The sequence below is a fragment of the Leucoraja erinacea genome, chromosome 6 (assembly GCF_028641065.1).
Source record: "Leucoraja erinacea ecotype New England chromosome 6, Leri_hhj_1, whole genome shotgun sequence".
NCBI classification, from domain to species: Eukaryota; Metazoa; Chordata; class Chondrichthyes; order Rajiformes; family Rajidae; genus Leucoraja; species Leucoraja erinaceus.
This window is the reverse complement of record NC_073382.1, coordinates 54,402,649-54,474,737: the sequence shown is the minus strand read 5'-3', so window position 1 is coordinate 54,474,737 and position 72,089 is coordinate 54,402,649. Positions and strand designations below refer to the sequence as shown.

At 40.2% G+C, this 72,089-nt stretch overlaps 3 protein-coding genes across 5 annotated transcripts in view; 2 read left to right on the top strand and 1 right to left on the bottom strand.

Annotated features, from left to right (window-relative positions):
• LOC129698154 (E3 ubiquitin-protein ligase SH3RF3-like) overlaps positions 1–7,179 on the top strand; it is a 279,328-nt gene extending 272,149 nt beyond the window's left edge. Inside the window, exons 9-10 of the mRNA XM_055637083.1 lie at positions 3,224–3,564; positions 6,861–7,179. Of these exons, the coding sequence (XP_055493058.1) occupies positions 3,224–3,564; positions 6,861–7,029 (510 nt within the window). The 3' untranslated portion in view covers positions 7,030–7,179. The remainder of the gene's footprint in view (positions 1–3,223; positions 3,565–6,860) is intronic.
• A 13,343-nt stretch (positions 7,180–20,522) lies between these two features.
• On the bottom strand, positions 20,523–53,616 carry septin10 (septin 10). Of its 3 annotated transcripts, none has more exons than XM_055637081.1 (11): positions 53,459–53,616; positions 47,797–47,911; positions 42,539–42,734; positions 39,474–39,660; positions 34,369–34,530; positions 33,908–34,004; positions 32,428–32,596; positions 31,437–31,569; positions 27,612–27,806; positions 25,582–25,616; positions 20,523–21,922 (listed from the first exon to the last, which is right to left on the bottom strand). In XM_055637081.1, the coding sequence occupies exons 1-9, from the start codon at positions 53,486–53,488 to the stop codon at positions 27,612–27,614; spliced, it is 1,284 nt and encodes a 427-aa protein (XP_055493056.1). In that variant the 5' UTR covers positions 53,489–53,616; the 3' UTR covers positions 20,523–21,922; positions 25,582–25,616. The 3 variants fall into 3 exon arrangements, with proteins under 3 accessions (XP_055493056.1, XP_055493055.1, XP_055493057.1); XM_055637080.1 differs by having other exon boundaries at positions 27,616–27,806; XM_055637082.1 differs by lacking the exon at positions 25,582–25,616 and having other exon boundaries at positions 27,616–27,806.
• Positions 53,617–53,879: 263 nt separating this feature from the next.
• On the top strand, positions 53,880–58,873 carry sowahca (sosondowah ankyrin repeat domain family Ca). Its single transcript, XM_055637078.1, has one exon. The coding sequence runs from the start codon at positions 54,065–54,067 to the stop codon at positions 56,060–56,062; it is 1,998 nt and encodes a 665-aa protein (XP_055493053.1). The 5' UTR covers positions 53,880–54,064; the 3' UTR covers positions 56,063–58,873.
• The last annotated feature ends 13,216 nt before the right edge of the window (positions 58,874–72,089 follow it).

The window sequence follows — 72,089 nt, the reverse complement described above, 5'->3', positions numbered from 1 at the left end:
TTTACGTTTGTGGTTGTAACGTGACAAAATGTGGAAACGTTCAAGGGGTATGAAAACTGTTGCAAGCCACTATAGTTTAAAACAATTGTATGAGGGAGATAAGGACAATACCGGACTCATGGAAATAGGAACACTCTCACGTCACAGTTATAATACTATGTTCTATCCTACACACTAGGGACAATTTACAGAATCCAATTAATCTACAAACCTGCACGTCCTTGGCACGTAGGAGGCAACTGGAGCGCCCAGATAAAACTGTCACAGGGAGAACGTGCAATCTCTGTACAGACAGCACCTGTAGTCAGGATCGAATCAGGGTCTCTTGTGCTGTAAGGCAGCAACTCAACCGCTGCGTCACAGAAACGATGCAATAAAATTAGAGTACAGGGGAAATCTATGAAGATATTGGCAGGATAAAGGCTATGCTTAAAAAATAAATAGATGCATTAATTTTGAAAATTGAAAGGAAATTTAATTGAGTTACAAATGATGAGAGGACAAGAGAGATTATTAACTACGAGAAATAAATTTACCGTAATAGATTGGAATGGAAGTGAATTATTTTTTTTCCCAAACGATGATGAGTTTTGGAACCTGCTTCCTTGATCTCATTTATAAAAAACACTGCACACTTGAAGGGCTGTAATATTTAAAGCAGTGTACCATGAGCTGAGACGGGATTTTAAGCTGGATGGCTTTGAAAGCCAACGTGAATGCAATGGACCAAATTATTTTCTTTTGCACCATAAATTTTTATGTCTATAATTGTAGATTAATAAAGAATGCAACATCCTTCAAATATTGTCCACTTTGTTTTTAATGACATTTCTGGACAGACTTTGTGTTGCACAGAATTGTAAGGAAGTGACATTATACATTGCAGCAGTTATGCTGCATATAATGAGAACTGTACCAAATGTCAGACTATTGCACGGGCTGCACAGTTGTCCAGCAGTGGAGTTGCTGCCTTAAGGGCCAGTCCCACTTTCACGACCTAATTCACAACCTTTTTTTATTCGTGGACAATTTTCATCATGTTGAAAAAATGCCCTGACCTACTTGATGCCACGAGTACCTACGACTAGCATCACGACCTGCTGTGACCTCGTGATGACCATGCTGCGAGTATGAGTCAAGGGCCAACTTGGCAGAGGTCGTGAATTAGGTTGTGAAAGTGGGACAGCCCTTTACAGTGCCAGGGACCTGGGTTTCATCCTGACTACAGGTGCTGTCTGTATGGAATTTGCGCGTTCTCCCTGTGACCACGTGGGTTTTCTCCTGGTACTCTGGTTTTCTCCCACACTCCAAAGACGTGCAGGTTTATAGGTTATTTGGCTTCTGTAAATTGTCTCCAGTGTGTCAGTTCGATCTAGTGTGCGGGTGATTGCTGGTAGGCACAGACTCAGTTGGCTGACGGGCCTGTGTCCATGCTGTATCACTGATCTCTTGGTGTGTGAGTGCGAGTGCGTGTGTGTGTGTGTGTGTCTCTCTCTCTCTAAGTGGGACCCAATATCACGCGGGAGGGCTGGTGGGCTGGCAGTTGACATGGCTATTCTTTGATATACCATTTCAAGCAGGGTGCAAGGCCACCAAATTCATTGCAGTTTCATACCATTTCAAGCAGGGTGCAAGGCCACTAAAGACAGCGAGTCGTGACCTCTCCCTCCTCCATCTTGCAGAGACTGAGCAATGCCCACACTTCTGGGTTTTATAGTCCCTCCCCCCCTCCCACCAGAAGGGGCGTGGCCTTCATGACATGATTGACAGGAGAGAGCATCTCAAAAATCTTTAAACACTAATAACTCTTTCATTTTTCATCGATGAGAAAAATCCTCAGCACCTGATGAGCAAAGGGGTACTCTGAGCAAGAGTGCCATAAATCACAGCCGTACGTGGTAGCGTTTTTTCTAAAATCAATATAAAGCGCAAACAGGAAGTGGTCAAGATTAGATTTTTAATTATATAGAAGGCAAGGCAACTTTAATTAGGCATGGCAACTTTAATTAGGCAAGGAAACTTTAATTAGGTAATGCAACTTTAATTAGGCAACACAGTTTTAGCATTTCCAAACCAAAGGCAACACAGCTTTAGCATTTCCAAACTATATTTTCAAACCACATTAAGGGCAATGACAGGTCAATAAAACCACTCACAGTTTAGTAGACATGTGTTCAGTGTTATTCACAGCTCAGACTGAGAGCTGTGACCCTCTCGCTCCACATCTTGCAGAGACTGACTGAGGTACTCAACACGTCTGGGTTTTATAGTCCCTCTGGAAGGGGCGTGGCCTTCAGGAGAGAGGATCTCAAAATTTTTTAAACGCTAATAACTCTTTTATTTTTCATCAATGGGAAAAATCCTCTTGTCCTGCGCATCGGAGGGGGACTCTGAGTAAGATGGCCAAAAATCACAGCCGTAAGTGGCAGCGTTTTTTCTAAAATCTATATACAGAACAACAGGAAGTGGTCAAGATCAGACTTTTAGTAATATAGATATATATATAGTAACATTTAACCCATCCCATGTTACAAACATATAGTATTCAACAACATCCATGCCTGTAGTTATAGTTTTAAGCCCTGTCTTACTTAATGCAGTTTTTACATTTTACACATTGGGAAGTGCTTTCTATGCAACTGGTGCACACAGGGTTTGCAGTTCATTTAAATATGAACTCTATATTATTCATAACAGTGCTGGTGATATAAAAATGTGGACTAATTTGGTTCATCAGGGAATGAATCCACTGGTTAATTGATTACACTTTTACTTCACTCCAGCCATCAGGAAGAAAGTATAGGAGCCTAAAAACTGTAACATCCAGGGCCAGGAGCAGCTTCTTCTCTACAGCCATCAGGCTATTAAACACTACAACCTCCAAATAGCCTCCAAACTATATTGACTTGGGAACATTATTTTTAACTTTTCATTACAATTGTCTATTTACTTGGGTTTTTTTTTTAACAGACTCTGATTTTTGTTGTTTCTTATGGGTTTTATAAAGTAATATGTTTATATATTTGTTGTGCTGCTGCAGGTAAGAATCTCATTGTTCCGTTTCAGGACATATGACAATAAAACAGTTGACTTTTGACTCGGCATCTGATTTAATCACATTGATGGAAGATTGCAATAGCAGCACTGGCTGCTGTGGGTTTTCAAATGGGCTACTGCATTGTATTTTCTTGGATGACAAAGAAAAGTTCTTTGTTTATTTTAGAAAGAGAAGAAAAGTGGACTCTTAAAACTTCTGTCAGGAGCATCAGGAAAGAAGAAGCCCCGCTCCCCTCCATCTGTGTCTCCAACTCACGATCCCCAGCAGGGGGCAGCAGAGAACACCGTGCAGGGAGCGATGGGTCCTGGGGTTTCTCCAGTCTCGTGCCACGGCAGAGCTGGATCTTGCCCTTTAGAAAGTGAAATGCAAGGAGCTATGGGAATGGAGCCATTGCACAGGAAAACGGGCTCTCTGGATTCCAACTTTTCCATTTCTCCTCCCGCAAGGCAGCTATGCTCCTCCATGGTTGCAATCCGTCCAGAGCTCAAGCCACTTCCTTGTGAAAGGTAGGTACATAATATTTATTTTAAAAGCTCTGTTAATTATATTATTATTTATCAATCAGTCCATTAGCTAGCTTCACAGTTTGCAACTATGTATGTTTGTACAGTTTGCAACTTGGGCTCACACCTGTGTCTATCCAACAATCTGTCTATCTGGGAGCCCCTTCACCTGTGGTCACCTGTGGTCACCTGTGGTCAATGGCGGACTGGGTCTAAAAATATTGGTTGCCAGGAGACAAAGGGGGCCCACTTTATCAGGGCCCCACTTGATATAGTGGGCAATTCATCGGGCAAGCTGACACCCTGGTCAGTCCGCCACTGCCTGTGGCCACCTGTGGTCATGGTGGCCCCGATTTGTCCTGCCTTTTCTCACTTTCAGTTTTTTATTCCCCTACTACTATCTATAAAACTACTACAATCAGTCTGAAGAAGGGTCCCTACCCGAAGCGTCATCTATCCATTTTCTCCAGAGATGCTGCCTGACCCGCTGAGTTACTTCAGCATTTATTGTCTACTTTATTGGTATCGTTAACTAAATAAGAATAACACATTGAAAGTTTAAAAGACATGTTAAATAAGTCTGGAAATATAGGTGGGAATGTGACGAGAAGGTGTTTATCACCCCGACGGGAAAAATGGGAGTAGAATGTGTGAAAATGAGAAGGCTATGGCCTAGTGTTTGGAAAAAATAGGAAAATAGGAAAATTAACGAGATTGACACACACAGCCACAAACAAGACAACGTCTTAGTAATAATATATATAGATATATAGATATTATAATTTATATCATGATCTTCACATATAAAAATGATCCTCTGCCACATTTGAAAATGCCTAATTCCAAAATACCTCACATTAGTTTTCTGGAAATTTAAAAGCAGATCTTCAGGTGTTATAAATATTTTTCTGCCCATCTACTATTGTGTGAATATGGATAGTAAAAACATCTGTAAGCAATGTAATTTGGATTGGAACAAAACATCATAAATCATGTGCTACTGAAACCAATCTTTTGTTTTCAACACTCATTAAAATGAGTGAAATTGCAATCAAGACTCGCACTGAATCATCCAAAACCACATTAAATGTAGACCCTGTTATTCTGTGTGCAGTTACATTTAATCACTGCTGGTTGTTGTTTTCTTGTTAATAGAGGCTCCCACTCCCCACCACGAAGTAGCCGATGTCCAACATAATTTAAATAACATTTGCTCTGCTATAACTAGACAGGAACCTAGTGCATTAATACAGATTTGATCTTGACAGCCATGCCCTCATCACTTGAATAAAAATAAATCCATGTTTTTCAATTTATGATCAGAAAGGGTTCATGTAAACTGGTTCAAATAATCAGTGTGCTCTTTTGAGGGGGAAATACCAGATATCGTACATCTCAGCACATTACATCGACTGTCCAAAAGCTATATTATGCATTGTCGACTATTATTGTGACAAACAGTTACTTCACCTCTATGTCTTAAGTTGCTGTGATTACTTTCCAACTACATGCAAGATACAAAGAGCAACACAGTATTGCTGTCTGCGGGATGTAAATTACATAGACTGGGGGAATGAGGGCTTCAATATGTGAGTCGTGCAAGAGGAATTATGTAGCAGTAGGAAATTATATTGACCCCAGTCGTAATTGTGGTGTTGTGTCCAAGAAAATAACCAGATAACAGTCTACATTTACATAATTTGTGCAAACTGGCTGGTGTCTTAGTTAAAAGAGAGCTGACAAGATGATGGAACATTTCCAATGCTGGTCCTCAGAATAGATTTCAAGCTTTATTTTCAGTTTACTCAAGAGGATGGGAATCGGTTTCACTATTGACAGTACGGCTTTGATCAATTCTCTGCTCTGGGGACTTGGATGTATCATTAACAAATGTAGCAGCAAATATAAGATTAATTATCTGAAATGAAAAGGAGTAGTCACAATGGGGAGAAATGTGGAGTGACTCATTCTTTAACAATAATATAAAGCTACAGTATTTAAGATGATAATTCTTCATTGACAATGATTTATGTTAATTATACCTTTAGGAATTTCATAACAGATTTACTGTAAGAATTTGAATAAAATGTTAGGTCATTTTTAGTACCTGCAGCTTTCATTTTACTACCCATACGTATTATTGTTTTAAATAAGGGAAGAAAGTGATCTGAAAAATTACATGATATGATTTACAATGAAAAGTATAGTAATGATCAAAGATACATCTATTTCTAAATGTAAAGTGTAAAGTTGATTTCAGTCAAGGAGCTTCACTCCTTTATAACTCTAAGTCTGTAACCTTTACTAATTTTACTCTATCATACTTGAGCTGTTCCCAATCTGGGCTCTTGTGCAGCACAAATTCTGTTAACAATCAAGTCCTAAAGAGAAGACCAAGATCTTGTCTTGTTTAAAGGATCTTGTGAAGAAATCTAATCAAGCTCCCTGTTGCAAGATTGGATGATGGTCACTGCTAGAAATTATTTACAAAACAACATTTGGTTGTTTAGCTCAACTAAACAAGTTTATAATATGTAAGAAGGAACTGCAGATGCTGGTTTAAACCAAAGATAGACACAAAAAGCTGGAGTAACTCAGCGGGACAGCCAACATCTCTGGAGAGAAGGGATGGGTGACATTTTGGGGTGAGACTGAAACGTCACCCATTCCTTCTCTTCAGAGATGCTGCCTGTCCCGCTGAGTTACTCCAGCTTTTTGTGTCTATCATCACAAGTTTATTATTATCTTATTTATTTTCTCTTTGGATCCTTTGCAAGTGTTAAATGAAATCCAACTGTCTGAGTTGGATCTGTGGCAAGATTGCAATAGTTGTACTATCACAAGAAGATTCACTGATGTTGAAACGATGAACATATTTTACATTCATGGTCTCTGTAGTTCAATAATTGTTTCACTTGATATTCTTTTCCGATTATAGATTTATTTATTTTTTAAAAGCACAATTCTGGTTGAAATAACATTTCTTATTAAAAAGCCAGATTGTATCTGTAACACAACAGCTGACTGAATGATTCACACCAGTTTGCATTAATGTGACAACAACAGTCATTTTTGCAGAAACTACAATGAATCCATTATTTAATTTAGACATATAAATTATTTTTTTCTAAGCCAATAATTAACGAGTGCAAATTAAATGGGCAAGGCAACTTAAGCTAATAGGAAAATTGCTAAGCCAGCTGTTCAAACACATAATATAATAGATGTAAGATTGCAATTGCCATATTTGCAGAGCAAAGAGCGACTCCTAATCGAATTGTATTTATGTCTTTTGGCAGATATCGTGTACTTGTTCCCTATCCCCCACAGAGTGAAGCTGAAATAGAACTAAAAGAAGGTGATGTAGTATTTGTTCACAAGAAACGGGAAGATGGATGGTTCAAAGGCACATTACAGCGAAATGGGAAAACTGGTTTATTCCCAGGAAGTTTTGTGGAAAACTTTTAATTAGACTTGCTTATCCAGAGCTGCTGTTTTATTATTGAGACTGGTCGACTTTAAACATAAGTAAATGAACTATGAAGCACAAAGTCACAGGAATCAAGAATTCACTGCCATTGTCACTTCCAAAGAAATTAAAAATTCTGTCTATAATAATGGCTTTTCATTAATTAAATTGTTGTATAAACATGTACATACTTAAGTATGTTGTAGCAGTGCCTTCCCCATGAAGCCACAGACTGAAACACAAGTACATTTGCATTTAAACTATACTGAAATACATTTATTATTTACTGTGTAAATTATAAATTTGGACTTAAAAAAAATAGAATTTTGATATATCATAACTTATTTGGTAAGATTAGCACAAATAATGAATGATTGTATGTGAGATGCTTTCTCTGACAGGTAATTATGATTTTTCTTCTTGCAGTATAACAATTAGCAACCAAGAAATAATTGGAGCCGTCAACCTTCAGGGAAGCAAAATATTTATCACAGATCAACCAATTTGTTACTTGTTGTTCAGTTACATTAGTCAAGACAGATGACTGTCTAATTCACAAATTATATCAATCAAATATAAAGATGTAGCAATTAGTAGACCATGTTAATCAACCAAAAATTATTTGAATCATATTAATGAAAACTGACTGTTCTATACAGAAAGAAACTAATGTGAAGGCAATTTTACAAGAGAGAAAAGAGGTCGCTAGTCTATTATCAATATGTTTAAGAGAATTCAGCACTTTTCTCCTTGAGTAGCAAAAATAATAGAAAAAGCTATCATACCGTCATAATGGATTTGGGGAGGCCATCATATTCTGTATCAATAATTGCACGGAAACATTCAGATTACCTGGTGTCCAGTTGTTCGGAATGGTTCAGATCTGGCTCACTCCTTAGTCTAAAATGAATGGGGGTGTCATCGCAAGAGTGTTTGACTGTTAATAGACACAAAATTCTGGAGTAACTCGGGACACACAGCATCTCTGGAGAGAAGGAAAGGGTGACGTTTCAGGTTGAGACCTTTCTTCAGACTGACATCATGGGAGAAGGAGATACATAGACAAGGAAGTGTAAGGTGTGAAAATAGGACACAGGGAATGGAGATCAAGGAAAATGTAGAATAGATCATGCTGGGAGAAGATAACAACAAAGGAAACAGATAAAATGTAGTCGGAGACAGTGAGACCCTTGAACAGGAAAGGGGAGGGATGGAGAGAGAGAGGGAAAGCAAGGGCTATAAATTAGATACCAATATTTTTAGACCCAGTTCCTACCACTAGGGTGTAAGCCTCCCAAGCGAAATATGAGGTGCCAGCATTGGAACAATGTGAATCTTACTTGCTGCAGCTTAACAGGCCTGTTAACCCAATAACACACATTAATATATAATACATTAAATTAATAACTGCAATACTAAGTGAGCTATAATAGTGCAGTTGGGCTATGAGATTTAGTGTCAATCATGTGTTATGACAATCTGAAACTCAGTATTCTATTTTCTGCTCCCATTATACACACTGGATTCACGGAAAAATGTATTATACACCTGCGTAACTTTAAAAAATGAAATAAAATCTTGTTAGTAGCAAGCAACAGTTTAAAACATCCTCTAGTTGAGCATCAAAGTTGCGCAGGTGCCAGATTGTCAGCAGTTCACTGTAATAGGACACAAAATGCAAATAGGTTGCTTGCAGTTAAACCACAGAAATGAGGTACTAGTCATCGGTACATGTCTCACATAACTGCACAGATGACCGGGGCCTCTTTGTACTCCTTTCCTGTCATCACTTCTCCAAACACATTTGTGCTATTCTCTTGATTTTGAACTAACCTACAAAAAGTCTTGATTTAAATGTTGAATGGGCAACTTGCCAAGCTCCACAGAAACTGATCATTTTGTCCTGACGTACTCCCCCACGTCTTCAAATGTTGACACCATGATTTGAAATAGTTCAGTGCTTTGCATAATGCACTATCGTGATAGTAAACTGAACAAATTCTGAGGAGGAGCCACTCAAAACAAGCAATATTGCTAACTGATAGTTTGGGGGCCACGTTTTAGGGCAAGTTAAATTGTCCATTGGGGAATTGGATAGTTAGGGGCACAGCAGCACCCACCCCCAAACATACGTATACATAAACACAGGTCTATGGTCATCGATGCAGTCATTTATCCCAAAATGTTAACAGCCGTGTGCCCCTTCAAATATAGGTTTAACATTTCACCCATTCTACCATTTGCTGTAAAATATATTAAAAGGCATGTAACTCCATGCTCCTTTGTTCTACTTTTTGAATTAGAGAGCCCGAGCAGCATATGGCACCCATTATAAATTATTTCTATATTATGTTTGCACTATCTTGTTCCCAGCAGGTGGTTCAGCTGGGGGAGCAACCATTGGAATTTCTATTTCTGATTAGCAGTTTCCATTAGAAAATACTTAGACCGTATAGGAAAGCATTGATGAGGGCCCTGACATTGTCTAGGATTGCATGAAAGTTGATGGTCCCTTCATTCTCGACCCCCCACCCCCTCTCCGCCGGGTCTCTCTGTTTGCCCCCCCCCCCCCCCCCCCCCCCCCTCGAGTCCTCTTTATTCTCTTTTGTTCTCTCTTAACACAGTGGGAAAACAGTGATGTAAGGGGTTCCATTGTAAATAAAGGGTCCCAACCCAAAATGTCATCTATCCATTGTTCTCCAGGGATGCTGTCTGGCTTGCTGAGTTACTCCAGCACTTTGTGTTTTTCCCATAGTCAGTAATGGGATAGCTTGCTTCATGAGTGAAATTCATTGTGGATAAATTAAGTTCATTTCATTAAGCTTTTGTTTAAACTAGAGACACTCCCAATTTTACTACAGCCGGGAAGACACAATTCTCATCGCTGACCTCAATTGAGGTTACCCACAAAGATAATGTCATCTCAGCAATTTGGACTTTTCATTTTCAATACCAGTTTAAGGAAGTTGATGACATCCAACAGCAACTTGATGTCATCCAAGTTACTGAAATCCAAAACACAATCCAAGAACATAAGCACAATGAATAGCTAATATTTTGAACATATTAGGACAAAAATAAGATTGGAACATGAGATTATGCCAGAAATTGAAATATCAATCATCTTTGGTCAGAGGTCATTACTTTAAGAATCAAAGTGCTTGTAATTATAGCAGTATGCCTTTAAAAACTCTCATCTCATGCAATAAAGCAAAATATTTGTTTAAACACAATGTAAAAACTCAGTTTTAACAAGATTAGTAACAAAAAAGCTAGCTCGTAAAGTCCCCAAAACATACTTATCTCAACCATCCTATTTCCTTTCCATAAATGCAGTAGTAACTACATAGACAAATTGGTGCAGGAATAGGCTATTTGGCCCTTGATCAATGATCAATGCTGATCACCTAAAATCAGTACCCCGTTCCTACTTTTTTCCCCATATCCATTGATTCCTTAAGCTCAAAGAGCTAAATCTAACTCTCTCTTGAAAACATCCAGTGAATTGACCTCAACTGCATTGTGTGGCAGAGAATTCCACTGATTCACAACTCTTGGTGAAGAAGTTTTCCTCATCTCAATCCTAAATGGCCTACCCCTTATTCTTGAACTGTGACCTCTGGTTCTGGACTCCCCCAACTAATCAATCAGAGATGAGAGAGACATTTGGAACTCGATTTCTAAGTGGAAGTGAACGTGATTTGCTGCTTACACTGCTGATTTCTATATATTACCAGAGAAGTCTGAAAAAACAGTATAGAAAAAGAAATAGGGAGGTACAAGTGGTGTAAACTCTCTGACTCTAAAGCTATAACTCCAACTCCAAGTGATTGGCTTTCCATGTTTCATTAGATGTGTGTACATCTGAAAAGCTGTCGTTAGTTTCTTGGCACAACAAGAATAACTGGTTACAGTTGTGACTACAAAATGCATGCCATTGTCAAATATCCCAAACTGCCATGATATCTTTAAATATTCAAGATAGACACAAGGTGCTGGAGTAACTCAGCGGATCAGGCAACATATTTGGAGAAACAGGATAGGCGATGTTTCGGGTCGAGACCCAACTTCCAGACCGGAAATGTCATCTATAATTTTTCTCCGGAGATGCTGCCTGACTCACTGAGTTACTCCAGCACTGTGTCTATCTTTGATATAAACCACCTTCTGCAGTTCTTTGTTTCTATCTTTACGTATTGTTGAGACACAAGAGACTACAGGTACTGTAATGTTGAGCGTAAAAACAAAATGCTGGAGGAACTCTGTAGGTCACGCAGCATCTGTGGAGAGAGATGGTCAATGTGGAGAAATGAGACATTGTATCAGGACTTTGTGGGCTACTGATGCAAGGCATGGACCCAATATGTTGACCAACTCTCGGCCGCCGGAGATGTCGCCTGATTCACCAAATTTTGCATTCAATGAGATGGAAGGGTCCATGTTTGAAAATGCGATTTCTGGAACATTATCATATTTTTAAACATGATAACTTCAGGATGGTTTGGGATGCATTTTATTTGTGGATTAGAAATTAGTCAGTGTCCAGTTTGTCAAACGTCAGCATCTGTTTCTGTGTCTCCTGTTCGTTCCAGCAAGTTGAGCTGCTGTATCGCCACTATTTCCTATGATTCATTGAAGTACAAGTTAAATTAGGATCTCTACAATTAATGGATTTTTCAGTTTTACCAGAATGATGTAGGATTGTACCAATTCTTGCACAATTTACACATTAAATTCCAGTTAAGAATGATATACAAAATAGCTGGAGATCCAATTTACATATAGAAGCCCACTGCAATTCAATACTCATCTTCTAGCTTTATAAACTAATGCCATTTATTTGCAAGCTCACAAAGAATAATGTAAATCATGTTGCAACAGAACATTGCAGGTTCTCAGCATTATGAGACTGATACACAACTCTTGCCTAAAAAGGTTTCCTAAATTTTATTTTACTAGGACGGTATCCCGTTAAGTGGATTTTTTTTAAATTCTCATTGCAAGTGCAACGAAGGGTAGAATTAATGTGAAAACACTGCCATGGATGAGCCAGTCCCATATCATCACTGCTGCATGCAACTCACTTTAAAAAGACGAATCTCAGTTGTAAATAGGCAGAAAGAGGAACAGCAACAATTTGGCATTGTTTCCTCTGTAAATATGATGTCATTGTTTTCAATTATCTTTTTACAACATATGTCACCAACTAAATATAAATGTATTATTCATTCTGATTCCAACCCTTGAGCAAGTATTACATTGATGAAATAAGCAGCCATTCTCCAGAGAATACTGTGGGTGCTCAAAATATCAAATTATATATGATCTGTTAACCCTCTCAAAGTTCCCAGTTAATAGAAACAGAGTGGAGTGGTGTCTTGTTATATTCCTCGCCATGTCTTGTTATCCTCACCATTTTTGTGAATTGCTTACTCTTATGCAAGCAAATAATTATATCTGCAATCATTCATTACGCAGTGCTATGTATATATTGAGTGTACCTGGAGGAAGTGTCAACTGTCTAAAATCAATTCATTTACCTATTCATTTGAAGGAATGAAAGAGCTTATGACTGTTTTTAAATTAAACGAAAATATGAATTATCTTGATGTTATTTCAAAACCAGTTTTAGTTGCAAACCTTTCATTTTATTGAGCTCATGGTGGCATTCTTTGAAAAATGTTTCCAAAAATTAGTTGGAAAGGGGAACCTGTCTTTTTCATTCTTTTCATTCTTGTTCACACAGGCACTTGCAGTGACAGTAATGAGATCTGATTGAAGGAGTTATTGAGCTGAATTGGCATTAACAGAAATATACATTGGACAGGTTTAGATTATTCAATTCAAAGACAATGGCATTGTAATCCAAATGCCTCAAATGGTTATGCAAGGTAACTACAAGTAAGCCCCACCCCCGAAAGATAATCGTTGAAGTAAAATTAATCTAGAAACATTTTTTACTAATAGAAATTTAAGAATATTCAAGGGCTATTGTTATTCCATAACTCATGAAAGACAAACATATAGAAGTATTTAGAAAGGAACTGCCGGTTTATAACGAAGATAGACACAAAGTGCTGGAGTATCTCAGCAGGTCAGGCGTATCTCTGGAGAAAAAAAGATGGGTGATGTTTCGGGTCGGGACCCGAGAGGATGTGAAGAAAGGACCTGACCCGAAACGTTACCCACCTTTTTTCTCCAGTGATGCAGCCCGACCCTTTGAGTTACTCCAAAACTTTGCGTCAATCAAAGACAAATGTAAACTAGCTATTAAATTGGTAAATGTTAACATTTCAGTACTAAAATGGCATCGCCTGCTGCCCTTTGGGGCATACTTTCAAAAGGAAGTACAACCTTGTTAACATTTACAAATGCAGTACAACATTACAGTCATTTGCATGCTGATAAGTATCCGATAAGTATCTTACATGTACTGTAAATATTTGGAATAATAACATTCCCAGAATGAAAACAGAATTTGTTCTAGTTCCAACACCACGAGTGAAAACAAAACATATCCTAATTAGAAACAAGCACAGAAAGTACATTGCACTCAGTTAGTCCACATTGATGATTCAACTAAGAATTTCTTCCATACCAAACAGAAAAATGTCGCCATTCAAATTACTTGATTTGGTTGAAAATACTAAGAGCCAATTATGCTGGTTTATACTGTAGATCAACACAAAATTCTGGAGTAACTCTGGGTCAGGCAGCATCTCTGGAGAAGGGTTCTGAAATGTCACCTATTTTTATCCAGAGATGCTGCCTGACCCGCTAAGTTACTCCAGTATTTTGTGTCTATGTTCTGTTAAAAAGTTAAAATATATTTTCAGACAATATTTTAGGCTGAGCCACAAAGAAATCTTAAATCATGACTTTTAAGTTGTTACACTTAATTTTCAAATAATTAGGAAAACTAATAGTTTTCCAAATGGTTGCACAATTAGTTAATGGGACAAAAGACAAAAAGCATTTACCCTTTTTTAATTATAAAATGCCTTTTCTTGCACATTTCAAACAATGATAAAATATTAAATATGCTAAATATGCTTGATGTGATATACTGTAGGAATGAATTCATTGTTATTTCTGCTTTATATTCTCTGAGTGAAGCACTCAACTAAATTAACATCAGACATACTAATACATTTAAATACAAGTATATTTAAATCAACACAGAAAACATGCACAGCTTTCATTGTAACATTTCTTTTAAAACTTACATTAAATAATTGGTTTAATATTTATGTTCTGAAGCTTTGAAAAATAGACTGGAGCTCAGCTCCGAACAGAGCCATCAAACTTTTTCCACAGTTTAATGAGGTGTGATAATAGCTAATGCTGATCAACAGTGCATAAAACATGAGGAAAAACAGTCAACCACAAACAACAGCTTTCTGATGAGGTAACAAATAACAGAATGAACAACAGTATTTGAGCTAAATTGAGCACAGAATACACATTCAACAAATTGCTTTCTTGCCTAAGGATCCTTTACCAGCTGTTTTTTTAATGATTGCTTTTAGTCCCTTCCATAATGACGCCTGAAGAGCAAGGGAAATAACTGACCAAACAAAACAATACAAGTGTGAAGATCCAACAGGTTGATGGAACTCATACAACATATCCCTTGTACCAAGGGAACATATTCTCCTACCAGATTTCTGTCCCTGTCGCCTTAATGAATTTGTTATCAAAGTCAGATTGATATTTTGTGCAACTGTGACAATGATAATCAATCTCAACACCCTCGGCCTGTAGCTTTTCACATGACCAATTCCTCCAAAAATGCAAATGGAATCTCGCTTGGTTTTATTCGTGTCCATGTATGTGCAGTCAATCAGCCAACAAGTCTACTCTTATAGTAGAAACAGGGAACTGCAGATGCTCATTTACAAAAAAAAGACACAGAGTGCTAGAGTAACTCGGTGGTCAGGCTGATTGTGTGGTGGGGGATGAAAGCTGGAAGAGAGGAGGGGCAGGACAACATGTGGCAGGTCATAGGTCAACATGGGCGAGGTTTTAATAGACATGGTTGGACTAAAGCCAGAGATGAACCAGGTGTGAAGAGAAGGGGAGAAATAGGAGGGGCACAGAAATGGAAGGGAGTAGGAATGGAGGGTGTGGGGGAGAAAGTGGAGGAGGGTTTGTTGGAGGTTACATAAAATTGTCTTCTCTTCTTGCTCCTTTTACATCTACCAATGCCCCAAGGCAATTCTCCATATTGTCATCCAAAAGTAGGACTGCGTTGTCCATGTGCTTGTGGATACTGTGAGGAGAATGTCTAGGAAGACAAAATTCTATTCCTGAGCCATAATCCATCCCTCTCACTGGCAACTATCTACAACTGGACAAGATGGCAAATTGTTTGCATATTTAAACCTGAGATCTTTGCATCATGATGCCAAGAACCCTTATCTGCCTGCACATAACCCATATCCCTCCATATCCATGTGCCTCTTCAAAAGTATTTAAATGCCACTATATCTTCCTCCACCACTCTCCCTCCAACTTGTTCCAGGCATTCACTACCCTCTGTGCAAACAAAACTTGCCCCGCACATTAAAGAAATACTTTTGCCCCTCTCAACTTCAAGCTATGCCCTCTAGTATTTGATATTGCCACCCTGGGGAGCAGGTTCTGACTGTCTATCCTATCTATGCTTCTCATAATTTTATGTACTTCTCAGATGTCCCTGCAATCTTCGGCGTTTCAGAGAAAACAATCCATGTTTGTCCAACCTCCCCCTTTAACTAATGCCCTCTAATCCAGACATCATTCTGCTAAATCTCCCTGCACTCTTTCCAAAGCAACCATATTCACCCCGTAATGGAGTGACCAGAGCTGCATGCAATACTCCAAATATGGTATAACCAAAGTCCTGTAAATCTGCATCATGACTTCCTGACTCATACTCAATGTCCCGACCAATGAAGACAAGCATACCATATGCCTTCTTTACCACTCTACTGGGGTGGAAGATTGCAACCTTCACGTGGTCCGCCCTGTTTCGACAAATGCAATCAACCCGGCGTGCTAAATCAAATAAGATCAAATAGAACAAGTTGTCCTGTAACTTTAGGCTGTGCACGCCATACGCAAGAAGACCATTCTACTTGTGTTGCCACTATCAGGCGGTTATGGACTTAGTCCCCAAGATTCCTCTGTACATCAATGCTGTTAAGGATCATACCACTAATTGTATATTTTTTCTTTCATTCAACCTCCCAAAGTGGACCACCTCACACTTGCTCGGATTAAACTCCATCTGCTAGTCTTCTGCCCTTCTGTAGCTGATCTACAGTGCATTCAGAAAGTATTCAGACCCCTCCGCATTTCGTTGTTTTACAGCCTTATTTTAAAATGGACTAAAATTATTTTTTTTAAATCATCGATCTACACACAATACCCCAGAACGAAGAAGCGAAAACAGGTGCTTAGAAATGTTGCAAAGTAATTAAAAATAAATAACTGAAATATCACATTTACACAAGTATTCAGACCCTTTGCTATGATACTCAAAATTGAGCTTATATTCATCCTGTTTCTATAGATTATCCTTGACATTAGCTCCGTGGGCCGAGGAGCTTTTTCGTTTAGTTTTGTGACCCAACTCATGGAACTACCTGAATTTTTAACATATTGTGTAAAAATATTATATAAATCATACCTGAAACTCGTCAAGACCAAAACCTGAACATTTTAAAGAAATACTAGACCAAGTGCGGACCCGTTGGGTCTGTTTCCCCAACACGCTTTTGGGGGGGGGGGGGGGGCTGCGGCATCACGCTCACACTAACCACCCCCCAAGAACACAGGCAGGGGGAGGGGGGAGAGGGAGACGGGGCGGGGAGAGAAGAGAAGAGGGGAGGGAGGAGGAAAGGGGAGAGATTGCGGAGGGAGAGGGGAGCAGGGTGGGGGATATGGAGGGGGAGGAGAGTGGGGAGTGGGAGGAGAGCGGGGAGGGCAGGAAGGGGGGGGGGGAGAGGGGTTGGAGGGTGGGAGGGGGATGTTAGAGGCGGAGAGGGGGGGATGGGGGGGGGGGGGTTGGAGCCGCTTAGTCGCTATGGGATCTTTGGGTATTTCTGCGCAATTTGAACAACGGGGAGGGTTGGAGAGGGTGGGCGGGCGTGAGGACACGGAGGCACACAGAGAGAGGCACAGTCCTGCCTTTTGGAGCGGAGGTTTCTGATTTGCGGCATCTATTGAGTGGGCGACTGTGCTGGTGCGAGCGGAACAAACGATTTAATGCAGGGCCGGCCGATGGAGAGAGAGGGCAGTGAGAGAGGGGAGAGACAGAGAGCGGACAGAGACATCGTTTGGCGAGCCCTGGTATACAGAGTGACCGGTTTGGCACCATTTCCAATTCCCAGTTGCAGAGGTGTTGACCTGACCATGAAGGACTGTTTTCTGGGTGGGGAGTGCGAGGGCAGAGAGAGGGGCAGAGGAGAGAGAGAGGGGGGGGGGGGGGGGGGGGGGGGGGGGTGGGGGGGGAGACAGAGGGGCAGAGACAGAGAGAGGGGAGAGACAAAGAGACTGCTGGCTGGCGTGGGGCGGCTTCTTTTTGGCCCCGGTCACGGCCCCATCCCAAACCCCGGGTTTGGCCCCCACTCCAGCTGGTTAGAGAGTGTGAGGCCTTGCATCCTCAGCACTTGTGAGACGTTGGCTCTGTCGCGCTGGCTGTCCCCCCGCTGCTGGAAAAGCAGCGGTTGAAGATGCGATGTTTGGCTTGAGGCAGCGTGACAGAGCCGGGCCAGGCACCAGCCAGGGGAAAATGTCGGCGTTTTTGAGGTACAGGCGGACGTCAGCATCCGTTATGGTCGCTGGCCAGAGAGGGGGGGGGTGGAGACCTGCTGGAAAAAAAAAATGACAAGAGTGGAATGGGTGTGGGGGGGATTCCCAGTTGCAGAGGTGTGGTGGAATCGTTTTCTGGGTGGGGAGTGGGAAGGCACTTTTGGGGGGGGGGAAAGGGGGGAGGGGGGGGGGGGGCGGGGGGGGGGGGGGGAGGAAACCAGAGAGGGCGGGGTTAGAGAGAAGCTGCAGGAAGGAGGGCAGAGACCTCGAGACTGCTGGCACTTGTGTGGCGGACGTTTGGCTCGGTCAACGGCGTGGCTGTTCCAAACCCCGGGTTTGGAAAAGCAGGGGGGGTGGGGTTTGGGGGGGGGGGGGGGGGGGGGGGGGGAGCATGTTTGCTTGGTGTGCGAGGCGTGAGCAGAGCCGTCGGCACCAGCCAGGGACGGCTGCTCAAAAGCTCCAGCATGCGTTGTGGAGGGACAACATTCGGACAGTCTGAGCAGCCAGATGGCGTGACGGGGCCGGGCACACCAGTGGGGGGGGGGAAATGTCGGGAATTTTGATAAAAAAGGGGGACGTCAGCAGCCGTTATGAGGCGACAAAATTGAGTGAGGGGGGGGGGGGGAATGAGCTAATAAAAAAAATGGGTAGATAAAAAAGAAAAAATGTTTTGAGGGGTGCAAAATTGAATGTAAAAGTGAATGAGCTAGTGACATGGAAAAAATGACGGAGTTTAATGACGGAGTGCTGGCGTAGCAGGGAATCAAAGGCCGAATCTGACACTCACAAACACACACACAGAAACACCCACACAGAAACACACACACAGTTTTAATATATAATAGATGAGAAAAACCTCAAATTTTCTGAGTAGTAATTTCCCAATCAATGCACGTTTGGCATTGAGGTCAGACATAAATTGGCCAATCCCGCGCTTTGTTTTATGGTCACTAGGCAGCGAGGCTGCCTCCTCATTACCTCAATAGCAATAGCAAGGTTTCCAAGGATAAAGGTAATGCTCACCTTGCTGATAGAAACATAGAAAATAGGTGCAGGAGTAGGCCATTCGGCCCTTCGAGCCTGCATCGCCATTCAATATGATCATGGCATATTATATGATAATTTTGTTTTTCATTTGATTTATCTCTATAAAGTTTTAATGCGTACTGGTAAATAAAAATGATAAATAACAAATGTAGAGCTAGGGTTAGGATTAGGGTCAGTCTGTTTGTCAGTCAGTCTGTCTGTCGGCTGGGCTGCCGGGAGATGAGGGTTGAGCCTGGCCTCCGCCGGGAGGTGAGCATTGGGCCGGGCCTCTGGTGAGTGTTGTGAGGAGTCGGTCGGGCGATCGGCGGGCGTTGCAGCAAGTGAGCGGGCGGTCTGATGGAGCCGTCGCTATCTGGGTGCTGAAGGTGGCCCGGGCGACGTGCAAGGCAGTGCTGCCCCCCTCCATCGCCACCACCAGAAGGGCATGCTGGCCGAGATGGACACACTGCGGGGCCACAGTACGGAGCCCGCAACCGGTCCCAAAGCGGCTCCAGCTCCAGCCTTGGGCAGCTCTGGGAGTTAGGGTTAGGCATTTTCCTGCCTTAGCCTTCCCCAAGCCTGGCACTGCCCCAGTCCCACCATGGCCTTGACCCCCACTCTGCACACTGGCAGTCAGTGGTGTTCAGTAAATGGGGGACCCCAGAAGAACTGCCCTGACCTATTAGTTAGGCTGGTTTAAGAGGACCTCTGCGGCAGTCTCATTAAAAAAAAACTCACAATTATATTCATTATATTATTTTTTATAGAGTACAATTATACATAATTATGTGATTAGTCATATTCATAGTATATATATATATATATATATATATATATATATATATATATATATATATATATATATAGTATAATAATATAGTTTAAATAGACTGCAATACGGAAATAGGCTCCCCATGGTGTAATATGGGCATTGGACACTAGTTGGCGCATACTTTCCCGATCTCATTTTCTAATTAGTTCAATTAATTAATGTGCAACTTTTGGCACTGACGAGTTATGACATTTGTCAATTATATTTCATCTAAATCTGTGTAAAATTTCATGTGGGTCACCATTTAGGTAATAATCTGCCTTTTGCAAACAAAGTGGATAACCTCACATTTATCCACATTAAACTGCATCTGCCATGCGTCCGCCCACTGTGTGGTTCCAATCTTCAGAATAGCAACAAACTATGTTAAATATTAAAACATTGAAAAATCATGCCCTATATTAATAAAGAATAAATGTCTAGTTTAAATGATAACATTAAGATTCTGAATTAAGATTCAGATTCTGAAAAACAGACTGGATCATAGAAAATATTATTCATTAATATCCATAACCACAAAAGGTTTTGCATTGAAATCTTTCACGGACAACGTAGTTCTATTGTTTGATAAAGAAGTAAATCCCCTCGAATTATTTTTCCTACCTGGACATCTTGCAACACTGAAGTTGTTATTTGAACACATAATGCTTATTTTGCCCAACAAGGATTAATTGAAAGCAGCCAGGCAGTAAGCAGTTGAAATCTGTTTTATCTATACAAACTGAAGTAGTTGGGTCCACCTTTCTTTATATACAATCATATGCCATATAGTCCAATTACCCACACAATTATGCAAAGAACCGATAATTTCATTACAGATAAAATCAAGCATTCAGGATGTTTTCATTAAGTTTAATTGTTAAAGCAATGTTATGATCAATGATACACAAATTTAAGGGAGCTTTGCACAAGACTAGCTTTTTAAAAAGTGAACACGTAGCTAATAATACAAGAGAACAGATAATCCAAGGCATTGATTGTGAGGGGTGTAGTGGAAATCAGTATACATTGAAAATATTATTTTAGTAGAAAACACATAATTTGAAAGAAAGTTAATATTACCAAAATAGCTAATTAATTTTATATATTATTACAGCAATGTGAATAACAGCACAACATATTGGTAAGTTTTGATGTTTATGTTTGGTTGGATTGAACTTTAAAACATGGCTGCATTTTAAGGTACGAAACATACCAAATTTTTTAGGTTCAACAACATACCAACACCAGGTTGTTCACTGTAGTACTGCAAACAATGAATTACAATTGCAAAGATCTCTGACGTAACTGCAGCTTGTGCTAAATTGGACACAAATTCAAATAATTTGCTTTACATTTTGTCCAAAATGGCATTTCAGCAGCAAATTATAACTAGCCATGATATAATAGCAATGCAACAATCATTTTTTTCTTAATTAAAATTCAATCCCTCAAATTAAATCAGCATTTCAAATCAGTCATTATTTAATATATAGCAAATGTACCAGTGGTGATGCTCTTAATGCATCTCTTTGTTCAGTGAGATTCATACAACTGTGTTTAAAATTATAAACCCACCTCAAACAAATAATTTCCATAACTGGAGTCATTAATGTGCTATATTAGACTCCAACAACAACAGAAAACACAGGCAAATGCAAGATTGTTAGGGAAGTATCTACAGCACCAACGTATAAAAGTTGACTATTTTTGGTGCTGAGAACTTTAATACTATTATCTGTGCACATAAAATTGGTCCTATACAAACCTGAAAACTTCCTGTAATCTATGGAATAACCACACGTGGAGAAATATACATGTATGGCTTGGACAGACAAGTATGTTCTTGCACAAGATCATTTGAATTGCAAAATGTCTTGCCCCTCCATGGGCTGGATAACCAGGAATGAGGGCTTTAAAAAAAATTACGTGTACATAATACAAAAATTGAATCTTAGTGCATGCACTAATAATTTTCTGTAATTTCCGAGCACACACAAATTGATACTGGGAAATATAAAACTGAAATTGTTATAAATACAAACACTTTCCTGAAAAAGACACAGTAAAGGCAAAGTCTGTGTCAACAATTGGGATTAGCACCCTATTTAAATATATGGCTTATACAGATACTAAGGCAGTGCATTTGGCATAATTCAGGTGACTGAAAATTGTGACACCATTTTCATCCATTCATGCAATCCAGAAGTGAGCAGAACTCTCAAAGTTCTGAGGACATTCCAATAAGTGAAGATTATCTAAAACGAAAACAAAAGAAAGTTGCTCACACCAATTTTAACATAAACCAGCACTAACACAAATTAACAAAAAATATTTTATAAAACGTATATCTAGGCTAGGATGTGCTGCACACCATAATAATAAGAATATTCTGAGACTTAAAGTTGCAACATATGATGGAAGTTCATGCTAAAATACTGGTGAAGTTACCAACATGAGATCCAAGGCAACTGGTGACAAAATGCCAATTCCAATAATTGAGTCAATAATCTAATACAATAACAAAAAGCTGGAGTAACTCAGCAGGACAGGCAGCATCTCTGGAGAGAAGGAATGGTTGACGTTTCAGGTCGAGATCCTTCTTCAGACTGGTTTGGGATAAGGGAAACGAGAGATATAGACGGTGATGTGGAGAGATAAGGAACAATTAATGAAAGATATGCAACAAAGTAATGATGATAAAGGAAACAGACCATTGGAAGCTGTTTGTTGGGTGAAAATGAGAAGCTGGTGCGACCTGGGTGGGCGAGGGATATAGGGGGAATGCCGGGGTTACCCGAAGTGAGAAAAATCAATATTCATACCACTGGGCTGTAAGCTGCCCAAGCAAAATATGCAATGCTGTTCCTCCAATTTGCATTTAGCCTCACTCTGACAATGGAGGAGGCCAAGGCCAGAAAGATCCGTGTAGGAATGGGAAGGAGAATTAAAGTGTCCAGCAACCGGGAGATCAGGTTAGTTAAGCGGGCTGAGCGAAGGAGTTCCGCAAAACAATCGCCCAATCTGCGTTTGATCTCACCGATGTATGAAAGTTCACATCTTAAACAACAAATACAGTAGATGAGGTTGGAGGAGGTGCAAGTGAACCTCTGCCCAACCTGAAAGGACAGTCGAAGGAGGAGATATATCGACAGGTGTTGTATCTTCTGCGGTTGCAAGGGAAGGTACATGCGGAGGGGGTGGTTTGGTTGGGAAGGGATGAATTAACCAGGGAGTTGTAGGTCTCTGTGGAAGGCGGAAAGGGGTGGAGATGGGAAAATGTGGCAAGTGATGGGATCCCATTGGAAGTAGCGGAAATTTCGGAGGATTGTGTTGTATGCGACGGCTGATCAGGTGGAAGGCAAGTACTTACTAGCCACACCACTAGCCACATTTTCCCATTTACACCCCTTTCCTTCTTCCAGAGACTGTTTCCCTCCGCAACTCCCTGGTTAACGCATCCTTTCCCACCCCCCTCCCCGGGTACCTTCCGCTGCAACCGCAAAAGATGCAACACCTGTCGCTATACCTCCTCCCTCTACAGTCCTTTTAGGTTAGGCAGAGGTTCACTTGCTCCTCCTCCAACCTCATCTACTGTATCCATTGTTTAAGATGTGAACCCTTATGCAGTGCCCTTTGTAATGTTTAGGACAAAGGCACAGCACATCATTTAGTTATTTGCCTCTGTACTCCACAATTTGAGATTTGCAATAGAAACAAAAATCACATACTTAAAGTGCAAATTGTCAGATTTTAATAATTTTGTTATGTTTTTAATACATTTTTATACATATTGGTTTCACCATGTAGAAATTAGAGTAGTGTTTATACCTAGACCCCCATTTCAGGGCACCATAATGTTTGGGACAAAGAGCCATCATATAAAGTGCATTGTCAGATTTAAATAAAGGCCATTTTGGTTTCACCATGTAGAAATTACAGCAGCGTTTATACCTAGTCCCCCCATTTCAGGGCACCATGTTTGGGACACAGCAATGTCATGTAAATGTAGGCCTGACTTTGGGAGAACTGAGGATGGTGACTGGACATTGTGCCTTCCCCCACAGTGGTAACCATTGTGGAGGGATGATTTTTGTGTGCAAGTGATTATTTTAGTTTGTGTCCAAGATGGCTGTCGGAAGGGAGAGTGTACGCTGGCGCGGTTTAGCTGCCGCTGCTCTCTCTTCACATTGTGTTTTTGACTTTTTTTTGTCTTTGGATCGAATTCTGTCTTTAATTTGTGTATTGGTGATGTCTTTATTATTTATTTTACTCCGAATATATGTTTTTTTACTCTTGTTAAATTCTGTAAGGTGTCCTTGAGACTTTTGAAAGGTGCCCACAACTAAAATTTATTATTATTATTTCCTTTATCATCGTTGTTTTTTTGCATACGTTTCATTCATTGTTCTTTATCTCTCCACATCACCGTCTATATCACTCCTTTCCCTTATCCCTAACCAGTCTAAAGAAGGGACTAGATCCGAAACATCACCTTCTCTCCAGAAATGCTGCCTGTCCTGCTGAGTTACTCCAGCTTTTTTGTGTCTATCTTCGGTTTAAACCAGCATATGCAGTGTTCCTTCTTACACATCTAACACAATCAACCAGGCTTAAGAAAATTACAATGCATTTAAATATTCACTTTAAGGCCAATTAAGTTTACAATCCTCACTTGTTATTGCAGTATCACGGTCTTTCAACTCGTAGAAAAAATAAAAGACAGGAATATGAAGAAATTGTGAGAATTCTGCATCTTAAATGCATTACACTTAGAGGTCATAACAGAGCATAGTAAATGTGAGTGCCAAGGTGCCTTCCAAAAATAATAATTTGATTGTGTTTCTTGGGGGGGGGGGGGGGGGGGAAAGAGAGGGACTGGGTCAAATGGGAGAAAAAAGTTATAGCGTGCCTTATATCCAAATTAATTCTAATATTATGTTCCAATGGTAACTTTTTCTCTACCTTTAAAAAAAAAAAGACTTTAACCAGCACTAATTAGCTATTTGTGTACTATAAAATAACATGCTTGAATTTGTTAAGGAGTATTGAAACCGATATTTTTGATTCATACACAAAATCCTTTTCCCTGTGTATGCAATCTATTTTGCTATTTTCTATATGTGCGTCATAAGACTGCTAATAGTTTCCTTGTGTTTTTATCTTTAACAAGCCGACAAATACAAAAGGACTTTGGAAAAGGGAGTCACGGAGAAGAAAATAATTTCAAAATAGTGCTTTGAGTGCAAATTTATTATGCAAACAAACACACATCCCACAGATAAAGTAGTACAAAGACCCCATGTTTTCTGGTGAGCTTGAGACAAAGGACGAGACAGCTGTAAAGTCAGTTCAAGCTTTTATCAATGCAATGCCCTCCTGAAGGCAATGGAGATCCAAGTGTTATTGAGAATAAACCCAGGAAAATTATAAACACCTGGGCCAATATGAATCTTTCATTCAATATCACACATTACCCAAGCTTAAATGTTCTTACTGTCTCATACAAAGTGATTTTTGTTTCTATGTTCACTTTCAAATTAGGTATTTTTTGAAGTCTAAACATTTTGGGACATTCAGAATTGGTAATTTTGTTGAGATGGAAGGAATTATCTTGTAAACTGTAACTACCACGTTTTTTAAATTTCATTTACCCCCACAACAGCTCATGTAAAAGGCATTATATTCAGATGCTCATGACTGCTAATCATTCACACATAAAATGGGTATTATTTGGAAACAAAGAAGATATACTCAAAAAGTTTAAATTTTCACATGGCAACCAATCAGTACAGAATGCAAAGGGAGGTTATATCGCGAGAAAGAGCATGTTAAACATGTATATGACATTCACATTAATTTTCACAAATGCATTTGTAAAATTCAAAGAAAAAAACGTTTTTGAGAGTTTACTTACTATATAAAGTGAGGTGCAGCATCAAAAATTAATAACTGGAAAATATCAATGCAAGAAACATTATCAGCGAGATATAGTTTGATATATTGACTTTTGATCCCATGCAGATTAAGAAAATCCATAAAGATAAAAACCACTAAATATATTTTCAGTGTTAATGCCAAAAATTAATGAATTCACAGATTAATATATTTAATATTTTATATGATGCAGTATTAATCAAATCTGCTGGCTGTCAGAGCATTCCAATCAATTCCATTCCCTCTCATTTCCCTAATTCTCCTGCCACTCACCCACAAGGTAGATTGTGGGAGGAAACTCAAGAACCTGGAAGAAATCAACATGGTCACAGGGAAAATGTGCGACTCCACGTGGATTACACCCAAGGTCAGGATCAAACCAGAAGTTGAGTGGCAGTAAGAATAGCGGTCGCATCACTGTGCTGCCTGTATTCAGTTTGTATATGTGGACTGAAGTTTTCAACATCAAATTAGCTTCATTGCAACCCCCACCAGCCATATATGGCTCAACAGTCCTTCAATTCCACAGTGAAGCCCTGACCCCATCTTCTGTTGCTACAACCCTTCTAGTGAACTCCAGAACCATCAGCTTCTACCCCACTCAGTTGCTTCTTCCACTCATGTTAGTTTATAAACTAGGGCAAGTAGGGGTGAGGGGTGAGGGAAAAGGAGGTGCATGATAATGGTGAAAAATAAACAGATGCTGGAAATCTGAACAAACAAAGGAGAATGCTGGAAGCACTCAGGAAATCCAGACATATATGACTTAGGTTGTTTTCGCTGTAACATCGGAGATTGGGGGGGATACTTGATAGAAGTATATAAAATTAAGAGAGGCATAGATAGGGTATGCATAGATATAATGTGTAAGAAGGAACTGCAGATGCTGGCTTAAACCGAAGGTGGACACAAAATGCTGGAGTAACTCAGCGGACACAGACAGCATCTCTGGAGAGAAGGAATGGGTGACATTTTGGGTCGAGACCCTTCTTCAGACCCTTCACCCATTCCTTCTCTCCAGAGATGCTGCATGCATAGATATTTTTTTCAACAGGATGGAAATATCAAATACTGGAGGCCATAGCTTTAAGGTGAGAGGGAAAAGATTAAAAAAGATGTGCGGCACAAGTTGTGTGTTTCTTTTTCCAGAGGGTGATGAGTGCCTGACGCTGCTGAGGAGACATGGAGAGGCAGGTACGATAATGGCATTTAAGAGACTTCTGATTAGGCACATGATGCACAGGGAGTGGAAGGATAAGGTTCATGTGTTGGTAGGTAAGAGCTGGTCTTGGCATCATGTCCAACACAGACATTGTGGGTCACGAGGCCTTTTCCCATTTTATGTTCTATTACACCAAGTAGGACCCGTAGGGTCCCTTCCCCTCAACTTTGCAGGGGGGGGGGGGGGGGGGGGGGGAGCCTGCGGCATCACACGCACACTAACCACCCCCAACACACTCACACTAATCTCCACCTTGATATTATATGAATATTATAATAATATTAATTAAGAGAGAAACAGAAGGAACTTTTTCTTCTTCGTGCGTATGGCATGCACAGCCTAAAGTAAGACTTGTTTTGTTTGATCTTCTGTTTGTGCACACCAGGTAGATTGCATTCGTCGAAACAGGGTGGACCACGTGAAGGTTGCAATTTCTCACCCACAGAAGGAACAAATTGGAGGAACAGCACCTTTAATTTCTCTCAGGCAGTTTACAACCCAGGATTTGAACGTTGATTTATTTAATTTCAAGTAATGCTTTCATTCACTCCTTTCACCCATCCCACGCTCTATCCACTCACGCATAGCCCCCAACTGCGCAGGTGTGGCTAGAGAGGGAGGGGAAGGGGGATAGGGAGGGAGAGGGAGGGGAGTGAAAGACCACTTCCTAGAACAGTTCTGACGAAAATGTGAGCCTTTTTGTGTAGTTTAAAAGGAAAATAATTTCCATTTTTGATATAAATATTTTAAAAAAATTAATAAAAACCTTTCAGTTTACAAATCTATACCTACTGTTTGCGGTCCTTATCTTTCTTCAGATTCATTTGCGGTGTAGTCTGGAATGCCTGGCTTTGTAGTAACTCAGCTGCAGCCTTCCTCTTATTAAATATGCTCATCTCTTCATCCAAGTGTGATTTTTTCTCATCTAATTTCTTTCTCTCATCCTGATGCATTTTCTTCAATTGTTCAAATTTATCTTGCAACTGCCAAAAGGTTTTTTTAAATGGTCATTAAACTCACTCATCACAAGATGGCAGCAAATCCCAGTATAAACGCACACAATATTCCTTGCACCAAGCATCGTTTAATTCAGACCTTCAGGTTTTGTTTGCTGCTCATTGTGATCTGTGCATATTGAGTTCCAGTACCCAACCTACACATGCTTAGTTTATGAAATTGCTTATATCCCTCAAATGAAATAAAAAATAAAGCTTGCAATATAATTTACAGTGCCCTTCATAATGTTTGGGACAACGACCCATCATTTATTTATTTTCCTCCGTACTCCACAATTTGAGATTTGTAATACAAAAAAAATCACATGTGGTTAAAGTGCACATTGTAAGATTTTAATAAAGGCCATTTTTATACATTTTGGTCCACCATGTAGAAATTACAGCAGTGTTTATACATAGTTCCCCCCATTTCAGGGCACCATAATGTTCGGGTCACAGCAATGTCATGTAAATGAAAGTAGTCATGTTCAGTATTTTGTTGCATATCCTTTGCATGCAATGACTGCTTGAAATCTGTGATTCGTGGACAGGCCTGTATTACAGCCATCTTTAGCTTATGCTTGTTTGGGGGGCTAGTCCCCTTCAGTTTTCTCGTCTGCATATAAAAAGCATGCTCAATCTGGTTCAGATCGGGTGATTGACTTGGCCACTCAGGAATTGACCATTTTTTAGCTTTGAAAAATGTCTTTGTTTCTTTAGCAGTATGTTTGGGATCATTAGGTACACAAAAATGCTGAAGAAACTCAGCGGGTGCAGCAGCATCTATGGAGCGAAGGAAATAGGCAATGTTTCGGGCCGAAACCCTTCTTCAGACTCATTGTCTTGCTGTGGAATGAACCGCCAGTCAATGAGTTTTGAGGCATTTATTTGAACTTGAGCAAATAGGATGTGTCTATACACTTCAGAATTCATTGTGCTACTACCATCAGCCGTGGTATCATCAATGAAGATAAGTGAGCCAGTACCTTCAGCAACGATACATGCCCAGGCCATAACACCCCCACCACCATGTTTCACAGATGAGGTGGTATGCTTTAGATCTTGGGCAGTTCCTTCTCTCCTCCATCCTTTGCTTTGCCATCACTCTGATATACTATATTTCCCTGCAATGAAGACACTATTTTTTACCCTGAAATAAGGCCTGAAAATGTACCTGCGTCTTGGAAGCCATAGGTTAGCTTGTTAGCCAAGAAAGATAGTCTTGGGTCAAATCGCTTTTAAAACATGGGGGGGGGGGGGGGGGGGGGGGGGGGAGGGACAGAATGAGGCCTAACACTGGGGTCGGCAACCTATGTCCTGGATCCATCCCGCATCCCGAACTCATCCGGCCTGCAGGTGTATTTTTTTCCAATTCGTTTCACGACCTCACGACGCAGGCGAGAACGGCAGCCAGTCCCGGGGCACGCAGGCGACCTGGGCGCTACAGCCAATCCTGGGGCAGGTGGGCTGACCTGGGAAGGGCAGCCAGTCTCGGGGCATGCAGGCGACCTGGGAACTGCAGCGAGACCTGGGGCAAGCGAGCCGATCTGGGAACTGCAGCCATTCACGGGGCACGGAGCCGACCTGGGTGTCACAGCCAGACCTGGAGCAAACAAGCCGACCTGGGCGCTTCAGCCAGACCCGTGGCACGCAGGCGATCTGGGAACTGCAGCCATTCCCGGGGCCCGCAGCCGACCTGGGAACTGCAGCCGCACCTGGGGCAAGCGAGCGACCTGGGGCAAGCGAGCCGACCTGGGCGCAACAGCCAGACCTGCGGCATGCGAGCCGACCTCGAGGATCATGATTGGGGATCATTCCAACAATTCACTCAGTAGCTCGGGTGGCTGTGAGTGGCCGCTAGGACCGGACAGCGGAACAGGCCGCCACCTCAGTGCCTTCTGCTGGCCCACCCACCCGCCGCGGTGACCTTCGGCACAGGCGCAACTGGTGGAGGTGGTGGTTGGTGGGTAGCTACTGGACGGAAGACTAGCTGCTCCGTCCCGGGCTCTCTCTCCCTCCCCATTATGTGATTATAGTGCCCTGAAATGGGGAGACTATGTATAAACACAGCTGTAATTCTACATGGTGAAAGCAAAATATATATAAAATACCCTTTAATAAAATCTGAAAATGTGCACTTTAACCACATGTGATTTTTGAATTACAAATCTCAAATAAATAAATGATGGTTCTTTGTCCCAAACATTATGTAGGGCACTGTGCACCATCTAAATTTTAGAGCTAGGTTTAAAAACCAAAGCTCAATATATATATTTAATACAACTCTAATACAAAGCTCTTTACTGACATTAATCAGGAACAATAACCAGAAATGGGGAATTCAACACTGCACCAACAGGTAAAGTATAGTAATAATTTACTCAATGCCTATTTATGGAGAAAATTTGGTTTATTGTCTTCTTCAATTAAACCTTGCATTATCATGTTGGCTTTAACCTCATAAACATGAGCTCATGAAGGAACACCCTATTATTCTTTGCTCACAAATGCAATTAATTTGCAAGCACTAATAGCAGATAGCACGAATAGCAGAATCCACCACCTCTAAACACCACCAGTGATCTCGTGTCCATCACTTCCAGGATTGGGAATGCCAGAGATTTACTAGCATCTGAAAACTGACATTAATTGGCTTTTTTTTGCTGTTGCAATGATCACTCCCAGTCGAGCCATGCATCTGCTATATTGCAATTTCCATTTGCTGCAATTTTCTCACTGGTTACAAAAAGTTCAAAGTTTTTAAATTTTGCCCCAGAGTCAAACATTAATTTTTTTTTAAATACAGTGTGTTTTTACGCCATTTGAGAGCATGTAGCTAGATCAAATTCAACATGTCTTTGCAATAGTTCTGTCTTTACTCTTACCTACCAATTGTTCTGTCACAGTGCTTTCACAACAACATTCGGCAGGGTATTAAGAACTGTGCAATTAGTTGATTTTGTTGTCAGCACGCAGCCTTCGTCTTAACAGGTTGTGGGGTGGAGGAAATGTGTGCAGCAAAAATATAGTAAAAATAACTATTAATTATGAGCAATGCTTATACGTGCAGATTAATCATTTGTTTCAACACAATCTATTCCACAAAGTAGAGAATGGTTGTTATTGAATAGAAACTGTTAAAAGCCCTGTCCCACGGTACGAGTTCATTGCAAGAGTTCTCCTGAGTTCACCCTGATTCGAACTCGGAGAATAGCCACTCGTCGGTACTCGGGGCTATTGTGGACATTTTTCAACATGTTGAAAAATCTTCACGAGTCTTCCCGTGCTTACCTGCCGTTAGCGAGTCTTCCCGAGTACCTGCCGTTAGCGGTACGAGCCGCTAAGAGACGTCCCCGAGGTCTGACGTAGCCGCTACGTTCATTCTCCGTGCTTACGAGTTTGATTTTTTTTTTAACTCGGGAGAGCTCTTGGAATGAACTCGTAACGTGGGACAAGGCTATAACTCCATACAATGCTTACTCTGCACCTTTTAACAGACTGTTCTGCTAACTATTCATTGCCACTTAAATTAGCTGCTTGGATTTCACCTTGACTCCTGCATGGTGCAAATAAAGTTTGAGCAAGGGTGAATAGCAAAGTAATCAAATCTTTCAGTACCTCCTTCTCTGCCTCTTTTAGTTGAGTTTCTTTTTCTTTAACTCTCATCACAAACATTTGCCTCATTTCCTCCTCTTTTCTGTGAAGCTCACCAAGAAACTCATTCCTCTTGGCTTCATATGTTTCTTGAAGGCTGGAAGAAAGTTATGTAAATTAATCCCCAAAGAGACAAAGACTACAACCTTAACACAAACATGCTGATATTACTAATTATATTCCCAAATATTTCATGACTCCCTATATATCTATTCAATTTTTTTATATTTCTAAAAACCATTAATAAAAAACCACATACATTAATGTTAAGTATATGCGACTCAAAGGTTAAAACAAGTGTGGATGCTGGAGATCGTCCATTTCAGCAAATACTGAAAATTTAGAGTGGTGGACATCTGAGATTGTCAGCGCCAGAGACCAGCTTCAATCTTGATTTCAGGTGCTGACTGTGGAGTGCAGGGGTTTCTTCCAAGTAGTCTAGTTTCCCCATCCAAACACGTGCTGGTTTTTAGGTTAATTGGCCATTGTAAATTGACCTTTGTGCATTGGCAAGTAGTAGAATCTAAGGGAAGTTTATGAAAATGTGGGGACAATAAAATAAAGGGATTAATGTAGGATTAGTGTAAATGGGTCCACACTGACTAGCGATCATCCCATACACTAGCACTATCTTACACACTAGGGTCAATTTACAAAAGGCAATTAACCCTCAAATTTGCAAATCTTTGGAACATGGGAGCACTCAGAGGAGAATGTACAAACTCCGTAGAGACCGCACCAATAGTCAGGAACAAACCAGGGTCTCTGGAACTATTATGCAGCAACTCTACCGCTGCTACGCCCCGAAGTGAATTAATTAGTCCTAACAAGTGGAACATAGAAATAATGAATGAGGATGTTGTGATTAACTGCAATCGAGGTGACAGAAAATTTGAGAAACAATGTACAATGGTCACAATATCTTGCTGAACCATACTTTCAATGTTATTTTTACCTGACTGGCTTATTATTTGGATCTGTATCTTTGAATCCCATCTCTTCTAATTTGCAACGACGATAGAGCTCATAGTGCCTGGTGTGGGTCTGTTCTCTCAGGTCTTCCATGTTCACACAAACAAGCATCTCTCGCAGCTTCACAAAGTCACTGTGATTCTCATTTTCCACTAAAAACAAATTTTTACTGTTAATTCGGAGTTGGAAAAAATTCTTGGAAGTAACAATTATATTGGGAACATAAAAGCTATTATTCATTTTAAAAACTTATCGCCACAACAAAGATTAATTTCATCTAATAAAAATTAAGAAAAACCACAAATTCAAAGAATGATCCAACTAATTATGTTTTATATTTAATACATCAATTGGAGATTTAAAATACCAAACAATATAAAATGTGCAAATGCCATTAAGGATAACTAGTAAAGATTGCATACCTGAACTCCCTTAACTGCTCTCTCCCCATCCCTCTCTCCATAGCCCAAAGTTGCAATTACAATTCAGCAAATTGTTTTCACTGCGTAAAATGTGTGCAATGAAATCAAATATAAGTGGGGCGATTGCTTTGCAGAACATTTACAAGCTGCATGCCAATCCTCAAGCTTTTTGTCACTTATCAATCTCACATTTTACTCCCACTATGTCTTCTGGCCCCTACCCGATTCTAATTTAATCTGTAACTTTTCACAATGTTCATGGAAGGTTTTAATCTAAATGTTTCTTTGGCTTCTCTCTCCAGATCGGCTATTAAGCTTGCTGAATATTTCCAGCATTTTTAGGGGGTATTTATTAAAAACTAAAGCACATGTGAAATGCACTGAAGCTTCTTGTATCAGAGAATGTTATTCACTGAACCTCTTTACCTTGGAGGTTGTGGAGATGAGATTATTGGGTGTGTTTACTGATGAAGTAGATATATTTTAGGAAAATTATGAATTAGACTATGGGTGCTGACACAGACGTAGAGGTGCAGATCAATCATAATCATGTTAAACAGTACAGCAGGCTTGAGGGGCTCCTATTTTTGTACATTATGTTTTCTTATTTCAAGCATCACACTGCCACAGTACTTTTGTTTTATTAGTCCAGATTATACCTGCCAGCCCACATTCCGTTGAAATGCACTAACATGACAATACCCAAGGACTAGAGTTTAAAGTTAAAATATGGAACATGTGAATGGGTCAGAATTCTTGGCCAATGAATTCTCATGGGAGAATTTTAACAATCTCACAACTAAACTCTGCATCTGGAATAAGTGAAAAATATTTTAAATAAAAGATTAATTAACTACTATGGAGATTTTGTACTGTCCATTCCATGTAGACAAATAGTAATTTTTCAAACTCGATCTTATACAATATCCATCATATGACCTTTACTAGAGGAGGTCTGGTAGTTCAGTTGTGAATTTACTCTCTCTAATGCCTAGGATGTATTTGTCAAAACGTTTGAAGAGTACTTCTTTCTTTTCTTACCTTGTACAACTCCCCAAGGATATTGACGAGCTTTAACCATTTTGTTCCCAACTTTCACTTCCTCTGTACTTCCAATCACAGCAAAAGGTAGATGGCCCTATATTTAAAAAAGTTAAAAATATATATAGAAATACAGAATACCTGGCTATTCTCTATTCGGATTCAGATAACATTATAAATCTTAAATTTAAATTGCTCATCTGCCTGTATACATTTTGTTATGGAACAGTGGGAAGTATATGCCTGGAATTTAAAAGAACCATTTAAAGTACATTAAGATTGAATAAATCTGTTTTTTTTTTACAATAAAAACATTAGTAAGGCAGTGCTGATAGCATGCAGCTATATTTCACCAACTAGTCAAATTAAAAATTAATTCTCAATTTGAAATTCTACTTTTGGGACAATATTATTTTTTTAACTAATAGTTTGTTTCAACATAGTCTTATTCAATAACTTACATTCATAGTTGAATTAATTTTTGCTACGGTTTCATCATCAATTGGAAACTGATAGATCTGTACACCATTGCTAACCAGTTCACCCATTATTTTGATTTTAAATTTATGAAGTTCATTTTTTGCAATAGTATCAGCCTTTGCAATCACTGGAATGATGTTCACCTACAAGAACAAAAACAAAGCTAGATATTGTAGAGTTGCTTATAAAAGTTCTGCAAGCATAAATTACACAACATTTATATCAAAGAAAATACCATAGAATGAAAATTCACTCTCCATTGAACAAAACCTCAAATGCACACTGCTGCTTGCATTACAAAGTTAAGTGTTAAGGATGCTTCTTATAGGACTTGACAAGGTAGGTAGAGGGATGATGTCTCCCCTAGTAAGGAGATTGAGAATTAGTAACGGTCTGAAAGGGGTTGGCGACTACAGGTGGAGATGAGAAGAAACTTTGTCAACCAAATGGAAGTACATTTTTGAAATTCTGTACCAAGAGGCCATGGAAGCTCATTGACCAAATGATCAAATGTGTTTCATTAATCACTGGAGTACTGGAAAGGGAAACAAATAAACGAAAGCTACTAAAATTGCACTTTCTAGCCTTTTAAGAAAGATGCTCATGCATCAAATTTCACAAAAACTGATATTTAATAACATATCAGCAGAATTTCCGTTGATCCAGCTGAAATATATTTAGGGCTTCAGATTTTACAATGTACGTCTGAAGAGAGTCTGATATCTGCCATCATTTCCAAATCACCAAGTTAATTTTAAGCTAATGCCCCCTGAATTCTAGATTTCCCAGAGATAATACTTATTATTCCTCATAATGTCACTTAATCATCATAATTACTTCAATAAAAATCATTCTAATCATTTATCTCAAGAAAACATACATATACCTTCCCTCCCAACTTCAATATTAAACACTAAGAAGCAAGATAGTGAACATGAAGTCAATTCTTCAGAAGAGGCAAAGTTAGCATTACTCGAAAGAACAGCCTAAAAAAGTTCATTTTGCCACAGGGCTCTGACATCTTCACTCTAAAACTGCTAAAAGGAAAAGTGACCTCAGCTTAAGTAAAGGCAACACCCATAAGACAGAGTCCACAGCCCTGTCTTCATCAATCCTCTTGGTGACCTCTTTAAATAAACAAACAGATTTGTGAGATATGTTTCCCATGCACAAAGCTGATTATTACTAATTAGTTCCTGCCTATACAAATGCTGGTTCACAAAGCAGAAAAATCAAGATACTTAAAAATGAAAAACTGCGAAAAATTCATTTTTGCACAAGGCATTTTTTCCTCTGAGGAAATAAAAGTAGAAAGACCGCATTGTTTTCCAAGTGACCACTTAAACATTAACAATTAAAATAATTTCAAAATCAGTTTCAAATAAAGTGATATACGCTTCTTAATTTTTCCAGTTTAAAATAAAAGAATAAACAGTCCCATTTGAACACAAGCAAAACAAACACAGTGAACATTAATATAACACACTGCATAAGACTGCTGAACATTAGTCTCATATCTACAATGTTCTGTGCAAAATATGAAGTCAATGCAAAATAGCATTTCTTCATTTAAAAGTTACGTTTGCCCATTAGATTATTTTAAAAAGAGTAAAATCTGGGTTATTTTCTACAAATTAACCAGCAACTAAATATTCCAGGATTTCGTTGCTTCAGGTGTGATAGAATGGGGGGTGGCAAGAGGTGGAGGTGTTGCATTGCTTATCAGGGAAGATATTACAGCAGTGCTTTGGCAGGATAGATTAGAGGGCTTGTCTAGGGAGGCTATTTGGGTGGAACTGAGAAATGAGAAAGGGGTAGCAACACTTATAGGGGTGTATTATAGACCGCCAAATGGGGTGCGAGAATTGGAAGAGCAAATATGTAAGGAGATTGCAGATATTAGTAGTAAGCACAAGGTAGTGATTGTGGGAGATTTCAATTTTCCACACATAGACTGGGAAACACATTCTGTAAATGGGCTGGATGGGTTGGAGTTTGTAAAATGTATGCAGGATAGTTTTTTGCAGCAATACATAGAAGTACCTACTAGAGATGGGGCGGTGCTGGACCTCCTGTTAGGAAATGAGATGGGTCAGGTGGCAGAGGTATGCGTTGGGGAACAGTTCGGGTCCAGTGATCACAATACCATTAGTTTCAATATAATTATGGAGAGGGACAAAACTGGACCTAGGGTTGAGATTTTTGATTGGAGAAAGGCTAACTTTGAGGAGATGCGAAAGGATTTAAAAGGAGTAAATTGGGACAGTTTGTTTTATGGGAAAGATGTGGAAGAGAAATGGAGTACATTTAAAGGTGAAATTTTAAGAGTACAGAATCTTTATGTCCCTGTTCGGTTGAAAGGAAATCGTAAAAATTGTAAAGAGCCATGGTTTTCAAGGGAAATTGGACACGGTTCGGAAAAAGAGGGAGATCTACAATAATTATAGGCAGCATGGAGTAAATGAGGTGCTTGAGGAGTATAAAGAATGTAAAAAGAATCTTAAGAAATAAATTAGAAAAGCTAAAAGAAGATATGAGGTTGCTTTGGCAAGTAAGGTAAAAGTAAATCCGAAGGGTTTCTACCGCTATATTAATAGCAAAAGGATAACGAGGGATAAAATTGGTCCATTAGAGAGTCAGAGTGGACAACTATCTGCAGAGCCAAAAGAGATGGGGGAGATATTGAACAGTTTATTTTCTTCGGTATTCACCAAGGAGAAGGATATTAAATTATGTGAGGTAAGGGAAACAAGTAGAGTAGCTATGGAAACTATGAGATTCAAAGAAGAGGAAGTACTGACACTTTTGAGAAATATAAAAGTGGATAAGTCTCCAGGTCCGGACAGGATATTCCCTAGGACATTGAGGGAAGTTAGTGTAGAAATAGCAGGGGCTATGGCAGAAATATTTCAAGTGTCATTAGAAACGGGAATAGTGCCGGGGGATTGGCGTACTGCGCATGTTGTTTCATTGTTTAAAAAGGGGTCTAAGAGTAAACCTAGCAATTATAGACCTGTTAGTTTGACGTCAGTGGTGGGCAAATTAATGGAAAGAATACTTAGAGATAATATATATAAGCATCTGGATAAACAGGGTCTGATTAGGAACAGTCAACATGGATTTGTGCCTGGAAGGTCATGTTTGACTAATCTTCTTGAATTTTTTGAAGATGTTACTCGGGAAATTGATGAGGGTAAAGCAGTGGATGTTGTGTATATGGACTTCAGTAAGGCCTTTGACAAGGTTCCTCATGGAAGGTTGGTTAAGAAGGTTCAATGGTTGGGTATTAATGGTGGAGTAGCAAGATGGATTCAACAGTGGCTGAATGGGAGATGCCAGAGAGTAATGGTGGATGGTTGTTTGTCAGGTTGAAGGCCAGTGACGAGTGGGGTGCCACAGGGATCTGTGTTGGGTCCACTGTTGTTTGTCATGTACATCAATGATCTGGATGATGGTGTGGTAAATTGGATTAGTAAGTATGCAGATGATACTAAGATAGGTGGGGTTGTGGGTAATGAAGTAGAGTTTCAAAGTCTACAGAGAGATTTATGCCAGTTGGAAGAGTGGGCTGAAAGATGGCAGATGGAGTTTAATACTGATAAGTGTGAGGTGTTACATCTTGGCAGGACAAATCAAAATAGGACGTACATGGTAAATGGTAGGGAATTGAAGAATGTAGGTGAACAGAGGGATCTGGGAATAACTGTGCACAGTTCCCTGAAAGTGGAATCTCATGTAGATAGGGTGGTAAAGAAAGCTTTTGGTGTGCTGGCCTTTATAAATCAGAGCATTGAGTATAGAAGTTGGGATGTAATGTTAAAATTGTACAAGGCATTGGTGAGGCCAATTCTGGAGTATGGTGTACAATTTTGGTCGCCTAATTATAGGAAGGATGTCAACAAAATAGAGAGAGTACAGAGGAGATTTACTAGAATGTTGCCTGGGGTTTCAGCAACTAAGTTACAGAGAAAGGTTGAACAAGTTAGGGCTTTATTCTTTGGAGCGCAGAAGGTTAAGGGGGGATTGATAGAGGTTTTTAAAATGATGAGAGGGATAGACAGAGTTGACGTGGAAAAGCTTTTCCCACTGAGAGTAGGGAAGATTCAAACAAGGGGACATGACTTGAGAATTAAGGGACTGAAGTTTAGGAGTAACATGAGGGGGAACTTCTTTACTTCTTTGGCTGTGTGGAATGAGCTTCCAGTGAAGGTGGTGGAGGCAGGTTCGTTTTTATCATTTAAAAATAAATTGGATAGTTATATGGACGGGAAGGGAATGGAAGGTTATGGTCTGAGCGCAGGTGTATGGGACTAGGGGAGAATACGTGTTTGGCACGGACTAGAAGGGTCGAGATGGCCTGTTTCCGTGCTGTAATTGTTATATGATTATATGGTTATATGGTACAGCTATCATTCAACATGCATTAAAAACACAAATTATACATTCAAATTCACATTATAATGTGATAGCAGCTGTGATTAGCCAAGTCCAAAATATTTCATATTGTACAAGTCCAATAATACAGCATGCTCAGGAATTTGGTAGTGCTGGGATGGCAGATGGCAGACTTGAAGGCCTGAGCTATCGGGAGAGGTTGGACAGGCTAGGACTGTATTTCTTTGAGAATAGGAGGATGAGAGACGATCTTAGAGATGTATAAGATCATGAGGGGAATGGATAGGGTAGATGTGCAGAGTCTTTTACCCAGAGTAGGGGAATAGAGGACATGGGTTTAAGGTGAGAGGAAAAAGATTTAATAAGAACCCGAGGGGCAACTTTTTCATACTGGGGATGGTAGGTATATGGAATGATCAGCCAGATGAGGTAGTTGAGGTTGAAACTATAACAGAATTTAAAATACATTTGGGCAAGTACATGGATAGGAAAGCTATAGAGGAATGCCAACCATATGTGGGCATGTGAGACTGGTGTAGATGGGCACCTTGGTCATTATGGGCAAGCTAGGTGGAATGCTGTACGACTATGGTTTTTCTGAGAAAGCATAACATGTAAATAATGCATCTTCAGTTACAATCATCAACAAAAAAATTCTGATGCTCATTCTTTAAAAATAAATTTGACCTACCTTGCTGTCCAGCTTTTTCATTGTCACTAAATCTAATGATTTAAGAGAATGGCCAGTGGGAGAAATGAAGTACAGACATGCATGGATACGGGTGTCATGATAATTGTGCAATGAACGTTTAATCTTCAACTCTTCTTGTAGATAGGCTTCAAACTGTGCATCAATGTAGTCAATGATAGGTTTATAGCTAATGAAAATCCAAAAGTATATGAATGAAAAGAAAGACATGAATATAGTTTATAAATTATTCATCGTATGTATGGTTTGAATATATTAGATTAGATCAGCTTAAATGCCAATATTGGACATTAAATATAGAATCTTTAACACTTCACACAAACATTCATGTTGTCACTTTTCAGCATAGACAATGAGTGCCAACAAAGTTCTACTTCAACTCGTGGGATTCCCTGACCTACTCAGTGAAGCGGCAGCATTCAGGTTGGCACATAAAATCTCATGTCCATCAACCAAGAGCACACAGAAACCTCTCGAAATGTTGGAAATAATGCACCACCTCCCTCACGACCTGAACTAGCCTGAAGAGGGTCCCGACTTAAAAAGTATTTTGACAATTTTTCTTCATGGATGCCTGTCCATCTGAGTTCCTCCAGCACTTAGTTGTTTTGCTATCAGCCACCTCAAAACACACAGTACTGGAATTAAGGCCATTTTTTTCAATCCCAAATTACTTCCAAGAATATTCATTCTTTGAAAACTTAAAAGGAACAAGTTAGAATTAGGACATCCAAAGCAGTAACGACTGGTTAGGAAGGACAGGAAAATTACTAAGCAACTACAGGCGCACAACCTTTTATCTGAAAGCCTTGGGACCAGACACTTTTCGTAATTCGGAATTTTTCGGCTTTCGGAATGGAAGATTTTTAGCGTAGATTTTAACGGCTGGCTCAGTGGTAGAGTGCTCGGCTCATATCCGCAAGGTCGCGAGTTTGCGCTTCGATCCCGGCAGTTACTCGATCGCAAGTTTGAGTCTTCAATGTAGTTTTTTCTTGCAGAATAGGAGAGAATAGGGAGGGTTAGGCTGGGATCATTCTCTGCGAGATGATCTTAGTGCGGGAGACAAGTGTAGGAGAGGTGTACTGACTGTGTGGGCAGAACTTAGGAATTGATTGCCCACCATTCTCAAAAGCCGCTGTGTCTCCCTGTCCCTGGGATAGCAGGGGGCGATCAAACAGCACAATACCCCCCTCCCCCTCCAACTCCAGAGGAATCCGCTCCCCGATGGGCCACTACGGCGACAAGTGGCAATTCGCCCACAGCCCGAGCTGCGCCACCCCAAGAACAAGACGTACCTTGCACACCATCAGCTTCTGCCCTACAGGGAGCGTGTTCCTCTGGAGTTGGAGCGGGGCTGGGCTGGAGTTGCTGATCTGGGATCTCTGTGCTTGCAGTGGGCCTGGGGGTCAGTGTCCCGATGAGGGGGCGCAGCTCGGGCTGTGGGCGAACTGTCATCTGTCGCCGTAGCAGCCCACCGGGGAGCGACTTCTGGTGGTCCTGACATCTCCGGCCTTGCAGGTGAGCAGGAGAGTGGGGTTGTTTTCAGTTGCAGAGGGAGAGGGCAAGGGCGGTACAGTTCCCAGTCTCAGCTCCTGTACAGGGGGGTGGCCGGAGACGTCACAGCCCGAGCTGCGCCCCCTCATCCGCAACCCCAAGAACAAGACGTACCTTGTACACTATCAACTTCTGTCCCTACGGGGAGCGTGTTCCTCTGGAGTTGGAACGGGGCTGGGCTGCTGCTGGCTGTGGGTCTCTGGGATCTCCGTGCTTGCAGTGGGCCTGGGGGTCGGTGTCCCGTTGGTCCTGACGTCTCCGGTGACTGGCACTGACCTGCTGGCATCGCCGACGTGAAGACAGTGCAAAGCCCCCGCGCCGGTGCAATGGGCGGGGAGCTGGATAGGGGAGGGAAGGGGTCACACACATGGCCGGATAGCAGAGGGGTGTAGGTGGGGTGAAACTGAAGGGAGCGACAATCTGCTGCTGCCTGCCCGCTGAGTTAAAAAGTTCCCACGCAAGATTCACGATACACTGTGTATCGCGAGTCTACCGTGGGAACTTTTTAACTCAGCAGGCAGGCAGCAGCAGATTATCAATTATTAACCCTCCCGCGCAATATACCCTCACCTTCTCTTTTATGAACGGGGATTTAGTTCCCCTTTCTTCAAGGACCGACCGGAGGTTCCGCTGTCACCTCTGCGGGCTGCCCTCAGTGAATATCTTCAAGGACCGAAAAAATGTCCGCTATTCGGAGCTTTTCGTTATTTGGAATTTCGGATAAAAGGTTGTGCACCTGTACAAATTTCTTATGATAATGTTAGAAAAGATGAAAGTTGGAAAATAGTATTAAATAGGCTCTTAATGCAGAGGTAACCCAAATACAACATAGATCACCAAGGGAAATAAGGATGGAGGTCAAAGAAGACCTGATCGTTCAGGCTTCCTTAGATATGCATAGTCCAAAAGACTAGCATATTCAATAAAAACAGGACCCCTGGCCTAGACTCTTCCAGTCTTTGGGAACATACTTACCATGTCTAGTTTCTCTAGTCCAGTTAAAATGTAATAGATTTCTACAATATACCCTTTCAATCTTCCAAACTTCATTGAATATAGGCCTAACAAAGCCAATTTCTTCTCGTACATTATTCTGGCCATCCCAGAATCTGCCCAGTGAAGAGTGATGCCATGGCAAACACCGCCTCACATGGAGACCAAAAATGCACATATAGCTTCAGAAGCAGTCTCACCAAGCCTTTTCCAGTGCAGCAACACATCCTCAGTCCTTGTCTTGAGGTGTCTCCCTTCTTCTATAACTAGATAATAATGTATTTTTTCTTCATTTACCCAATTTTTTTTTGTATCTACTACTAATTTACTCACTCATCCAATTTGTCTAAATCATGCCTGCTATTCTTTACATCTCACATTCCCCTGACAACTTTGTAGCTCCTGCAAGCTTGGAAATGTAAAATTTGTATTTTCTCATTCAAATCATTGAAATACACTGAAGAACTGTGTCCCAAGCCCATGCAACAATAATCACTTACCTATCTTCTTTATTTATCTGGTCTCCAAAGCCCACTGAATTGACAATGGTAAGTTTTAAACGTGCAGTGCTCTCCTGTAATTCAAAAGTTTGGGCCTTCAATTTTACTTGGTTTTCATAATGTGTTGATTGGCTGCTTTCAAAGCTGGTATTAAACAATGTATCCATAAGGGTTGACTTTCCAATGCCAGTTTCTCCTAAAATTACTAAAATTACAGAACAAAGTTTCTTAATCTTTGTAAGACTTCAGATTAATTAAGAACTAGAACTTATTGGAACCATAGGCTTCTAACTGAGTCTTAATTTCTCACTTTTCAAAATTGTGTTAAAGGAAGCATCAAAAAATGCAATCAATATTTAACAAGAACTTTTAAAGGCCTTAATTACATTCAACTACAAAACCTAAGACAACAAGTTTCAGAATAATTAAACCTGTCCAACGCTTGATTCAGAAAGGGAAAAAAAAAATCGAATTATATTCACAGAAATAGACTTATTGTGTTTAGAAAAACAGAAATCGGTGGGGGCGCTGCAAGCCGACAGCCCTGCCAGCAGCGTGTCAGCTTTTTTCTACTTTTTTTTTTGTGTGTTTAAATGTATGTTTGTAATGTTTCTCTGTGTGTCATGTGTGGGTGGTGGTGTGGGTAAGGTGGAAACCGCTTTGGTCGCCCCTTCCGCTCAGTGTGATAACGTCTTCTGTCCCGACGGCTTCTAAGTGGGCAAACCTGTTCACAAGAGGTACAACACCCGGGGACCTTTGCATTCCAAGTTTCCCTCCCTTTCTTACCGTCACCCACTTTCTCTCTTCCAGTACCTTAAGTGTAACAATCTGACGAATAAAACTGATTGATTGATTGATATAAATTGAGTCCCCAAGATAATGCCACTAATTCTATGATAATAAAATTTGAAGTTATGCTGCTATCACATAAAACATTTTCAATCCCATGCAGTTAAAATGGAAATTCACTTATTTAGCCCATTGTATATTCTCTTTTCAAACTTACAATCCAACATAACCCACATCTTTGCTCCACTGAATTCAAGACACACAGTGTTTAGACAGTGCCCTCCATAATGCTTGGGACAAAGACCCATTTTTTATTTATTTGTCCCTGTATTCCACAATTTGAGATTTGTAATAGAAAAAAAAAAATCACATGTGGTTAAAGCGCACATTGTCAGATTTGATTAAAGGGTTTTTTTTTAAATACATTTCTGTTTCACCATGAAGAAATTACAGGTGTGTTTATACATATATCCCCCTCATTTCAGAACACTGTAGTGTTTGGGACATATGGCTTCACAGGCATTTGTAATTGCTCGGATAGGTTTAATTGCCTCCTTAATGCAGGTATAAGAGAGCTCTCAGCACCTAGTCTTTCCATCACCTTTGGAAACTTTTATTGCTGTTTATCAACACGAGGAACAAAGTCAAAGAAGCCATTGTGAGACTGAGAAACAAGACTAAAACTGTTAAGAGACATCAGCCAAACCTTAGGCTTACCAAAATCAACTGTTTGGAACATCATTAAGAAGAGAGCACTGGTGAGCTTACTAATCGCAAAGGGACTGGCAGGCCAAGGAAGACCTCCACAGCTGATGACAGAAGAATTATCTCTATAATAAAGGTAAACCCCCAAACCTGTCCAACAGATCAGTAACATTCATCAGGAGTCAGGTGTGGGTTTATCAATGAGCACTGTCCGCAGAAGACTTCATGAACAGAAATACAGAGGCTACACTGCAAGCTGCAAACCACTGGTTAGCCACAAAAATAGGATGGCCAGGTTACAGTTTGCCAAGAAGTACTTAAAAGAGCAACCAGTTCGGGAAAAGGGTCTTGTGGACAGATGAGACGAAGATTAATTTACATCAGAGTGATTGCAAGAGCAAATTATAGAGGTGAGAAGGAACTACCCAAGATCCAAAGCACACCACTTTATCTGTGAAACACGGTGGTGGGGGTGTTATGGCCTGGGCATGTATGGCTGCTGAAGGTACTGGCGCACTTATCTTCATTGATAATACAACTGCTGATGGTAGTAACATAATGAATTCTGAAGTGTATAGACACATCCTATCTGCTCAAGTTCAAACAAATGGCTGAAAACTCAATGGCCGGCAGTTCATTTTACAGCAAGACAATGATCCCAAACATGGTCAATTCTTGAGTGGCCAAGTCAATCACCCGATCTGAACCCAATTGAGCATGCCTTTTACATGCTGAAGAGAAAACGGAAGAGAACTAGCCCCCAAAACAAGCATAAGCTAAAGATGGCTGTAATACAGGCCCGTGGTGATACAGAGCATCACCACAGAAGATACCCAGCAACTGGTGATGTCCATAAATCGCAGACTTCCAAGCAGTCATTGCATGCAAAGGATATGCCACAAAATACTAAACATGACTACTTTCAGTTACATGACACTGCTGTCTCCCAAACATTATGGTGCCCTGAAATGGGGGGTCTATGTATAAACACTGCTGTAATTTCTACATAGTGAAACTAAAATGTATAAAAATACCCTTTATCAAAATCTGACAATGTGCACTTTAACCACATATGATTTTTTTCTATTACAAATCTCAAATTGTGGAGTACCGGGGCAAATAAATAAATGATGGGTCTTTGTCCCAAACATTATGGAGGGCACTGGACATATGCAGCATACAACCAACATCATAGCTAATTCTCCCAATTGCCATCATTATCACCAACTGAAATGCTCGCCTTTCGAAATCCTGCCCGTGCACACTGCATTATCTGTCCTGATGCAGTCTCAACCGAAAATATCAAGTATCCTTTTACGACGTGTGCTGCTTGATAACTCGGGAGTTCTTCCAGCATTTTTGTTGCAGATTAGGTGGCACAATGGCACAGCGGTAGAGTTGCAGCCTTCCAGCAGCAGAAACCTGGGTTCTACCCTGACTGCGGATGCTTGTCTGTACGGAGTTTGTACGTTCTCCCCGTGACCCGAGTAGGTGTTCTCCAGGAGCTCTGGTTTCCTCCCACATTCCAAAGACATATAGTTTTGTAGGCTAATTGGCTTGGTATAATTGTAAATTATCCTGTGTGAGTAGGATAGTATAAGTGTGCGGGGATCCTTGGTCGGCTTGGACTCGGTGGGCCGAAGGGCCCATTTCAGCACTGTATCTCTAAACTAAACTAAATTCCTGTATCTGCAGTTGCTATGGCTTCATCTGCCTTATCTCTTTGCCCTGTCCAAATTGGAACTTGATTGCTGATTGTGGACAATGAGAATGCATGTGAACTGCAATTAAATGATATAACAAAATTAAACCAATGAGCTCTATTTGAGTGAATGCACTGTTGTCAATCCAACAGAGTTCATCATAACTCCTTCAGGTAAACAATTAACAACCAGTATTCCTTAAATAAATCATCCAAATGGATTCAGAAATCTTGTGAACATGGAGCTCAATCTTAGTTTGATCCTAGTCTGCTACCGATCATATGTATGCTCTCTCACAGAGGAAAAGAGGTAGGAAATTCAGCAATTTACTACCCTTTATCTGGTCCCTTGAGTTGTGTTAACATCACCAAGCCCGCAGATGAAAATAAGGATCAAAGCGAGACATGATTGGGCTTTGATACCATTATTCTCTACTTCAGACAGGATTAGGAACTCTGCCCAATACAATCTTCCTGCTATTTATAGTTTACCTTCAGTACAGAAAAACAATACGCTGAAAATCAAATGAAGTTGTGGAAACAATGAGATTTAGAATTTTGTCACTTCAGCTATTCTATTTTAATATTACAAATCTTTATAGGAAAACCTCTTAACACATATGAACATTAAACTTCCTTCTGACAGCAACTTTATTTTTTGGATCAGATTTATTATTGTCGTGTCTCCGAAGGCACAGTAAAAAGCTTTGTCTTGCATCCAATCTAATCAGATCTGATCTATCATACATAAATAAAATCGTCAAACTCATGTACAAAGGGGAAGATAGAGTGCAGGATATAGTTCTCAGCATTATAGTTTATCTGTCCCACAGACAAATCCAATGTCTTCAAAGGGGTAGAGGTGAACCAAACAGTACACGAGCTTGTGGAAGAACCAAACAGAAACTTGATAACAGAGGGGAAGATGCTGTTCCTAAGTCTGGAAGTGCACGCTTTAAAGTATCGGTACCTTTTGCCAGACGGGAGCAGGGAGAAGGAGGAATAATGGGATGGGACAAGTCTTTGATTATGCGGATTGCTTTACTGAGGTAATGTGAAGTGCGGATGGTCTGTTAGGAAGTCTGGTCTGTGTAATGGACTGGGCTACATCTACAATGTTCTGCAAATTCTTGCTGTCTTGGGCAGAGCTGTTCCCAAAATAAGAAGTGGAGCAACCTCACAATATGCTTTCGATGGCATATCTGTGGAGGTTTGTAAGAGTCACTGGAGACATGCCACATTTCCTCAGGAAGTTGAGGCGCTGGTGTGCCTTCGTGGCTATCACATCAATGTGGTTAATCCACAACATATCATTGGCAATATTAACGGCAGGGACCTTGAAACACTCAACCGTTTCCACTCACACCACAACTTATACAGATTGGGGCATCCACTCAAATCTTTTTTCAAGCTTCAAAAATTAGCTCCATCATGCTGACAATGACGGAGAGGTTATTGTCCTGACACTGTCACTAAGTTCTCTATATCCATGGTGCAAGGTTTAATAAATAATCATATTTATTGGTTCTTGCAGCCCTTCTGTTTAGAATCCAAGTTTCATCCTAATACCACTGACAATGAGATAGGAGTGCTTTCGGGGAGAAAGATGGGGAAAAGGGACTGCACAGGGGAGAGGTGAGGAGAGGGAAAAAGAGTTGCATGGAGATAAAGCATGCTGGGGGGTATGAAGAGAAAGAGGAAAATAGACGTAAGGCCCTGTTGCGGTTTGTAATGAGATCATGACTGATCAGTGTATCAGCCCAATTTGCCCACTTTCACTCCATTTTCATGGAAGTTCTTGCTGATTGATCAATCATGAAAACTTCATTGACTACAATGACAGTAATTTTGACAAAGAACTATATTTTCATACGTTCAATTATATATTTTTATGAAAAAGTGATTTATTTATAAAACTGCTTAGTCAAGTTTTTTTTGTCTCATTGTTCTGGATTATTTATCACAAAAAGTAACAATTCTGCATATCCTCAATCAAACCGATTACTTTACTGACCACCCTTCAACCAAATTAAATTAGAATACAAAATGATCACGTACTTACCAACACAAAGAATATTAAAGCCAAATCCCTGGGAGGTAGATTTGTTTACTAGTTGATCTGGTAAACTGTCAAATCCTACATGGCCTGACAAGGAAAGTGGCCGGACACTTTCACTCTGCAAAAGTAACAAAATTCACAAAGATAAATCTAAATTAAAATATTCTCAGCTTCTATTAATTTAATCAACATTCACAGTAATGAAAGTGTACACTTTAACATTAGAAGCATTTTTATTGCAGATTAGGCTTCCCTAACATTACCCATATTTGAAAGAATGTGTACAATCGAGACTAAAAATTTGCATTGAACCCCATGCAAATTGCCACTGACCAATCTTGCCAGCGTAATTTGAAATATGGGATCACCTTGAAGGTGGCAATCTACAACATTTCCGCCACCTTCATCATGATCCCACCATTCTCCAACATTTCTGCCACCTTCAGTGTGATCCCACCACAAGTCACATCTTCCATTCCCACCTCTTTCCACCTTCCAGAGATCATTCCGGTCAGCAATTCCTTAGTTCATTCATCCCTTCCCAACCAGATCACCCTCTCCCCAGGTACTTTCCCCTACAACCACAGGAGAAATAACACCAGTCCCTACACCTCCTCCCTCACATCCATCCAGGGACTCCAATAGTCATTCCAGGTGAGACAGGGGTTCACTGGCACATCCTATTGAATATAGTGTTACCAATGTTGTCCAACTATCACTCGCCAAACTTTGTCCTGCTCTTCCTCTCTTCGTTTTCTACTCACCCCAACAACAGTCTGAAGAAGGGTCCCAACCCTAAATATCACCTATCCATGTTCTTCAAGGATGCTGCTGACCGGCTGAGTTACTCTGGCACTGTGTGTTATTTTGTAGACCAGTATCTGCAGTGCCTCCTATCTACTGAAGTATAGATTTGGGAGCAGAATTAGGAAATATTAATCATAAGTGAAGTCTGATGCAAAGACAACTCACAAAAAACAAACCGTTATGGATATTCTTAAAACAATTAGGAAATTATGTAGAGCTCTCTGGTTGCCTGACATAAGAATCAGAGGGGCAATCCACACACAGCACATCATCTTGACTGTTTCATTTGGGAAGTGTTTTACCAACATTATTTTGTTGAATATGAGTTATTGAGATTGATATATTTTAAAAAAAAGAGAATTTTGTATTGATGGACATGCCATCTCCTCAGGGGAGTTTTAAAGCAAAATTCCAAACTGCCTGGAGGAAAAGAGTAGAGAGAAAGGAAATGTATGTATGTACATTTTGTTTTCAACCCATTTCTTTTTGAAGATTTTGTACATAACTATTCATTTTTGATGTGCTGTGTGTGGATTGTCCCCGTTTCTTATGTCAGGCAACCAGAAAGCTCTACGTAATTTTCTAATTGTTTTAAGAATATCCATAAGTTTGTTTCTTGCATTGTCTTTGCAACAGACCACTTATGATTAATGTTTCCTAATTCTGCTCCCATATCTATACTTCAGTAGATAGTATGTAATTTGTCTTACTTTTTACAATGAGCAAAGAGAATTTGATAACTGGAATATGTCACCTTTGTGCAAATGATGATGAAAATTGAAAAAAAGTGCAAGTGGAAATTTTAAATAAAAGCAGAAAATGAAGGAAAAACTCAGCAGGTCAGTCTGGATCTGCGGAAAGAACTTAGTATAGTAACTTCGCAAGACGGGAAGAAACATCAGAGAGTTGTGGATGCCACAGGAGATCCTTCTTCCCTGTGGCTATCAAACTTGACAACTCCTCCCCCTTCTGTCGTGGGGTAGACTGAGACTGACTCCTCCCCTCCCCAATCTTTGCACATCCCCCAAGCCTTTTCACTCATCAATTAATTTTCATTTCATGTATTTTGTGTTTTTATGACTGTTGCCAGATCAATTTCCCTCCTGGGATAAATAAAGTTCTATTGCCATATGCAGCTTTGGTCTGGAAACTAGCTTGTAAATATTAGACACACAAGAGAATGCGGATGCTGCAATCTAGAGCAAAAAATAAAGTTCATTTCACCGTGCCCCAGGAAAGCTGCCAACATAATCAAGGACAATTTACATCCCGGTCATTCCCTCTTGTCCCCTTGGGCAGAAGATACAAAAGCTTGAAAGCACATCCTTCCAGATTCTGGAACAGCTCCTTCCCGTCTGTTATCAGGCTACTGAACAGAGTTCTTAAATGTTATACATGTATTTCTAATTTCCCAATCATTATTGTAATCCTTGCTTTTTTTTTTAAACCTGCAATTTTCTGTAGCTGGAACGCTCTTCTACAGTCTTGTTTATTTTTCCCTTTGCACTGTTGTACTTGTGTACAGTTCAAATGTTTGTACTCACGTATGCTATGATTTGACTGGATAACAAGTTAAACAAAAATTGTCACTGTATTTTGTTACATGTGACAATACTAATCTAAACCAATTAAAGGCAAGGTTGGCGACCTGCCCAGTTGGTCAGATGTTTACATGTAGGATAAGAAAAAAATGAGGAAAATGATATAGAAATAGAAAATGGAAGACACTGGGAAAATGTAACAGATCAGACAGCATCAGTGGAACTGCATTTGCAGTTCCTTATGTCTCAGATAAAGTTACTATGGCTGTCTAATCTAATATTTGGACATGTCCAGTAAGCCAAACTATGCACAGTGGAAAAGAGAAAGGCAATAAAAGGAGACAGGATGAGTGTGTTATCTAAAGTATGATAAATCAGTACCAAGTTCGGAGGGCTGCAACATTCCCAGATGGAAGATGCTGTTGCTCGAGCTTGTACCAGTACTCAAAGTGCAGGCCGGAGACCATCTCATTCTTATCCCAATGTCTCTGGTCTGCACTTTGAGTACTGATATAACCTCGAGGAACAGCATCTTCCATCTGGGAATGTTGCAGCCCTCCGAACTTGGTACTGATTTAACATACTTTAGATAACTCACTCATCCCGTCACCTTTTATTGCCTTTCTCTTTTCCAATTGGAATCTCTCAAGTTCAAGGTTGAGTGCAAGTGCTCCACGAACAATCACAAATCAGTGCTTGGTTTCTTCAGAAGAGACCACATTGTAAATGCAATATAAATAAGAAGATGTGCCAGTGAATTGCTGCTTCACCTGGAAAGATTGTTTGGACCTCTGATGGTGGGAAAGGAAAAGGAGTGAGCGCAGTTGTTGCTCATCCTGATGCTACAGGGAATAGCAAGCAGACAAGTCAGCGAAATAGATAGGAAAGAGAGGACCTTCATGAAACTCCAAGATGAAATAGGTGTCTGATGGTGGAATCTTGTAGCTGGCAGAAACTAGAAATGCTTTATAGGCCAAAGTTAGACACAAAAAGTTAGAACTGTAACAGCCTATTGCACTTTATCTGCTTATTTATGTGTATATTGAACTGGACTATTCTGTATTTTTGCTTACAATATTCTGTTGTGCTGCAGCAAGCAAGAATTTCATTGTCCTATCTGGGACACATGACAATAAACTCTCTTGACAAAAAGCTGGAGTAATTCAGCGGGTCAGACAGCATCTCCGGAGAAAAGGAATATGTGATGTTTCGGGTCAATACCCTTCTTCAGACTGAGAGTCAGAAGAAAGGGAAACGAGAGATATAGATGGTGATATAGAACAAAAGATATGTAAAAAAGTAACAATGATAAAGGAAACCGACCAATGTAAGCTGTTAGGCAAGGTGAAAATGAGTTACAGACAATGAAACTCACCAGGACAACATTGACAATGGCTAGGGTGGGGGAGGGACGGAGGGAGGGAATGCAAGGGTTACTTGAAGTTAGATAAATCAATATTCATACCAGCTACATTGTAAGCTACACAAACAAAATATGAGGTGCTGTTCCTCCAATTTGCACTGGATCACACTATGATGGAAGAGGCCCCGGAAAAAAGGTCAATATGGGAATAGGAAATGGAGTTAAAGTGTTTGGCAACCAGGAGATCAGGTAAGCCCAAGCGGACTGAGCGAAGGTGTTCAGTGAAACGATCGCCCAGTCTAGGTTTGTTCTCGCAGATGGATAAGAGTCTGCACTCTGAACAACAGATACAGTAGATGAGGTTGGAGGAGATGCAAGAGAACCTCTGCCTAACCCAAAAGGACTGTTGGGGTCCCTGGACAGAGTCGAGGGAGGAGGTATAGAGACACGTTGCATCTCTTGGGGTAGCAGGGGAAGGTACCTGAGGAGGCATTGGTTTGGGCAAGAAGAGATGAGTTAAACAGTTAGTTTGGCCAAATTTGGAGTATTGCATGCCGGTCTGGCCACTCCATTACAGGAAGAAGTGGAGGCTTTAGAAAGAGTGCAAAGGTTTATCAGAATGATGCCTGAATTAGAGGGTATTAGCTACAGGGAGGTTGGACAAATTTGGATTGTTTTCTCTGGAACACCAGAGGTTGAGTGGAGTATGGAAGTATATAAAAGGATGAGGTAAATATAGGTAGACAGTCAGAACATATTTCCCAGGATGGAAATATCAAATACTAGAAAGCATAGCTTTAAAGCGAGATGTGCGGGACAAGTTGTGTTATATAGGTAGCGATTGCCTGGAACACACTGCCAGGGTTGGTGGTGTAGGCAGATACAATTATGGCATGTGGGGAAAAAGAGTGGAAAATTAATTGGACATCAATTTACAATATGTTCATTTGTACTTATTTGGTCAATAGCAACAGTCAAAATAAGTTTAAGAAATATGCATGTAACATTATTTTGAATGCCTTTCTTTTGAAGCCGGGCAAGATTTTATTTCTGGCGAATACAACGTCACATCCTGGCAAGAACTGGAGAAACTTGCAAAACAAGTTTCACTGACAGGAACAAAGAATCCATGGGAACAAAGTTGATTTAAGTATTGACATGCAACAGTACACCACAATGTTTGGGCCGAACGTGATGCTGAGATACTGATCTCATCTGTACATGATCCATAGTCCCTCGCACTTCCATGTGCCAATCTAAAAGCCTCTTACACGCCCCTGATTTGCCTTGGTGAAAGGTTGCATTGAAAGTAACCTTTAACATTTTGTGAAAGATGGACAAGAGACGGGATCCACGACTTGCTGTAGTCAGTATTTTATACAAATGGGACAGCGAGCCAAGCCTTATCCCCGCCCCTAGTGCAATCCACATTCCAGAGTATCACCGCCGCCTCACCCAGCAATCGCCGCACACAAAACTTGTCAGGAAGTCTACATACCGGTTAATTAACGGGCAAATTATATTTTTGACACCCAAATGTTGCAAGTGCGCCCACGGAAGAAAATCTCAAGCACGAAATCAGTGCAAATCCGCGACCTCAGAGGGTTTGATTCGCTGGGGGAAACTTCCAGTTACACCCTGGCCTCGAATTCCTTTCTAAGACCGAAGAATGCGCTGTGTAGGGTTACTGAAACTGTTAAAACTCCGTCCCCCCAGCCCTCTCCGCAGCGGACAATCAACTTATTTTACAATCGCGCACAAGTAGGGACATACACGGAGCAGCTACTCCCATCAAACTGCCCCGGGGCGGGCGGGGGGGCAACGTCCAGTCGCGGTGACCTTTTGGCTATATTTCTTTGTTGTTTTTTTTAAGTACATAACACGACCCTCGGAGAACGGCTGGAAACAAGCGAGATGAGAGGACGGGGTGTGCGGAGGGAGGGGAGCCGCTTACCATCTGCCGGGTGATTTCAGCCGAAGCCATTGCTGGTGAGAGCGGAGCCCGGAGCGCGCGCCGTGACGGTTGGAGATTGGAACGCGCGAGATCCCCGCTCCCGCAGCTTGAGAGGCACAATGCGGGGCGCACCCAACCGCCGGCGGGGGGGGGTGGTGCGGAGGGAGGCAACCATCAATTCTAAATACCAACAACTTCAAACGACCTCATCTGAGTGTATTAAAAAAATCATAATAATGGTGCAATGACTACTATTCTGCGCAAACGGCTGGTCTTTGCATTGCACTTCACTTCTCTTCTCCCTTCTCCCTTCTCCCTTCTCTCTTCCCTCCCTCCCCCCTTGTCACTGTGGTTGCTCCTCGATGGTCCGGGCAGGCGGGTGGCGTGGGACCGGAAGTGATTGGTTGCTAGGGGGAGGGGCGGGGATGGGAGGAGAGGAGAGGAGATGGGATGAGAAGAGAAGGGAAGGGAAGGGCAGGTCTGGTCTGCGCACCCAGCCGGGAAACAGGCGTAAAAATAAAGGGAGAGGCGGGCGCAATGATGTCCTTTGCCTTCACCGTCTGTTGAAGAAACGCCTCGCTAAGATTAAAGCGAGGGCGCTCGCAAATGGCAACGGAGTTTAGTTGTAAAGCCGTGTGGCAGTTCCTTTCGGAGAAAGGAGGGAAAGTGGAGAGCACGGAGCTGCTGGAACATTTCAGAGATTGTTTGAACGACCCCAAGACAAGGGAAACGGCTCGAGGGCAGTTCAAAGAGTTTGTGAACAAAGTGGGGTTGGTGGTCCAAGAAGATGGGGTGAAGTACATACGCCTGAAGAAGAAATACCGGGGCAAGACGGACTGGTCTGAAGCGTCTGCCAGTGATAGGGGTCATGGAAGTAAAGAGGATGGCGGGGGAATGGAAAATGGTGACAGGCAACGTGCAGTAATCGGCTTCCAGTCAGCTGCACAATCGCCACAACCAGGCTCGGGCGATGGGGTGTCGATAGATCCTTCTGCACTACTCTCATCCCCCGAGGTCGAATGCGGCAGGGTGAACAACTCGTGTTCTGAAGAATGCAATGAAAGTAATGGGACTGTACCCGAGGAGCAGAGGAGTATTCAACAAGATGGGCGAATACCATGGCACGCCCATACTAATGACTCTCCCAAACACTATATTTCATCAAGTAACAATTCAATCGTGTCAAATATAAACACAGAAGGGGGGAATCATATTCAAGTGGGCATTAACCATGTCGCAAAATCGGAGAACGAATCTCTTCCATTAAGTGCCGATTTGGACGAAAGCTTGCCAAATCCAGATTTCAGTCAAGCTGTTCCAAGTGCAAAAGATGGTGCAGATCTGCTCGCTGACACCTATAATTTACTGAATATTTCAAAACCTGACACTGATGGAAACGATACAGTAACCTGGAAATTGCCCGAATGCCCTGCAAAACAGACGCTGGAATCTAAAGGACTGGAAAACGTGGATTCCAGCGTGCATGACACAAAATCAAAGAATCATAGTGTAAGATTATCTGCATTACACTGCAATTTTTCACCCACCCAAGTCAAGACGAGCCCCGATATTAATACCAGAAGACCTTCCCGAAAACGTTTACAGCGCAGTCTGGCGGTAAATCGGTCAAGCAGTGTGTGTGATGAAGGAAACACGGGTGAAAATCCAACCGATGCATCTGGTGTTAACAGTGAAAGCTTAAATACACCGAGATCGAGCAGGAAGAATTTTAGGGAAATGATGATCAGCGGTTCACCCCAACTAAGGCACAGCGTCGTTTATGGTAACCCCGTCGTGGCTTTCCCAAATATCAAACAAGGAGATTCGGGATTCGGAAGAAACGATGTTGACTCCTCTTCTTTGACTTCTGCAAAACTGGACGATGAAGGTAGTGGACCGGTAACACTTGATCCCTTGGAACACGAGTGGATGTTACATGCCTCCGAAGGCAAGTGGGATAGTATCGAGGCGCTTTTGATAGCCGATCCTAGTCTCATCACTTGGAAAGATTTTGTAACAGGTTTTACGTGCATTCATTGGGCAGCAAAACATGGTAAACCAGAATTGCTGGCAATGCTGGTCAATTACGCAAGAAAACATAACATTCCGATCAATATCAATGTTCGATCCGGTGGCGGTTACACTCCACTGCATTTGGCTGCCATGCATGGACATACAGAGGTGGTGAAATTGCTGTCTGGTGCATATGATGCAGATGTAGATATTAGGGACTACAGTGGGAAAAAGGCATGGCAATACATGGGCCAAAACATCGCTGAAGAATTGGGGAATCTTATCGGTGCATCTACGAGTTCTGACTCTGAAAACGCACTGCGGAATGGAAATGGGCGTTGGAGACTATCGAAAGTTTTTCCCGCCAATTTGACATACAAATTGACTAGTGCCCCTGAAGAAGAGGTTTATTGTGATGGCACAGCTGCAAAAGCAGTCAACTGGAAATCCACAACTAATAAAATGAAATTTAATAGAATAAGGTTTAAAACACAGATTATTCATTCTGTACCCTCGCTTCGAGGACAAAATGATCAAAGAGATCCCAAAAGTGCATTGAAACTTAGACCCAAATCGACTATTTTTGGATAAAAACATTTGAAGCAAAAAAAAAAAAAAAAAAAAAATCCACAAAGGATCAAATAATGATTAGACAAATGATTTTCTTTTAACTATATTACACTTCTGATATGGTTATTAATCAATTGTCTATTTGAATCTCTTCACCCTAGGGAAAATATTTTTGATATTAAGGGTGCCTTCCAATAACTTATTGCTTATCATTTCCAAATGTGGGCTGCATGCTGCAAGTAACACAGTGGTAATTGCACTTGTTTTGTTGAGTTGAGATTCATATTTGGTGGAGAAGTTGTCTTCTTTAAGTCATTGTACAGTGTTTGGAAACATAATCACCATGTTAAAAATAACAGGAGACCATTAAAATGGAACAGGAAAAAAACAGTATATTTTTTATAGAACGATGAGGCCAATATAAATGTCACAGTAATAGAATGGAGTTTATGTATGGTAAATATATTGGTGGCCAGCTTCATTGGTTAGAGGCCCCGAGTCATGTCACAGTGCTTGTGTCAAATTATGTGAATGTAATTCTGAAGCACATTGAAATAATTTTGAGTAATTTAAAAAAATGTAGTATTTCATTTTAGAAATGCTGCCTTAATTTAGTCAATAAGGTACTTCTTGAATGCTGCAAGTGTTCTAGCCTAAAGGGCAGCTGCTGCAGAAGTTATAACTTGATGTGCTGCTTTTGAATGTACTCATGATGGTGAGTTACTTTGGGTTAAATACTTGGTGTAATTCTAATATGTAGGGAGGGCGTATTTTAAACTGAGGTCACACTAAATGTTACTATATAGGATTTGTAAATCTAAAACCTCTAATCATTCTTAGGTTATGAAATAGGACATTTCAACCACTTTTGTTATGATTAAATTTAAGGTAAGATATTGCGAGAACTCTTAGTAGGCTTTACATTCTAATAATTTTAGTTAGAAACATGATTTGTTGTAACTCATTTGAATGCTGCCAATAAATTGAACTCGTAGCCACCCGTAATGCAGCTGTTGGAAAATCGTGTCGAAGGCATGTATGTTGTGGAACTGAATTTGGCTCAATCGGTCCTGTTCATACTGCCTTGAAAATATCAGCAATGCATTTTCAAAACAAATGCTGGTTGAATAAGTGGCACATTAATTTCAGGCTTACGAGAATTAAGAAATGTGTGCACAGGTTGTGTTAAAGGAAATAATTAAATGTTTTCAAATACATCGCAGTTTGTCTTGATAACTATTAATTGTTGAAAATTGAAAGTTTGTAATCACTAATGGCTGATGTTTAATTAGTTTCTTCAGATTTATTGCAAGTCATTAGTTTTCTTTATGCAGTTTAAAATTAACTTGTTTTATAAATCTATTCATTTAAAAGTCAAACATTCCTCGTGCAGAATAAATTTCAGTTGAATGTAATAAAGTCTGATTTGTGAATATTTCCACAAAGTTAGAAAATGTCCAAAAGCATTGTTTTTAACTTATTGTTTATCTCTAAAAGACCCATTGGACTTAAGATCACTATCAAATTAATTAAAATATTGAGCATTATGGCCATTGAAGCATATGTTATAACTCAACTGCATTCCATGAAGCACTGAACAAAGCTCTTTGATTAAGAAAATTAATGTACAGTGTATTTTTAAACGTCACACACTTAAATATTTCAAATGTTTCAATGGGTGTTGAAATTATTTTCAGATCAAATTTCTTACTTTTTTTAGTCTGGTAATCTTGGCATTTATGTTTTAACTCATGGCTAAAAAACTTGGTTCCACTCAACTTATTTTATCTTTATTGACTAAATATACATTTCCCACATAATATGGTGAATAATTTTAAATAATCTCAAATGAATACCATTGATTCTGAGTTGACACTACCAAATTAAACTCTATTTGTTGTAAACTGGCAATTTTATTCTTAGAACCATAAAATGGCTGATCTGAAAAAAATTGCAAATCAATACCGTTGCAGCATAAGATAGCTTGTAATGTTAGTGACTTTGCCTGGGAAGAGCAGATTGAACTATATTCTACACCATTTTGGCATTTATTATGATGAGAATTTGAATCCTGATTAATGTGAGGAAAGAAAAATCTTTCCAGATGCTATTCATGATAAATACAACATTCACTTTAGAAAGATATATTATTTGATGGTCAAGAAGGAAGCTAGATTATTCTCTGGCATTTCAGGGCGTAGAGACCCATTCAAACCAGGAGCAGCAGCAAATGACACCATTTGTTAAGTGGAGCAGAAGGAGGAAGTAAGGCCAACAGAGGAATCTGGCTATGACTAGATGTTGAGAGACCAGAATCTGTAACAAGCAAGCTGTTGTGGGATCAGTATTTTTTGGTATCATCCTCGCAGCCATATGTTACTGATAGCATGGATCCAGCATGTTACGAGGACCAGGCCAATCTTGAACCACTACATTCCATATTGGTACATATGCAAAGCTTATAATAATATAGATTTATAAAATTTACATGTTTTTAAAAAGGAAAGACTTGACATTTTAATAATTTATGCCACAAAATAAGTGATAATCTGATACTCGGAAAGCAAAGATGTAGCTAGACTATGATAATGGTACTACAACATATTTCTTTGTTTTTTTACTTGTGGATGTTATGCTATTTTTCTGTTTGGAAACGATTTGATGACTTGATTGCATTTTGTTTACTTTTGCATTCAAAACACAACGACACTTTCTATTTGTAAACCTAACTGCACATATCAATGAATCATCTCTTTTGAGTTAAAATATGCTTTGTTACTAATTGTTGCTGTTTTATGTCATTAAACATTGGTACAAAAAACATAATTACGTGTATATCATGATTGACATGAAGTACATTAATTTGAGGACCCGGTAATACATTAAATTGCCACTGATAATTTGAATCCGTGCTGGGTTGGAATTATCCTGCATGTTGCATATCAAGGCTGAGGGAAGCCATTCAGTCCTTTGGTTATCAACAAAGATATTATTATTTTTTATTTCCTGCAATTTATTCTTTCTCATGTGCTGATCATCTTCCTTTTAATTCATTGCCACTTATAAAAAGAATAGATAAAATACTGTCCCATTTAACCTACCAACTTGTGCAAGGTAATCAGAAAATGAAGGCGAAATCAAAGGAAGAATGTGCAAACTTTGCATACAGAGCATCTGACGCCAGGATCAAATCGAAGTTCCTGGACTGAGGCAACGTCTATCTACTACATCACTCTTTGTTATAACACTAGGAAAGACCCAATATGCCTGAGGTATTCAGCGGGTCAGATAGCATCCCAGGAAATCTTGTATAGGTGATGTTTCAGGTTAGGACCCTGGGGAACATGGATAGATGATGTTTCAGGTCACCTATTGGGACCTGATAGGTGACCTGAAATATCACCTATCCATATTCTCCAGAGATGCTGCCAGACCTACATAGTTATTCCAGCACTTTGTCTTTCCTTGGTAAACCAACATCTGCAGTTCCTTGTTTTTACTTGTTATAATAGTAACCTTGCTTATTGCAGATCAGTAACTGGACTCACATTTTTACCTCAACAGTACAAAACTAGACAATTTGGCATTCTCTTTCAATGCAGGCATATTATTAAATGGTATGAGGAATGGAAATCTTTACATCCACGCAGTAGACCGTAGAATGCATGACTTTGCAGAAAGCAATTCAGTGCCAATTAAATTTGCCAAGATGAGACACTTTTCTTAAACAAAAGCCTAATGGGTTCAATTTTTGTTTAACAATGTCTCATTATGACAAATGTAACGGTCTGTAAATTTGCTTTTGTTCTGTTACAGTTTTAGTATATTTGCTGACACTAGGGTGGTGCAGCCGTAGAGTTGCTGCCATACAGTGCCAGAGACCCTGGATCGAATCTGACTATGGGTGTTGTCTGTATGGAGCCAGTATGTTTGCCTTGTGACCACATGGGTTTTTTCCAGATCGGGTTTCTTTCCACATTCCAAAGACATGCAGGTTTGTCGATTAATTAGCTTCTGTAATTGTCCCTAATGTTTAGGATAGAACGAGTGTACAGATGATCGATGGTTGGCGTGTACTCGGTGGGTTGAAGGGCCTGTTTCCACGCTGTATCTCTAAACTAAACTGAGCTAAAATAAGACCTTCAAGTCAATTTATTTCCTTTACTTGTCTGATCTAGTTGTGTTGTTTATAAGGAATGTTCTGAAATTGGCCAGAGTTAATAGAAAGAGGCATGCTGGAACTAACTTCAGTGCTACCATGGCACCATTTAATAAAGGGAAAATATGCCAAGTTAGAAATGTATCATCTTCCATTTACAATCAAATCAGACATGTTGTCTCTAAGTATGCCGTCTGAAGCAGCCAGCTTGATCCTGCTTGATACTCAGTGTTGGTAATACAATGATATTTTTCAAGAAAAAGGTCATGAAGAAATGAAAACAAATATTTGTACTCATAATTTAAAAAAAATGCAGATCAAAGAATATAACCATTTAATTCACACTTCAAACCCAAGCATTAAAAATCCGATCATGTTTTTGGATGTTATTAATGGAGACACTCCAAAAACTTGCAGCATGGAAATATAAGTAGTAGAGCTTATTATGTCATATGTTTATTTATTTATAATTTGTATTTCATCTTTTATTAGTTGAGGATAAGCTTTATATTCTATTTAATGATCGGGCACCAGGATGGTGCTTTCAAAAGAGGCAGACTTCAAATCCATGTTTTTATTCCTTTCTTCAAAAACAGAAAAAACAATCCTTTGTACTATATAGTCAAATTCACAAGGAACAGCATTCTTTATGCCTATTGTGTTGTTTCCTTTGATGACCCACTGATATTGACTACTGCCTGTGCATTATAGAACACGATTTAGGTTTATTACTGTCATGTACTGAGGCAATTACTCTGGATATTCACACGAGTTATGGCCACTCCTTGCTATAGAACGTTGATTCAGTTTGGGTTTCAATTCATTTGATAAAGAGTGTATACATAACAATAGAAGACAGCAACCTATTGTCCCTTTTACAGTCAATTAGGGATGTAAAAGACAAACAATTTTGCTGATTTGAGAAAATTACAATCTCCTATTGATTGTGCATGTATCAAATGCCCTTTATTTTAGTCTGGGATGCTGATGGTATACCCAATTTAATTGTAACAATAAAGATGTGAACATAAAATTAAACTGAATCGCCAGTGGCTACAAGCAAACCAATTAGATCTAAGATTGATTACAATACAAGATATAACAATAGCTCAGCTTCCAGAAAATATAAAGATTTGTGAACATTTGATATTAAGTGTTTTAATATGCATGATCTAAATTTAGATCTTGGATTTATGGCAGTGTCTTGCAAATTTCTAGTAAGTTTAGCTTGTATTGGAGAGATAGAAAATCTGATTGAGGAGAGGAAGATTTTTGCTCCGAAAGATCAATTTTGCTAATATAAACATCAATTCTATTTTAAATCTTTGTCTTTTTTTATATTATTTCTTTCCATAGACATAATTGATTTGAAACTGTCATTGGCTTTGTCACCAAGTGCCTGCATAGGAAAGAACTGCTGACGCGTTTAAATCAGAGGTAGACACAAAATGCAGGAGTAACTCAGCGGGACAGGCAGCATCTCTGGAGATAAGGAATGGGTGACGTTTCGGGACAAGACCCTTCTTCAGACTGATCGAAGTGCCTGGTATAGTTGGTAAAATTAGATATTTTGCAAAGCAGGTGGAAAATGTATGATACAGAATATGAAAACAATGAAAATGAATTACAGCAAGGGAATAATATTGATATATATAATAATTGAAATGTTGTATTTTACCAGAGCGAAAACTGTTATCACAGTTATTACTGTTTATATCCAGAGATAACTGAATTAATGATATTTGGGGAGCTTGTCTAGAATTTGATTTAATGTTATGTTTGACAGGTTTGACAGATTCCATTTTCGTTCTGATAAACATTCCAGCCAACTATATCACAGCATTATCTGTGACCAAAATTACAGCGCCCGTAGTTTGTACAAACACTAAACACTAAATACCAAGCTACTTCCAATGAAAAGTCACGTTAAAGAATCCAGTCCGTTCGAGGTGGATTTTACAAAAGTTTTTAAATGGGGATGTTTGAAGTAAGGTCTCGACCAGAAACGTCATCAATTTACTTTTCTCCAGAGATTCTCAGTTACTCCAGCATTTTGTGTATATCTTTATTGTAAACCAGCATCTGCAGATCCTTCCGACACATGTTGGAAACCTAATAATTTTTTAACCATTGAAATAGTTTTTTCATATTTTCTTTTTTCTCATTGTATTTCTTCCATAATAATAATAATAATAATAATAATAATAATAATCTTATTTATATAGCACATTTTTAGTCAACTTGCATTGACCCCAAAGTGCTTCACATAATTACATTACATTTACACACAGGCAAAGGTGGGTGAGGTGTCTTGCCCCAAGGACACAACGACAGTATGCACTCCAAGCGGGATTCGAACCGGCTACCTTCCGGTCGCCAGCAGAACACTTAGCCCATTGCGCCATCTGTCGTCCCACAATAAGTCATTTATTAGAGAGAGGGGTAGGGGTGGGAGAGATGGGGAGGGGATGTGAGAGTGGTGGGGGAGGGGTGGAGAGGGGATGGTAAAGGGGGAGTGAGGGATAGGGTGAGAGGGAGAGATGGGTTGGGAGGTGGAAGGAGGAGGGGGGAGAGGTAGAGGGGTGAGGAGAATAGGGAATGGGGGGAGGGGGATGAGGATGGGGGAGGGGAGGAGAGCGGGAAGGGGGAAATAGGGAGACATGGGTAGGGGTGGGGGGGGGGGGTGGGGGGTAGGGAAGGAGGGGGAGAAGGCAGAGGAGAGAGGTGGAGGGGGGCAGAGTGGGGGGGGAGATGGTGGTGGTAGAGGAGGGGAGAGGGGGCAGGTGGAGAGATTTGGGGGGGGGAGAGGAGATGGAGTGAGTGGGGGGAGGGAGACGGTGGGAAAGAAGTGGGTAGGGAGGGGGAGGGGAGGGAGGGGGAGAGAAGAGGGGAGAGAGGGAGAGAGAGAGGGGGTGTTGGGAGAGGAGGATAGGGAGGTGGAGGGGGAGAGAAGTGGTGGAGGGGGGAGAGAAGAGGAAGGACAGAAGTGGAGGGGGAGAAGAGGGGATGGAGGGGCGGGTGGAGAGGGGGGGAGGGTAGGAGGTGGGTGGAGAGGGAGGGGGGGTAGGACAACTTGCTCTATTTGATCGTGCACGCCAGACCACGTGAAGGTTCCAATCTCCCACCCCTGTCCCATTGTGATGTCATATAGATAAATGAGATCCATTGTGATTGGACATCTGAGATGGCACGGTGACTCGTGCAGCACCTTGATTTAATTTTTTTTTTAATGTTTTTTACTAATAAAAGCAGTGAAATTAATAACCAAATGTTCTAATTTTCAAAATGTGGAGGAAAAATTCTACAGGAATGTGTAAAAATTTCTCCGTTACGGCAAAGGGTGGAGGAGTAAATTCACAAACAGCTTAAACAAATTTTTGCGAAATTTTGAAAATATATAGAATTATAAGGTCACAAAGGTCACATTGGTGATTTTTAATTTTTCCCAACCTTTCTGCTGGGGAAGAAAGGAAAGACTGACAAACGGAGGAATACATTGACATTAGTGGGCACGTTCTGAATCCAGTCAGTTCCCAGGAGTGTGACTTTAATATGTTAATTGTTTCTGTCATATTGATACCTTGCAGACTAGAAGAAATTTAGTTTAGTTTATGACTCGCATGTACCGAGGTACAGTGAAAAGCTTTTTTTGTTGCGGCTAAATTAAAATATGGTGAGGTTAATTATTTTGAGTGTGGCATAGTCATGAGGGTCAAATGGTCTTTTCGGTCTATGACTAATGATTGTATGCATCGGTCCAATTACTTGTCTGAAATTTGTTTAGATAAAATTTCATTTTTCTGTGAAAATAAAGAAGCAGCATAATTCTGTTTTTGGAAGAACACAATTTTGAAACTGGGTTAACCACAACCATTTTTGTTTAATGTTTGATGTGGAAAGTTAACTATTAAAATTAAGTTATTCAGATATTTAGCAAATAAGTTTTCATTTTTTTAAATCTTAGGATGCGGTTTTAAAAATTAATTTCCTCAATCTTTACAGAATCCACTGAATTAAATAGGGAAGTGTACTATTTGTGTGAATTTCACTGTCAAAAAATCTACCTTGTTACAGAAATTTTCATGAAGCAGTCCTATTAAATCATTTCCCACGCTCTTTGCTCTAACCAGACACTAACGTAAACATACTGAGCATTCCAAATTATTTTCTGCATCACGTCAAATTTCTCCTTGCCAGCAATGTCTGCAATAGAAAAGCTTAGCTAAGCACATTTCTTCCTGAGTATTTTCAATAAAGACTGATTTTGGAAGGAGATTAAAATCAACTCTCTACAGATCATGATGTATTTCTATTTCTTATTCAGCAATGTTCTGCTAAATGAACTGGTGAAGGTAAACAAAATGTCCGGATAAATATATTAACATCCAGATGCACCACACGTAATAATTGACTGAATATATGAAACTTGTTGTATAATCAACCGGCGCATGTCTTGCACCCTGATTACAATGACCAATGCCAACCTCTCTGCAGTACTGCTGACTGTCGGCAAGAGATTCAAACTGGAAAATAACAATGTGCTCTTTGTACCAAATGAGTGTAACTTTCCATATGTGCACAGAATATCACAGTTTAATGGTGTGTTTACAATTTAAAGCCCACATTATAATTTCCACTGATAACAGCCATCTGTGCAAAACGGCAGATAGGTTTTCAATGATTAACTTTAGTGTATATTATACAAATGGTTTAGCCTCGAATTTCCAAATGGTCAAAAATCTAAAAATGTATCTTCAAATACATTGTGTCTTTTTTCCGGTCTGTTTGCCTTTAATTAATCACCCATGTAACTGCAACAAATGGTTGCTATCAGGTTTGCTCAATTTTAAAGCCAGCTGACATTTAAAAAACACATACGTTTCTATGGAAATCCTGTCAATATATATTAGTCATGTGGATAGCCACCCTTCCTACCAGGTGTTTAATGTGAATGCTTTAGGAATTACTGTGCATTTCAAATGGAAAACCAAACCCAACGTGACTCAGAAATGCAAAGGTTGTCGTAACTCTGGTCTGCACATGCCAAGAATTGGCACAACACTCATGAGCTGAATGGAGCCTCTTCCCATGCCAAACCACATCATAATTCTATATCTACACTTCTTTAATGTTGGGGAAATATATTTGAAAATGATGTGGCAGCTGAATGAATAAAATTAAGAAAATGTATTACAATGACATCCGGTTGCTTTTGCTGACTATATTTCTAATGTGTCTTGGATATGTCCCAATGATATTCCTTAATATTTTGCTGTTAATGATTCCCTCATGCATTCTTTAATTTTTTTTGTTTATTTTCCTTTTGTATCTCTATGAAGTACATTAGGACACTAGAACGTGGACAACTTTTATTTGTAGAGTTTGCTTTTTTTATTTGTTTACCAGAATCTTGAAGAGATTTCCTCTCATTTATCTCATTAGATAGTAAATCACTCATTACTGCACTCAATGAGAGCAACATTCATAAATTAAACTGTTTTCAGAGCCAATAAAAACTAAAGAATTACTTTTATGGTAAAATGTAACTTCTTTAATCTTGGTACTAAAAATGTTAATGCCGAGAGTTAATATCTATTTAACATGACGGAGAAAATATTTTCTAATGACATTACCATGACAAATTCCAAATACTGAAATAAACAGATTGAGGCAGTTGGAAGAAAAACCTGCCAGGCAAGCTATTAAGCAATAAATGGCCATGGGATTTTAAAAAGTTCATGCAATAGACATCTTTAATTTAAAAACTGGCACACCACAAATGTTTCACATATCTGCCAATAAATGATAACAGATGTTAGTTGTTTGTTTGGTCCACTCAAGTCATTAAATTCAATGTAACTTTTCAACCATTGCAATCAAATCACATTGTTCTCAAAATGTCACAGTGTGGGAAGTGCTCATTTAGTCCTAAAGATTGCAGAAATTGCAACCCCCTCACAAGTGAAGTAACTTGAGAATTTCAATCTACTCAATTGCCAGTGGTTACACAAGGATAATTGCCAGTGTTACTAATTATTCTTTGAATGCAGTTACACTATGATTCTTGAATTGATGCAATGATATTTGGAAAGTGCCTTTCATAAATTTTTTAAGATCTTTCTTGACCCTGGATGGGTCAAAATAAAAATCAGTCGATGCCAAGTCCCACAGGATGCTGCATTATACCATTAGGATGTAGAAATCTCCAAAGTTGAAACCAGATTTTGAAAGTGCCCAGTTATTAATTGGACATTCTGAGTACGCTGCAGAGTTAATTTTAGAAGAGAGTGACAACTTCCGTTCCTTCTTAATAACATAAGAAATGGAGTACAGGAAATAGTTCCAAGTGATTAAATGTCTGATTATGAGCAGGGGTGCAAACTCGCAAGTGGTAATGGAAACATGCTGATTGTTTTATGGCCTTTCTAAAGTCAATTAACAATCACCACAGGGCTGGAAATGGCCACATGACGTAGTGAAGCCCTCTACTACATTTAAAAATGAGCACTTGAAGAACTGTAACTGCAAGTCTGTAAACCGTGCTGGAAGTGGAAGAATCTAAATAGCTCCACGTTCAGCTGATGTGCACATGTTAGTTGAATAGCCTCATGCTGTAAATTACTAAGATGATGTAATGTTCAACAATGCATAAATGGATGATTTTGTTTATTTTAAAGCACCATTCACATGGAAGATCTGGAATTGGTTTGGCGTCTTTTGTTCGAGAAAACGCAATGCATAATTTGAATTTGAAGTAAAGCCGAAGGCTAGAAGAATTCAACAGGTCAGACAGTATTTGTGGAGGGAATTAGATAGTAATCGTTTCAGATTAGGATCCTACAAGACTGAAAGAGTCCATAGAACATAGAACAGTACAGCACATGAACAGGCCTTTTGGCCCACAATATCTGTGTCAAAAATGATGTCAAGATAAACTAATTGCATCTGCCTGCATGTGATCCATATCCCCCAATTCTCTGCATATCCGGGCTCTTATCTAAAAGCCTCTTAATGCCACTATCAAATCTGCCTCCACCTCCACACCACCCCTGCCAGTTCAATCCACCCACCCACCCTCTGTGCAACAAAATAACTTGCCCCACACACATATCTTTTATACTTTGCCCCTCTTATCTTTAAGTAATCAGTATAAAGAGGGGGAAGTCGGATCAGGAGCAAGAGCAGGAAAATGATAGGTGGATACAGCTGAGGAAGGGTTGATGGGTAGATAACATTCAGGTGGGAGGTGGGGAAATGGTGAAGACAGTGACAGGCTGGAAGGCATGGCTGCCAACCCTTACGCATTAAGCGTGAGACTCACACATTTCATGAAATTCTCAAGCTCTCACGCTGATCACAAATTTCTCATGCTCACATTTTTTTTTGATAAATAAATAGCCACGAACAATTGAATTCGCCCAAGACTTCTCGATCTCCTCCACACTCACCAATGAGAATAATTTTCTGTCGCAGGATTTCCGGTAAAGAACAAGCAATTTAATTGTCTTAGACTCTTAAGCACACTATTTAAAATGGCAAACTGCAGTGCATTTGACATTCATGGAACCAAAATCTGCAGGTGCTGGAAATTCAAAATAAAGCAAAAATTGTTTTAGAGGTGAGTAAAAACCACGAGGGGAATATATAAGGTGAATGCATAGTCTTTTACCCAGGATATGTGATTCAAGAACTAAAGGGCACTGGTTTAAAGCAGGGGTATCAAACTACCGGCCCGCGGGGTGATTATGGGGGGAAAAAAAGTAGTTTCTGCAGATGGTGTGATAGGTGAGACACGGCGGTTGTCCCTGCACCAACCCCCCCCCCCCCCCCCCCCCCCCCCCCCCCTGCTTGAAGTGGTATGAAACTGCACTTGAATTTGGTGGCCTTGCAGCCTGCTTGAAGTGGTAGGAAACTGCACCTGAATTTGGTGGCTTTGCACCCTGCTTGAAGTGGTATGAAACTGCAATTGAATTCGGTGGCCGTGCACCCTGTTTGAAGTGGTAAGAAACTGCATTTGAATTTGGTTGCCTTGCGCCCTGCTTGAAATGGAATTTCAAGGAATAGCCGTGAGTCAACTGCTAGCCCACCAGCCGTTAGTGAGCTGCCAACACATCAGGCTTGATGACTGAGCTGCCACCCCAAGAATCCATTTGGCCCACAATGTCCATACTAACCAGTCCCTTCAGCCCACAGTACCCATACTAGTGCTCCAGAAAGCCCCCCCCTTTCCAAAACAGGGACCTTTCCAAAACAGTAAAGTAGCAAAACAACTTTCCTAATGGACTAGTAACACTTTTAACTATTAAAATTTCCTCTAATTTCTTCAGCCTGGGACTAACCTTTGCGATAATTGACCCCAACTGCACCCCATTAAACCTCATCCCATTAAATAACTAGAAAATGAGTGCAAATGCAGAAGATTTTTTTTGCATGGGGATTGAATTTGCCTAATTCCTTCATTATTTTATTGATAGGGCAGAACAAGTGTCACCAAGTTGGGAAATGCTGTTGTTCCTGTTGTTGGTGGCATTTCAGTGTTTACGTTAATACAATCTTGTTACTCCCTCAATGTATGGCCCTGTAAAACTCCGAACAATAATTTATAATTTTTATATCCAAAGAAAAGTGCATTTGTCATTATAGAAAACTGCTTATATCCCACTGTTTATTTGATCTAAATAAACAAGCAGCAGAGCTTGCTGCAACATGACAAGAATGTTTTTCTTGTTTTGTCTTCCATTAGAAACAGGAAAGTTCACGTGTCACATGACATTTTTCTGCAGGTCTCTGCAGTGTACAGGTTCAATGTAACAATTGCTGGTTCACGTTATCAATTAACTAGTTATTTTAGGAGAAAAAGGTGCACTTTGGATCAAGTGGAACATGTGGACTGTTTGTACAAATGGACAATGATGTTACATCCAAAAATTGTGAAATGATATCCAATGGTACAGGATTGGATGTGTTATTTGAGAAGGTGAAGTACGCTGGCATTAGCAATCATTTTGAGTCATTTCATTGTTCTGTTCTCTGAGCTTCCAAAAGTTATTTTCCTTGGCTGTAAAGTTCTTTCTTTGAGCCAAATCATAAGCATAAATTTTATTTTACAGAAGCGCATGAGTCTTAACTTGCACAGCAACTGAAGGTACAAATTCCTATGAAGCATATTAACAAAACACCTCAAACAGTTTTTGGACACCACAGAGCTCAAAATAGATGAGAAATACTCAAGTGTAGAAATGAAACAAAAGCTACAGTATTTTCAGAAATTTGAGTTTTTGGAGATGGTAACTTAGGCCAAGTGTGCTCCAGGACCAGTAATGTGAACTTGTTTTGCTACCGAGCAAAAACCAGGAATGTGAGTAGGTGTGGAGCCTTGGCCAACAATGGAGTTGAGAATGTGGATGGGATTAGGAGCTGGAGACTGGAGCATGGTCAGGATGGCAGATAATGGGATTGAAGACTGTGGAGGGATGGAGTGGGCATGTGGTCTTGGCTAAACCCACATGTTTGTGGAGGCGTTGTGCATGCACATGAGACAGTGTGTTCGTACCTGCAGGTTTAGTTTAGTTTATTGTCATGAGTATTGAGGTACAGAGAACAGCTTTTGTTGCATGCTAACCTGTCAGCAGAAGGACTGTACATGATTACAATTGAGCCATCCACAGTGTACAGATACATGATAAAGGAAATAATGTTTAATGCAATATAAAGTACAGTAAAGTCTGATTAAAGATAGTTTGACAGTCTCCAGTGAGGTAGATAGTAGCTCAGGACCACTCTCTAGTTGTTGAGCATCAGTTGTCATGCAGCAGAGCCTTGTCTCCAGCCATCTGGATTCCTGTGACTGGATCAACATTCTGCTCTCCAGATGCAGTTCATGTGGTAGCTGGTGCTCAAAGAAGTTGAAAGAAACCAAACACACTCAACTTTCACGTGTGAGAATGGGTTTAATTTTATCTTTGGAGGCCATTAGGTCTGTCCTGGCTCTTAGGGGCATGATGGTATTTTTCTGATTTCTCAATGAAACATTGCAACTTTTTCTTTCCGCACACATACATCAATTCCCTGTTGATGCATTTGCCATCAATCTACATTGAGGGATTGTTTACTGCAGCCATTTCACCGACCAGCACCTTCTTGGGCGGCACAGCAGCACCGCGGTAGAGTTGCTCGCTTACAGCGCCAGAGACCAGGGTTCCTTCCTGACTACGGGTGCTGTCTGGCAAGGGTTTGTACATTCTCCCTGTGACCATGTGGGGTTTCTCCGGGTGCCCCGTTTTCTTCCCACTTTCCAGAGATGGCAGGTTTATAGGTTAATTGGCTTTGGTAATAAATGTAAATGGTCCCTAGTGTGTACAATATTGTTAGTGTACGGGGTAATCGCTGGTAGGCGGAGACCCGGTGGGCCGAAGGGACTGTTTTGCTGAAGTCTACAGCATGTGTTTGGAACATGGGAGACAACTGGAGCACTCTGAGCAATCCCATGCATTCACAGGGAAAATGTGCAAACTCTGCATAGAAGCAGCATAGATCAGGATTGAATCCGAGTGCAAAAAGCTACGAGGCATTAATTAATAGAAGATTGCAAGTTCTAATGATACATCAATGGTGATAAATGGCTGCACTTTTGGGAAATTACTCTGCCAGATGAGTTAAATTTCAATTAAGTTAATCTAAAGGACTAGACTAAGTTGTGATTTTGGAATATGGCTGTAACTTTATATTTTGACATCTGCACCCACTTCCCCGATTAGTGTGGACTTTTGCCAAAAGTATAAATGTTCTGAAAGTGAACATGTTTTATCATGAATTGTAATGTTAACCATGAATAATTGTTTGACCTGTTGTACAACAAGAAAAACAGATTCTTGCAAAACTTCCAAGAAAGCTACAGCGTTTCAGCTTGTATGGTGTACACACAAACCTGTTCGGTTTCATGATCTGTTCAGTTCAACAAATTCCGTGCAACTATATCATATGTAATTTGATTGCAAGCCTGTGCTAAGATGACAATATTAATGCTTGAATGGCCTATTTGAAATTGTGGCACCATGCTTATGATCTAATACTGTCTAGATGATAGTCACCAAGGAAACAGAGTTTTGTTTTTTTCTGCCCGAAGCTTCTTTAAATCCTGGGGATTTTCAGCTGATTGTAAGATAAATACAGCTGGGTAAATACATCGGACCTATCTTTTACTGTTCTTCTAGAAACATAGAAAATAGGTGCAGGAGTGGGCCATTCGGCCCTTCGAGCCTGCACCGCCATTCAATATGATCATGGCCGATCATCCAACTCAGTATCCTGTACCTGCCTTCTCTCCATACCCCCTGATCCCTTTAGCCAGAAGGGCTAAATCCCTCTTAAATATAGCCAATGAACTGGCCTCAACTACCTTCTGTGGCAGAGAATTCCAGAGATTCACCACTCTCTGTGTGAAAAATGTTTTCCTCATCTCGGTCCTAAAAGATTTCCCCCTTATCCTTCAACTGTGACCCCTTGTTCTGGACTTCCCCAACATTGGGAACAATCTTCCTGCATCTAGCCTGTCCAACCCCTTAAGAATTTTGTAAGTTTCTATAAGATCCCCCCCTCAATCTTCTAAATTCTAGCGAGTACAAGCCAAGTCTATCCAGTCTTTCTTCATATGAAAGTCCTGACATCCCAGGAATCAGTCTGGTGAACCTTATCTGTACTCTCTCTATGGCAAGAATGTCCTTCCTCAGATTAGGAGACCAAAACTGTATGCAATACTCCAGGTGTGGTCTCACCAAGACCCTGTACAACTGCAGTAGAACCTCCCTGCTTCTATACTCAAATCCTTTTGCTATGAATGTTAACATGCCATTCGCATTCTTCACTGCCTGCTGCACCTGCATTCCTACT

Bases quoted from the DNA above. Each gene is read 5' to 3' on its own strand.
- sowahca (XM_055637078.1), top strand. From the start codon at position 54,065: ATGGCAACGGAGTTTAGTTGTAAAGCCGTGTGGCAGTTCCTTTCGGAG.
- septin10 (XM_055637080.1), bottom strand. From the start codon at position 53,488: ATGGCTTCGGCTGAAATCACCCGGCAGATG. The intron at 47,912-53,458 runs GTAAGCGGCTCC...TTACTTTTGCAG, and splicing joins CTGAAATCACCCGGCAGATG to AGTGAAAGTGTCCGGCCACT. The intron at 34,005-34,368 runs GTAAGTTATTGA...TTTTAAATATAG, and splicing joins AAATTAATTCAACTATGAAT to GGCCATCTACCTTTTGCTGT.